At 31.2% G+C, this 64,431-nt stretch overlaps 1 long non-coding RNA gene across 1 annotated transcript; it reads left to right on the plus strand.

Moving 5' to 3' along the window:
* Window positions 1-24,351: 24,351 nt before the first annotated feature.
* LOC107853071 lies at window positions 24,352-30,557 on the plus strand. Its single transcript, XR_001669649.2, has 3 exons — window positions 24,352-24,498; window positions 27,924-28,036; window positions 30,226-30,557. It is a non-coding gene; the product is annotated as an uncharacterized LOC107853071 (long non-coding RNA).
* Window positions 30,558-64,431: the final 33,874 nt, after the last annotated feature.

Raw genomic sequence — 64,431 nt, forward strand, 5'->3', positions numbered from 1 at the left:
AACATTGATTATATATATATATATATATATATATATATATATATATATATATTATTTTTAATGATAATAATAAATCAAACAGTATCATTTAAATAGATATAATATTTGTTTTAATGTCAATTGGTATTTTTTTAAAAAAATAATCATTTTCAATCATAGTACCAATCACTAAATACCTTAATTGAAATCTGCATCAACATTCCTTCTAATTAATATCAAGGCATAAATGCTTATTTTTCTTTATATTTTCACTAAAAGTTAGAATGCTATCAAAATTAGCCAATAGTTATAATGCATCATTGAATGAATTTATTGAAACGTCAAATGATAAAAAATATTGTGTAAATATTTAGTGTAGAAGAATAATATAAAGTGTATAACTATCGAGAATCATGCAACAAAATAAGCAAATTGTATTTCCCTCAACTGTAAATATCTTTACCTCATAAATGATGTACTACAGTCCAATGTGTTTAGACATGCCATGTCTATATTTTTCTTTATTATATCAACCCCCAATCTGGCCATCCGGGGAAGATTCTAAGGTATCTATATCTTTTTAAAAAAATTAAAAATCTTTCCTAGTGAAACACTTACATTTTTATATTCCAATTTAGAAGTTCAGCATCTGGTTAGGATTCATGGTAAGTGAGACTTTACCATCTTCATTTCCACTTTTTAAAGGCTAAATTTGAAAGCTTCTAGTTATTTTTAGGAATTTTTTGACTGCCATTATACATTGGAGCAAGCGTGTATCTACAGATAATAGTATTTGATACATTTAAATTGCTTATGCTCTCAACTACTATATACATAGTGTGTTTGCTAAATCATTTATTGCACCATTTCAAGTATGTTTTTACGTTTACATAGGAGATGACATTGTGATTGATTCCATTGATCATAAAAATATAGTGTATCAGTATACATCTTGATTAAGATAAGAGGTCTAATTTTGGGCTCGCTTGAGTTCGGATTTCTTGTGAATAAAACTAAGATTCTCAATTATTTTTGTAAGATGACTCGGTTATAGACCCAACAGAACAAGCTAAGGGGATCATGTTCGCATATTTTAATTTTTGCTACTGATTATTAAATCTTGATCTTACTTATGTTACATGACCATGTATTTCGGATTCGTGGCATGTATCATGCACGAGCATATGCATATTATTATTTATGGATTGTCTTACTAGGACTTACCGATGATATTATTGACTCCATATGGCTCACATTTATATACGCTCTTTTAAATACTTTAGCTGTCATGATTATAATTTAGTTTGAGCAACAATATGAAAGAATTAGGTACTTTTAAAAACTACATGACAAGGTAAAGTATAGAATATGTAAAGAAACACAAGTATTTTCACATGAGAAACTCCTTAATCCTTATTCATGGGAGGCAAAAACACTGACCTACCTTCATATGATTTTCCTACAACAACCCTCATATCAAATTTTGAATTTTTGAGCATTTTGACTATTTTACCCATTTCCATAGTTGTATTATGATATTTGTGGATTATGGAAGTAGGTGGCATAGTTTTTATGTGGTTGGTTGAGTTCAAGGTGAGAATTTAGTTTGAAAGGTTTTAAAGTTGATAGAATTAACCTTGGACAAAAATTTGAAGTTTTAGACATCATATGTTAGTTTAGTCAGTTCCATTAGCTTCAGAATACAGTTTTTGAGTTAGAAAGTTGTTACGAGAATAGGGTTGTTGTTGCATTTTGAGTCATTGGTTGGGAAGTTAGTTAATTATGGTCTAGAGTTGACTTTACTTAATATTCATTGATATCAACCTCCTTTGGTGATTCTGATGGTTCCTTTGAGTCCGAAATGTTAATCTTAGTCTAGTCTCGTAGTTAGTTTGTGTTCGTAGGGTTCTTAGTGATTTATGAGGGGTTTATTCAGGGAATTTTGGGTGTTAGGTTTTCAGTTGTTTGCTAGTGCTGGTGCACCTTTGTCATCATACTTTCCAGGCTTACCTCACGTTTGCAAAGGCTGAGTGAACTAAGTCACCATAAATATGACGAGTAACTCATGTTTGTAAAGAAAGAGGTGGGTTGGGTTGGGCCATGTCTAAATTTGATCTCTATGATTATGACTAGATTATAACAAATATGATGGGTGCAAGACGGGTACCTTCAAGAATGTGACGAGTGTCACACATTATGGATGAAAAAATCATTGATAGTCCTTTAAAAAAAATTCAGTCCAAAACATATAACTCAATTTTTGAAGCTTTGTACCTCGAATTTGGGAGAATCAAAATGTGGTTTTTTATATTTCTTTGTTGCGGAATTTCTAAATCACAGTTTGACCTTTTCCATTTATTATTTCATAATTTCACCTTCCAATCTTTATTTTCAACTTAAAATTTTAGAGGTTTCTCTCAGTAAAGTTAAAGTATGGGTTTTTGATGATTTAAGGTTGATTTTAACTTTGTTGTTAATGAAACATCAAGTTCGAACTCCATAAGTTATGAATATATTAACTTTCTAATAAAATTTTAATTTTTGCTTATGGGATCTACTTGACTTTGAGGTTTACATTTTGGACCCATATTAGAACTATAGGAATATGGGTATTACTGGATTTGTTTTTAGAAGTAGGTATTGATCAATTGGTGGGATTCCATTGTTAATCAAAAGGGAAAGGAGAGTTTGTTATTGTTAGAGACTTGTTGTTTGGTTTTGAGGTAGGTTACAACTTGACTTTCTTTTTACATTGCTTTGATCGGGACTTACAGTGTAAAACCTGCTACGGGTCGGGTGATTTAGTTTTTTTAAAGTGGTGTACAAGATGGATTATTGTGTGTTGTACAAATTGGCTCTTATATTGTGATAATGATGCCAAATTAAAACATTGGATTTGAAAGTAAAGCTTCAAGCATGTGTTTATGAGTTGACTAATATTTTGAGACTTTTATCCTTCCTTACCATATTTACATTTGCCTTATTACATCTCAGTATATAAATTCATTTACCTTATAGATCTCTACGGTGTGAAATTGAGAGCAAATAATTTTTGAATTGACTGATTTGTTGCATTTACCACATGGTGAGGTTTATATTATGATTATCCCATAGAATTTGTTGGATGGTGAGGTATGATGCTATTGAGTGATTTTAAGTCATTATATATGGACTGCATGAGTCCCTCATGGGTCCCTTCTTATAGCAAAAATTTAAGAAGGGATGTATATGGAGTGCATTGATCATTGCATATTATATCATATCATTACATTGTAATGTTATCTTGAGTTATCGTTGTGATTGAGATAAACTGTTATATTATCTAATATTAAACTGCTGAGACTTTTCTGCATGCAGGGTTATTTTCATATTCTTTACTTGATATTATTTTTTTACTTAAGATCAATCGACCTATGATTCTTATTAAGTACAAGTAGACTATACTAACACCTAATTTTTGTATCCTTTCATTGCAGATCCCTCTATGAGTGTTACTCAAAATCCATGGTCATGCTGTTCAGTAGAATTTGAGGATCTAGTGAGATCCCTCTTAGGAGACTATTTCAGCATAATCTATATTTACTTCATGTTTTATTTGTATTTCACATAACATTGTATTTTGATGAAAAATTTTACAATGTATCGCTCTTCTACCCATGATTTTTGAGTATTAGGAATTTGATTTAGTCATTCAGTTTCTTTAAGGATTATTTTGAGTTATTATTATTAGATTTATTGTATAATACTACTTTGTTGCCTTTTTTTTTATACACTGTGATAGTCTGTCATGCTTACCTACAACAATTAGATTGGGGTAGGTGTCATCACAACCCATGAGACTTTTTATCGATAAGTTGGTATTAGAGTGATAGATTCACCAGCCTTATTAGTATAAGAGCAAGTGTTTAGTAAAGTCTCTTAGATTAGTATGATGAAGTTTGTATCTTTCTTTAGAAGGCTATAGGGAATTCAAAAGAAATAGGCTATCCTTTACTTCCTAATTATGTGCATTTATTATTTTCTTAAATTATAAACTTTCTTATTCTTTCAAAAGATAATGAGGATGAGATTAGCCAAGGATCGACGTTCTGGTAGAGGGAGAGCACGAGATGCAATACTAGCTAAGGGATATGCCAGAGAGATATAACTTGAGCCAAATATTTAGTTTAAGGATAAAACTTACTAGACAGAAGGTATCTCTTGAGCCAAATGTTTTGTTTGAAGATACGACTTATTAGCCAGAGGGAGTGAGGCTATCTTAGCGTTCACAAGGTTTTATAGAAACCTCAAAATTATAGGACACTATGGTTCAACTCTTGAGTTATTTGGAGGTTATAGCTCAGCAAGCCATCTACCGTCCCTCTTGATAGATTTCTGATTAAAGTTGGTGCTCAACCACTAGAGAGGATACTAGTTCATAGTTTCTAGACTCCTAAGGCATAACCAGCTATTGTTGTGGCCCTACATATTGATGATTTGCTAGTTAGACTTATTACTCTATTGGTAGTGCCTAAACTGTTGATGACAGTTGATGAGAAGAAGATGTTTGATAGATTTTTTAGATTTGTCCTCCCAAGTTTACTCTGCACCTGAGGAGGATGCATATGAGATTTTTGATAGTTATTAGGAAAGGTTGAATATTTTAATTTGGTGGAGTCTCATGATGTGGATATACTACCTTTCAAATGGTGGGTACAACAAATTAATAGTGGAGGTCTTATCTTGTTTGTAGGCTAGTGGTTCCACTTCTATGACATAGAAATAATTTTTTGAGGCTTTTCTTGCAAAGTATGAGCCTCACAACATAAGAGGGAGGTTAAAGACGAGTTCAATGATATATATCAAGGTACTATGTCATTTACCAATTACTAGACTAGATTTTATTCCTTCTTTAGGCATCCTTTGATAAGTATTTCAATAGAGGAGAAGTGGGTTAAGAAATGATTGATATTTTCATGGATTTGACTAGTACTATGAGAGTCCGAGTGAGTTTTCAAATATGAATGTCTGTGTATTATTTAAGTTTACCCTTATTAAGTTATATTGTATATCTTAAGCCATCGTTAAATTTAAAAAAATTCAAGATATGTTGAGAATTTGTATTTATACAGTTTCTTGCAAATATCCATATCTTCTATGCATGTCGAAGAGTTTTAAAATACTTATGTATGATTTCATGGAAAATTAATCATGGAATATCCACTTTTCTCTCAAATAATATAATTTTAAATGTAATACTTCACATTATGAACTAAACTATGAACATTGCAAAGTTTAATGTAAAAATAAACACAAGGATATGGTTTTTAAAAGTATAAAAACATGATGTTATGTTTGACAAATGAAAATGATTTTAATTTTGAATTTTGGGCCTTGAGTTCCAAATAAAAATGTTAACATTATGTTAAAGGGACAAAGGTAACAAATAATATAAAAAAGGATAAAGGTACCAAATAATATATAATGACCCTTATTGTCGTGTTGTAATTTTTCATATTTTTTCTATTTACCCCTTTTTGTAACTTTACTATGGTATTTATGACATGATGTGATGGGTGACATAACTACCAAGGTGATTGGATGAGTTTTGAGGGGCATTTTTCAATTTTAAATGTGTGAGTGTTGGTAAGTTTGACCAAAGTCAATATTTTAGGTAAACGAGCTCAAAATAGAATCTTGACACTTCCATTACGTTTAAAATGTGTTTTTTGAGTTTGTTGAAAAGCTGATTTGGGGCTCTAAAGATTTAGGAGCTTAGGGTTGACTTCGATCAATGTTTGATCAAGATGATCCCAGATTGTTGATTTGATGATTTAATTAGGTCTGGAATGTGATTTTAGTCAAGTTACATACTTGGTTCTTTCACAATCTTTTGAACAAATTTTAAGGATCTATTTAAGAAAATTATGGATTTGGACTTCCTAATTTTAGCTGTCATCTGGTGCCTTTTTCAAATTTTGTATACTCGCATTGCATTAAATTTTTGCATTAGTAAAGTGCCAATTGTATTCACAAAGAACAGAAGATCTGGTTGAGTTGAGTAAGTGTTAGTGTCTGTAATTGTGAGAGGGAGGTTGCATTTCAAATCAGTCTTGGTTGGTCCATTCGCAATAGAAGAACACCTTGATAGAATTATTAAACTCGAGTTTTGAACATAGACTTATTAAATAAATTTTAGAAGCTTGACATCAAGCTATGGGGCAATTCAAAAAGGAATTTTTGTGATCTTTCCATTAGATATGATTCTAACCCATAAATTATGTATTTCCCTCTAATCTATCTTGGATTTAGTGATTAACTAGTGTTCTAATTTGAAAAATTCGGAATTTTGGCATCAAAATAAGATTTATGAAATTTCTTGATTTGGATGCCAATTAGTGGCCTGATTCAGCTAATTTTCAGTATGTGATCTTCCTAAGTTATGGGTAAATTAATTTTGAAATAAAATAACTAGTTTACCTTAAGAGCTTAGGGTGGACTTTTAGGTTAGAATAATAGTAAGCAATATGAGTATCTACATACTCATTAACTTATCTAGATCATAAATTTGACTATTAAGGGTTGTTCAGAGACTCTATGAAAGGACAAGACCATTATTTGACTTTTCAAGCTTTATTCAAGATATGTTGAGACTTTTTCAAACTATTTATGAAGTGTTAGTGATTTATTTAGCTAAATATAGGATAATGGGTGATAAAAGTCCCATATAAATGAGGTGATGAATATTTGTGCAGATATCGATATCATATTATAGGTTTATGTGATTATTTGACTTCCTTAAAATGATTTTTTCCTAAAGAGCATGCTTCATATAACTTGTGATTTGTCTGATTCATATACATGCTAATTGATGGATTTTACTCTCCTCTCTGAATTCAAAGTTAGATTATGGAAGTATCTTATGATAATTGGTATTCTAGTTGTACTTTGAATAGATATAATATTTCTATATGAACTAGAAGATTGAAAAGAAAACATGAATAATATGTGGAATTGAGTTATTCTATACCTTTTGTGGTGTAGGCATTGAGCAAGGCATGAATATTTGGTAATACTCATTGCTTGCTGATCATTCGAGTTTTGAAGGTAGTTGTTTGGCTTATCCGTATTTTTCCACACCTCATCTATCCTTATATTTTATCTATGTCCTTATCATTCTAGACATTATAGTAGTTGTTATCATATATTGGGATTTCTTAGAGGCTTGCACCTATGACACTAGGTTTTTGTATTTGACTTGTCTTTCAATATTTATTCTGACTTTTATGACAGAAGTTCTTTAAGTCTTAGAGCCTATTTGGATTGGATTATTTTAAGTACTTTCAAGATAAAATAGATTTTAAGTACTTTCAAGATAGAATAGATTTCATGCACTTTTTTAGAGTTTGGTAAAATAAAAAGTACATATAAACACTTAATTTTAAGTGAAAATGATAAAAATAAGGCAAAACCATAAGTTAGAAGTACTAACTTATTACTTTTAGATTATAAGTGAAAGCCAATCTGAACAGTTTCATATTTTTTTCTTTGAGACTGTAATTACACAATTTTAATTTTTTTTATTGACTGTTAAGGGTTGACTTACCTATAAGAGGAATTAACATAGGTGCCTTCACTGTGTCATATTTTATGTCATTATAACTTAGTTTTGGAGCATGATTCATTGGTCACTAAGTTTAAGTCATGTTTAATTGAGTTTTCTCGATTGGTGGGGAGATGTTCATTATTTATCTTTAAGAGATTATAGGATTTTAGAAATATTCTATTCTCTCTCTCTTATCATATATACATGATTCATTATTTACTAAGACTCTTTGCTTCATTCTCTCATAGATGGTGAGACCACGTGATACCATTACTAGAGATTAGGAGTCCACTCTAATACTTGCATTTATGACATAATCCATGGCATGTGATCAAGGAAAAGGCTGGGCTACATCACTGGCTAATGCTAGAGCAAAGACTTTACTTAGGCTAAGGGAGAGTAGAGTCTCTCAGGACTGAGTATGGTTTAGAGGGTGAGAAGGTTATGGGATGGAAATTGGGTCCAACTTAAGTACCACCCAAATTTGTGGATAGTTTAGTACTTAAGGAATTTTCGTTCATGTTCTTAGTTATATAAAAGTATACTTAGGTAAGTACTTTGCCTACTGCTCCAAACAATTCTTATATTAAGAAATAGGGACAAATTCCTAATTAATATCCCATGCAAGTTTTCAGTATCTAATGGGTTAACCGGTTGTAATAGAAACAATAAGATTTGAGCTAGCTATTATTGGGTGTAGGATTTTCTTTCCTTTAAAGTCTTATTCTGTTTGATAAGGAGCATATAAGATTTAACATCATTAAGAAAATAGACCATTATAGTTTAAGGGTGGACAAAAGAGAGGATGTATAAGCATTTCTCAATTATTTTCATAAGGGGTTGAAATATTGGAATTAGTGTAGTCTTGTGGTGTTGATTACACTGTCATTCAAATGTTCCATCACACCAAGTAGTGGTGGCAATCTTATGTTGACTTCAGCCAAACAATGTCTCCCCTTTTGACTTATAGTCATTTTAAATATATTTTTCTTCAAAGGTTTATCCTCACATATGGGAAGAAAATCGAGACCAATTTAAGCATCTGAACTAAGACTATATCTTAGTGACTAAGTATGAGACTAGATTTATACCATATCTTATCCTTCTTTGATGATCATAACCGATAAGGCTGAGAGGATTTATTGATTTATAAAAGGGCTAATCTATCTTTTTTGTATATTAAAGTATTAGATGGAAATATGAAACACCCTAGGTTTTGGGAACCATAGAAAATATCATTGATTTTTGATTTCTGGATAAGGTACGACTAAGGAGTACAGGTTGTAATCTGTCGTACGGTTGGTAAGGCTTAGTCGTACATTGACCAGTGTTCGTTGGGGTTAGATTGGTTTATATAATTGGAACGACGTGGTTGGTACAAGTTGTATAGCGATTGACAGTTTGTATAGTTGGGTTTTCCTTCACTTAATCTAAGACTTAGTAAAGCAACTTGGATCTGAGTACGAGTGGCTCACCTTTGGTCATGAGATATGGTATGAGTCGTATTGTACAACTCATATGTTAGACAGTGCCAACTCTTCTTTGTTCTGTTGTGGGTACGAGTTGACAATACTAGACGTACCCTTTGATATGGTTTGCATTACATGTTCATATATTGAATAGTGTGGGGTGTATGGGGGTCTAGGGTACGAGTGGTGGGTACCATACTTATTAGAGGGTACGACTGGTATGGTTGAGGCATACCCACCTACAGGAATTTTATACAATTAAGCTAGGGGTAATCTGTACATTTCCCCTCTTAACCCATTAAGACCCCAAGACTTATATCACACTTGGGAGGTTATTTTCCCTATTATTCTAATCTAAAACACTTAGAAACACCCTCTAATTCTTTCCAAGGCTCTTGGATAAAGGCAGACTAGGGTTTCATCTAGAGGAGCAATTTATGGCTTGTTTGGGTAATTTCACTCCATCTTCTTCATTATCTAAGGCAAGATACCTCCCCCCTATTGTTAGTTCTAACTAAAGGCATGTTTTATACAATGTTTTCATGGCATGATTATTGTATGGTTTTGGTGTTTACAAATGTATGTTGAGGTTTTGGTATTAAATGCTTGGTTATTGTTTTCCCATGTTTTAATTATGTATTTGCATACTTTAATGGTGGTTTGGAAAATTGGTTGCATGGTAATGGTTAGTCGGTAATTGGATTTTGTTTTGGAAACACTATGCCCGCAACATGTTTGATAAAATGCCTATGATAATACTTTTACTATATTATGGGACTTTTAATGTAACTATTGCATGATATGGTTTCATAATAGAACCTAAATGGTTTAAATGGTTTGGAATAGTTAAATGGTAAGGTATGGCGGCAATGGTTATGAATAACTAAACATCCTTACACGGTACAAGGGAATCCCCCAAGTAAACATGTTAATAAAGAACTTGTGGGGTACATCAGATTACCCTAAGAAAACTTAATAATGGAACACTTGTAGGGTACACGGTTTTCCCCCAAGTTAACTTGATAATGTATCTATGAGTACATGGGAATCCCTTTACATAAAAAGGTTGGCTAATGACATTGCCTGCAAATTATAGTCGATATAGCGATACTAATACTCATAGCCTTGGTTAATAATAATAGAATAATGGTATGGTTGGTTGGACATAGTTTTAATTGGGAAATAATGGTAGAGTGTGATAGCTAACCATGAAGGTGCGAGTCCAACTGATGGACACTATAAGTTGGTCATAGCAACTATATATGATACTAGGAGGTACATGGGAATCCTCTAAGTACACTGTACAAATGTATTATAAAGAACAAAGGGTACTAGGGAATCCCCTACTCTTATGGTATCTCCGATTTGTGCGGCTACACACATCGAGGCCCATTCTGGGGGTTCACTGGACCCATATAGCCTTTAGGTGGATCTAGGATAGTTAAGCACACATACCCAAGTTAATGGTTTTAAATGAATGCTAGACCCAGTTCTCTTTCACAGCACGGGTATATATATGTATGTGGTTTTTATACATATAGTTGTTTTACTTGGTTTTACTCATTATTTTATCCTTTTCCTAATTACTCTCTAGCATTCACCTGCTTACCCGTCCTTGGGCAGCTGTATCCCTTCACGATATAGGAACTGGCCATTCTACCCCTGTTGTTTAGTGATCAGATTTTGGGATCAACTCGATTTGATTAAAATAGTGATCTTCCATGTTCCGAAAGGCTCTATTTCATATCATGGATATCTTTATTTATTTTGGATACTTAAAGGTGCCTCCCAAACATAAAGGCAAGTTCTTCAAAATGGTAGTTAGACCGGTATTATTGTATGGAGTAAAGTGTTGGCCTATTAAGAAGGCCCATATCCAGAAAATAAAGGTAGGGGAAATGAAAATGCTTAGGTAGATGGGTGGGTGTACTAGAAAAGATACGATTAGCAATGAGGTTATCGAGATAATATATGTGTGCCTTTGGTGAAAGCTAAGATGAGGGAAGTGAGGTTGAGATGGTTCAATCATATGATGAGGAAGAGCACAAATACCCCAGTACGGAGGTGTGAGAGGTTGGCTAGGGATGGTTTTAATCATGATAGAGGTAGACCGAATAAATATTAGAGAGAGGTGATTAGACATGACATATAGAAGCTCTAGCGTATTGAGGACATAACCCTGGATAGGAAGTTATGGAGGAGGTAGATTATGTAGAAGGTTAGTCATAGTTTAGGGTATAGTATCTTTTAGTGTGTTATTTGTAGTATCTTGTTTATTGTATTATTGAGTTAGCTAATCCCTATTATATCTTGTTCTTTTATTATTCATACTATTATCATTCCTTATCTTAGATTGTTCTATTTTGAGCCAGGGGTCTATCAGAAATAGCCTCTCTATCTCATATTTGAGGTAGTGGTATGGACTACGTAGACTTACCCTTCCCAGAACCCACTTGGTGGGAATATATTGGGTTTTTTGTTGGTGGTGGTGGTGGTTTTGGCTATGATTGGGGGAATGTCCCAATCATATATTGGTTTTCTTTTTGGTTAGAGGCCTTTGTGAAACTACTATGGGTTAGTATGGGCAAGATCGGTAGTGGTGTCAGCCTTAGTATTGGCATTGGTATTGGGGCTGGTATCGGTTGACTCAATTTTTCACTATTCTATTCTTTTATATTATGTTATGGAACTTGGTTTGGTTATCGTTATGGTTTTGGCTTATGGTTTTTGTTCGTTATGGTTATCGATTAGGATTAGGACGGTTGGACTCGTTTGGGTCGGTCATGAACATAGACCTATCCTAGATTCCAAAAATTTAATAAAATATACTATCTTATTATATGTTTGAAATTTATCTGACTTAGGATATGCATATTTGGAGGTTGGGTTAGGTAACGAGGGTGGTCCCAGTCTTGGTTGGACTTGGGATGCCTATTATAACAAGGCCCTGGTTTGGGTCGAGTCAAGTTGGTATCAGAGCTTTAGGTTCATGGTCAATTGGGAATCTACAAAGCCGTATCGAGTAAAGTCTCTTTTAAGGGTATCTAGCTCCTCACACTCATAAGGGAGAGACTATAAGGAATTTAGGAATGCTTTACTTTCTTGGTATTATATTTTCAAGCTATGTCTAAGGTTCTTTCTAATCCTGGTTTGTTCACTTTTTAGATCATGCCTCGATAATCTGAGACACAAGGTAACTCTTCAGTCCCAACTGAAGGCAATAATGAATGGACACGCACTACTCAGGGGATCCATACTCGGTCTAGGGATCTAATCCCTGATTTTTTTGGTGTTACACCGATTGCTAATTAACTTCCTTCGAATAAGGTAACTAAAGTAGAATTTTTCCAATCAATTTATGCTATTTCTCAGTTAGTTATTGCTCTGGCTGAGTGGGATGCATCTGGTATTTCACCTATTAAGGCATAAGGGTTGGCCAGTTTATGATGATGAATCCTTCTAATTTTATTATTGTGATGGTTGAGAAGGATCCTCAAGGTTTCTGGGATGAAATACAGAAAATCTTTAGGGTGATGCAGGCCATAAATATGGAAGGGGTGAATTTTGCTGCTTACCAGCTTAAGTATATAGCATAACAATGGTACGAGGAGTGGAATAGGGTGAGAGGTGATGTTGAGGAGTCGATTTTGTGGGAGACTTTCTCTAATGCCTTTTTAGATCGCTTCTTTCCTCGGGAGTTGAGGGAAGAAAATATGGAGAAATTTGTTAATCTGTAAATGGGGAAGATGTCGATCAAGGATTATGCCTTGAAGTTTCATTAGTTTTCAAGGTATACTCCGGCTATGGTGTCTGATATGAGGTCTAGGATAAGAAAGTTCGCTTCTGGACTTTCTCAAGATTTGATCCTTTAAAGTAAGATTTCATTCCTGATCAAAGATATGGATATGTCTAGGTTGGTGGTTTATATGCAACAGGTGGAGGAAGAACAGAGGAAGTAGGCTGAATTTGGGGAAAAGCAGGGTAAGAAGTTCAGGTTTTCTGAATAAGGTGGTCGGTAACATAAAGGCAGTTGGGATGGCGGTAAGTGGCCAAAGAAAAAGTGGGGTAGTGTTGATTCCTTCTTGTCAGCTATAATTCCTTACCCAAAGCCTTTGGGTGATAGGCGTCAGTTGGTCAACGATAATTTTTAGGCACAAGATACCGAATCTTAAGCAAGTGAGCCTTATTCGGCCTCATTATGCCCTCGTTGTCTATTTTATGGTAAGTTTCAGAGGGGTTTTCTGTGATGAGTAGATGGAGAGGTGTTTCAAGTATGGTCAGCCAGGCCATATACTTAAAAATTATCTGGTTGGTAAGGGTGCTACAGGAGTGAGTAAGGCACCGGTTTCTTTATCTTCTACTCCCTCACCAAAAGGGTGCTTCTTCTATATCTATTTCAATTTTTGGTACTGGCGCAGGTCAGAATAGGTTATATGCTCTTGCTACTCGGTTGGAATTTAAGGCATCACCTGATGTCGTGACTGGTACATTACAACTCTTTTCTCGTGACATGTATTTCTTGCTTGATTCGGAGTCCGCTCTTTTTTATGGGACCCCATTTGTGGTTGTGTATTTTTATTTTGAACTTGAGGTTACTTCAGATCCTTTTTTGATGTTTACCTCAGTAGGAGACTGCAATTTCAAAAAGAGTCTATCGGTGGGTGGTGGGTGGTATCAGTTGGTAGTAGTCAGACTTTGGTGGATTTGTTTGAACTTGATATGGTGGATTTTAACACTATTCTAGGGATGGATTTGTTTTACTCTTGTTATGCATCTGTAGATTATCGAGCCCGTAAGGTTGTCTTTAGGTTCCCTAGTGAACCGATTATTGAGTAAGAGAGTGGTTCCCTTGCTACGAGGGGGAGGTTTATTTCTTATCTTAAAGCTCAAAGGTTAATCTCTAAAGGGTGTCTCTATCATCGGGTTTGGGTTATAGATTCCAACTCCGAAGGCCCATCTCTATATTCGGTTCTGATGGTGAATTAGTTTCTTGAGGTCTTTCTTGATGATCTTCCTGGTGTTCCTCCAAATAAGGAGATTGAGTTTTGTATTGATTTGGTTCAAAACACTCGTCCAATATTTATTCCTTCTTATAGAATGGCTCCGGCTAAGTTGAGGGAACTAAAGGAGAAACTTAAGTATCTTTTGGATAAGGGTTTCATCCGTCCTAGTGTATCCACTTAGGGTGCACCAATTTTATTCGTGCGCAAGAAAGATGGTTCCCATTGGATGTGCATTGACTATTAATAATTGAATAAGGTAACAGTTAAGAACAAGTATCCTCTCCCAATGATAGATTACTTGTTTGATCAGTTGAAAGTTGTCAAATTCTTTTCTAAGATAGATATTCATTCTGGGTATCATCAGCTTAAGATTAAGGAGGAGGATAGCCCTAAGATGGTTTACCGTACTTGGTATAGGCACTTTGACTTCCTAGTTATGTCATTTAGTTTGACTAATGCCCCAGCGGCATTTATGGACTTGATGAACAAGGTTTTCAGTTAGTTTCTGGATTCTTTTGTCATTGTGTTCATTATAACATCTTGGTTTATCCTATGAGTAAGGTGGATCATGTTAATCACTTTTGCGTGGTGTTGCAGACCTTGAAAGAGCAGCAATTATATGCTAAATCTCCAAGTATGAGCTTTGATAAAACATTATGACTCTTCTTGGTCATATTATTTCTAGTGAGGGGATCATAGTGGATCGACAAATGGTGGTTGTAGTTAAGAGGTGGCCTAGAACCATGACTCTAACCAATATTTAGAGCTTCTTGGGTTTGGTTAGGTATTATAGGAGGTTCGTGAAAAGTTTCTCGGTGATAGTTGCCCAATTGGCTAAGTTGAATCAGAAGAAGGTAAAATTTTCTTGGTCGGATACTTATGAGGAAAGTTTCAAAAGGCTAAAGGATAAGCTAACTTCAGCTCTGATTTGACATTGCCTGAAGGTAATGAGGGGTTTGTGGTTGTGATGCATCCCAAGTGGGACTTGGTTGTGTTTTGATGCAGCATGGGTAGGTGATAGCCTATGCTTCCAGGCCGTTGAAGGTGCATGAGAGGAATTATCCTTCTCATGATTTAGAAGTTTTAGCAGTGGTTTCTGCATCTTTAAAAATAAAAATGAAATATTTATTTTAACCCACTTTTAACCATAATATTTTAAATCTTATTTGTAACTATGGAAAGTAGTAGTGGTGCAAATTATGAGAAGAACGAAGATCATGCACGTGAAGAACGAAGATTATGCACGTGAAGAAGAGAAAATCAAGATTGATTTGCCAAAAAAATTAGGCCAAGGGGAGATTTATTAGGATTTGTCCTAAATTTTATACTTTACCTGGTTTTCTACCATAATTAGAATTACCTTTTTTTTATGAAAAAAATCTCCTTGTTTAGAAAGTTCCCTTACCTATTAGGTTTTCTAGTAGGTTTATTCTTTTAGGAAGGATTTCGTTGTTTTATAAATAGAAGATCTCTCTTCTCAAGTCATTAAACAATACCATCCACAATGTAGTCATCAAAGAATCTTGTTTAGGGGGAGATTTCTCCCAACATGTTTTATTCTTTTTCAATAGGTTTAAATTTTTTCAATATTATTTTTAATATATAGGTCATTTGACCAAATCATATTAATAATATATTTTTTGTATTTATTTTTCGTTGGCATCTGAATAATCACCATCTTGGTTTACAAACTTTAAGACGCCCTCTCGATTTCGAACCCAACAAGTGGTATTAACGCTTATGATTTAAAGGTTTAATGGTGTGGTGAGACGAGATTAAACAGGTTCAATGCGGTTTCAAAATCAAATTACAACCAGTTTGATATTAATGACTATTTTTTCTAGCTACATATGGAGATAAAGTTTTAAGGATATTTCAACATTCATGTTGCTGTATCTTTAAAAATAAAAATAAAGATTTATTTTTAACCCACTTTTAATCATTAATATTTTAAATGTTATTTTTAACCATGGCAAGCAACAGAGATAAAGATTATGTGAAGATGAAAGATCATGCACGTGAAAAAGGTGGATCAAATTATGTCAAGAAAATCAAGCCAAAAAAGGGAGATTTGTTAGGGTTTTTACCCTTATTGTCTTACCAAATTTAAATTTTATTTTTCTTAGAAGAAAAATAAAAGTAATACAATAAGCAATTAAGATTATGTGAAGAACAAACATCATGCACGTGAAAAGGGTGGATCAAATTATGTCAAGAAAATCAAACCAAAAGGGAGAGATTTGTTATGGTTTTTGCCCTGATTATCTTACCAAATTTAAGTTTTATTTTTCTTAGAAGGAAAATAAAACTAATACCGTAATTATTTTTACTTTTCCTAAAAGGAAAATATAAAACTTATTCATAATTGGCAAACCTCTTTCTTGGAAGAAAGATTTTGGAACTCATTAAATAGAAGACCCCCTTCTCATACCATAATACAATAGCATCCACAATGTAGTCATTATAGATTCTTGTTTAGAGGGAGATTTTCTCCTAATAGTTTTTATGTTTTTAATATTACTTTTTAATATGTACGTCATTTGACCAAATCATATTAAGAATATGCTTTTAGTATTACTTTCGTTGTCATTTGAATTATCACCATCTTCATTTGCAAACTTTAAGCATCCGCATGACGCCCTCTTGATTTCGAACCAAACAAGTGGTATCAGAACTTATGGTTCAAAGTTTCAATAGTATGGTGAGATGAGATTAAACAGGTTCAAAGTTGTTTCAAAATCAAGGTGCAACCAGTTTGGCGATAATAACGATTTTGTCTAACTACATGTGAAGATAAAGTTTTAAGCATATTTCAACATTCCTGTTGCTGCATCTTTAAAAATAAAATGAAATATTTATTTTTAACCCACTTTTAATCATAATAGTTTAAATCTTATTTGTAACCATGGCAAACAATAGTGGTGCAGATTATGTGAAGAACGAAGATCATGCACGTGAAGAAGAGAAGTTTAAGATTGATTTGCCAAAAAAATTAGGCCAAGGGGAGATTTGTTAGGATTTGTCCTGAATTTCCTACTTTTCCTGGTTTTCTACCATAATTAGAATTACCTTTTTTAATGAAAAAAATTTCCTTGTTTAAAAAGATCTCTTACCTATTAGGTTTTCCAGTAGGTTTATTCTCTCAGGAAGGATTTCGTTGTTCTATAAATAGAAGATCTCTCTTCTCAAGTCATTACACAATAGCATCTACAATGTAGTCATCAAAGAGTCTTATTTAGGGGGAGATTTCTCCCAACATGTTTTATGCTTTTTCAATAGGTTTTAAGTTTTTTCAATATTATTTTTAATATATCGATCATTTGACCAAACCATATTAATAATATGTTTTTAGTATTTATTTTTCGTTGTCATCTAAATTATGACCATTTTGGTTTACAAAATTTAAGACGCCCTCTCGATTTAGAACCTAAAAAGTGGTATCAAAGTTTTTGGAAGTAGTATGTATTTGGATTTATTTGATTAATTTATTAATTATGATAAAATTAGATTTAGATATCCACCAAAATATTATAAATATTATTTAGATGAATAACATACAGAAATTACAAAAATATAAAGAATTAAAACAAATAATATCTGAAAAATATAAAGAATTAAAAATAAAGGATAGAAAGACTACAGTATAACATAATTGTCAGAGTTAGTAAAAATTCAATAAATGCACAAAAAGAAGAAATATCAAATTTAGAATCAACAATAGATAGTCTAGAATATATACATATATATATATATATATATCAATATAACCTATATACATTTAAATGAAATGAACAAAGAAGAATTTATAATAGATGAAAAAACATATGAAAATCATAAAGGATCAAAAATAAAAATAGTATTTTCTAATTTAGGAAGAAGATATATGAAAATAGGTGAATATTTATACTTATTGTTAGAAAAAAAGAAATAAAATTAGAAGATAAGTTGGCCGCCATGGTAAAAATAGAAAGAGAAAACGAAGAAATAGATAGAAAAAAGGAAATAGATAAAATAAAACAACAAACCACAGAAGAAATACAAAAAGTAGAAGAAACTAAAAATAGTAGGATTGCTGAATTAGAAAAAGAACTACAAATGCTAAAAGATTTATATGAAAAAAGAAAGAAAGAAAAAAAAAGAAAAAGATAAAGAACAAAAATTATTAAACGAGATAAATCAATTTAAAGAAAAATTAGAAATAAAAAATAAAGAACCAGAAACCAGTGAATTAGAAATAAATACAATAGATGCTGAAGAAACAGATAATTATGATTCGGAAGATAGTGAAACATATACAAAAATTCTAGAAAACATAGGAAAACTAGAAATTAATGAAAAACAAGAAGTAATTAATAAAGAAAATCTAGAACTAATAAATACAGAAGTAAATACTCTAGATAAAAGTATAATACCTAGTACATCAGAAATAAGAAATCCAACATATAATTACAAAAGTAAGTTTAAAAGATATAATCCAAAGGATGAATATAATAAATGGACACCTAAACAAATAATTAATTACAACTTTTTAGATTTACATTATGCAATAGACACAAATAAAATAATACAACTATGCGTAGGATATATGTCAAAACAATTATTAGATGATAAAATAGATACAACAAACACACCAGAATATATAGAAAACACATTAATAGGAACAGTAAAATTATGGTTTTTAAACCTAGCCGAAACAAGTAAAAAGTATTAAGATCTGATAACAAAACAGAAGGAACATCAACAACTACTACTATACTACCAACATAAATATTAAAAAAATATGAAATAGCTATGAAATGAATTTAGCAGTATGACTACAAAAGAAAAAGAAGAAGAAGAAGAAGAGAAAAATAAAGAAAAAGATATAAATAGAAATTTAATGTTAAAACTAGCAATATGTAATATGTGCTATATAGATGAGTATACGTGCGCATTTAAAGAATATTATTATAAAGGAACATATAATATAGAAGAAAGCAAAGAAATAAAAAGATTATATTTTAATAAATTACCCGAACCATTTAGTTCAAAAATAATAAAAATTTGGGATGAAGCAAAAATAGTAGATACCCTAGGAGTCAGAATAAAATTTTTACAACAATGGTACAGAAATCTATGTGAAAACATAGAGAAGAAATAAAAATGGAAAAAACATTAATAAGAAATTTAACATGTTGCAAAGATAAAATAGCACTTCAATTTGGATATGAAGAAAGATATTATAAGAAAAGAAAAAGACATAAGAAATATAAGAAATACAAGAAATCAAAATACAAGTATAAGAAACCAAGAAAAATATATTATGTAAAAAATTATAAACATAAAAGACCATATAGGAAAAAGAAATCTATAAAATAATGTACGTGTTATAATTATGGAAAACTCGGACATTTAGCTAGAGATTGTAAATTACCAAAAAACTCAAAAAGAAACAAATATCAGAAATAAAAATAGAAAATACAGAATATATGCAGATAGATTATATAGATTATGAATTAGAAACTGAAGATGGTATATATGAAATTTTGGAGAATGAAACAGATAATGAAATAAATAGTGAATTCGATGAATCAAATGACTGAAAAAGATATAAAAATGAACCAAATAACTAAAAAAAAATATAAAAATAATAACAAAGGAAGAAAATTTAAATAAAGAAGGAACAGATCAAAAAAAAATATTTGATAGTCATATATTTGATGAAATAAAAGGAAAAGAGTTAGACTTAAGTGTAGAAAAAATATTTAAAATACCAACAATAAAAAATATATTTAGTAGAAAAAAGGAAGAATACTACATAGTAAGCCAAAAGGAACATGTAATAGACTGTAGATATGCAAAAGGAAGAGCTAGTATACCACTAGTAACAAAAAGAATAATTAATAAAGAAATAAAAGATATAAAAAGTAAAGACACAATAAAATATGTACACCTTGGAGGAACAAAGATATTGATAAAAGCGTGTTTTAGAGAAGGAATAGAAACACCAATAGAATTATATTTAGCATATGATTGAATTATAAAACCAATAGAAAAAATTATAATAACTGCTATAAAAGGAAATTTAATATACCAAAAATTTAAATTTATAATAAGTGCGAATTATTCAGTAGCAATAACAGATAAAAATATAGATAAATCATTAGTATTATATTGGAAAATATCATGAATAGAACTAACCCCAGGAAGTAAAATATTTTCAGCAAGATGTAAAAATCTATATGTATTAACAACAAAACATAAAATAATTGGAAAAAATAAAATTAATAAAATACAAATAGAAAGTCCTTTTGAACAATTTGTAAAAATAATTGATAATAATGATTATAGTTACAAAAATATAGACATAGAAAAAGATTTAGAAATAATAAATGATAGAATAAGTACATAAAAAAGAATAGCTCATGAAAAATCAAAATCATCAAGCTCATAAAAAAGAACAAGTTATGAAACAACTTCAACAGTTAATTCAAACCAATATTACATTTCAGGAACAATAAATGAAAAAGAATATTTAATACTCTTAAACATAGGACAAGAAGAAAATTATATAGCAAAATATCTAGTAAAAAGTGAAGAAATAAAATCTAATAGTAATATATGTCCAGATCTACCAAGAAGTCTAATAAACATTAAGGATATGGCAGGGAAAAAAAATAATAATAGGAGTTAGGAAAATAAAAATAGAATTTGAAATAAAGGAAGAAATGCAAAAAGCAGATATAATATTAGGAATAAAATGGTTCGAACAAGTAAAACCATACAATATAGAACATACACAATTATCTATAACATATAATAAAGAGAAATTATTCATAAAAAGAACTTTAACATGATATGAAAATATATGTACTTATAAAAATAACAGTAGAAGGATATTATAATAGGTATTATACACCTATGATAGATACAGGAGCAGAAGCAAACTTATGAAGATACAACTGTTTACCAGAAAGTAAATGGAATAAATTAAAAACACCAATAGCAGTCAAAGGATTTAATAATGAAGGAAGTTTAATTACATATAAAGCTAAGAATGTAAAAATACAGATATAGGATAAAATAATAAAAATAGAAGAAATCTATAATTATCAAAAGATATGCTTTTAGGAATGCCATTTTTACATAAATTATATCCACATATAATAACTAAAATAGATTGGTCGTTTACAACACCATGTAAACAAAAAGTAAGAGTAAAAAGAGTTATTAATAAAATAAGATAGAAAACTGATTAGATAGAAGGAAGTGAAAAAATTACAGAAAAGTTAGAAAATATAAAAAAATATAGAAGACACAGTAGAACTAGTTGTATTTTCGATAAATAAAAAGGAAATAACCATATTTTCAATAGATAAGGTAGAAATAATAAAGAAAAAATTAAGACAATTATATAGTGAAGATCCACTAAAAGGATGGGAAAAACATAAAACTACTATAAAAATTAAATTAATAGATAAAAATAGCATAATAACCCAAAAACCATTAACATATAATTTTGATGATTTAAAAGAATTTAAAATGCATATAGATGAATTATTAGAAAAACAGTATATACAAAAAAACAATAGTAAACATAATAGTCCAGCATTTATAGTAAATAAACATAGTGAACAAAAAAGAGGAAAAAATAGAATGGTTATTGATTATAGAAATTTAAATGCAAAAACTATGACATACAATTATCCAATACCAAATAAGCTATTGAAAATAAGACAATACAAGGATATAACTACTTTAGTAAATTTGACTGTAAATTAGGATTTTACCACTTAAAGTTAGATGAAGATTCTAAGGAATTAACCGCATTTACGGTACCATAAGGATTTGATGAATGGAATGTATTACCATTTGGATATAAAAATGCACCAGGTAGATATCAACATTTTATGGATAGTTATTTTAAATAATTACCTAATTGTATAGTATACATAGATGATATACTACTATATACAAAAACTAAAAAAGAACATTTAAAATTATTAGAATAATTTACAGATATAATAGAAAAATCAGGAATAAGTTTAAGTGAAAAGAAAGCTGAAATTATGAAAAAACAGATAGAATTTTTAGGAATACAAATAGATAAAAGCGGAGTAAAAACAACATATAGTACAAAAAATAATAAATTCAAAAGAAGAACTAGATACAAAAAAAGAAATTACAATCATTTTTAGGATTAGTAAACCAAGAGAATATATACCAAAATTAGCAGAAAACCTAACCCTTTACAGAAAAAATTTAAAAATGATGTAGAATATAATTACAATGAAGAAGATAAAAAAGAAGTTCAGAAAATAAAAATACTTTATAAAGAATTACCAAAATTACAATTCCTAGACGAAAATAAAAAATTTATATATATAGTAGAAGCAGATGCAAGTGAATATAGTTATAGAGGAGTACTTAACTATATGTATGAAAATGAAAAAATAGAACATCATTGTAGATATTACTCAGGTACATTTAATGAAACGGAAATAAAATGGAAAATAAATATAAAAGAATTATGTCCATTATATAAATGTTTATTAGCCTTTGAACCATATATAGTATATAACAAATCTATTGTGAGAATAGATAATACCCAGGTTCGATGGTGGTTAACAAGAAAAATACAAAACTCAGTTACGACGAAGGAAATTCGGAGATTATTATTGAATATATTAAATTTTACATTTACGATTGAAGTAATCAAGACTGAAAAAAATGTTATTACAAATTACATATCAAGACAAAGCTACTCAAACTGATTTACCAATGGAAGAAGCTGATGTCAAAGATACCCAAACAGACTTAATATTACAAGTGTTTGAACAAATGAAGTTATTACAAGAATGAGTTATCACATTAACTACTGAACTTACAAATGTAAAAGTGTAGGTTGAGCACTATAAAAAACAGGAAGCTATTAGCAAAGATACTGTGCAGGAAGAGCACATTAAAAAACTAGACCTAGAAGGTGACGATGAGAAACACCTAAAAACTTAAATTATTAACGAAATTACAGTTACAGTTGCAGGCGCAAGTGATGTATCCAATGGAAAAAATATAGTCACTCAAAATAAACTTAAACTACCAAAGAAAAAGAATTATAACCTCAATTAGATATTCTCAAAACCATATACACCAAATATATAAAAATCAGAGTCATCTATACTTCCCCAGATACACACATATTCCAAATCACTCAATCAACAAAAGCAGACTTATAACCATATCACTCGTACATATATTGATAATATTTATAACTTACAAAAATTATTAAATACAAAACCTATCCATAGTGAAGATTTAGCAAAACAAAACCAAGGATATATTACACAAAAATGTCAGAACTATAACAAACTTATTGCTTTGCCTTGCACTGGTGCAAGCTTAATTTCTTCATGTTAATATTATGGGCTATTATCTACTGTTTACACAATTACTGGAGAAGAGTTAACAAGAATTCCAGATATTCAAAAAAAATTTATGGATTATAAAAGGATTATGAAGGGACAGTTATTTTATGTTCGTTTCTACTCAGCACCAGCAGAAATATTATTTCATGAAATAAAATAGACAATTACTGTTGTCAAGATATGAATTACATGAGATTATATCATCCCTGAAGAAATATGCGAACAAGAAGAGATAACCAAAAATCAGATACCAAACTTCTACCGAAACAAGAATGTTATTAGACTTAGCAGTATATTGACTGAGTTAGCAAATAATTATATAAATCAAAACCCAGTTTGGATTTACTATAACAAAAATCAATTATTGGTTTACTCTACTTGTAAAATATTAGAGAAAATAACAGAGAAGAGATAAGAAAATGGGTCATAACGATCCTAAAACCAGAAGAGTCACTAGTCACAAGATCTATTACGAAAGGAATTATTTTAGAAAAAGCTATGGATCAATTCTATAAATAGGTTGGCCAAAGATACGATGACCACATATGCAACAGATGTAGTGGAAGACACAACTTTATTCCAGATGTGATGCTACAATAGCAAGAAGATAAAAAAAAGTAACGAAGCAATAATGAAAGAAGACAAGATATTAATGGAAGAAAGTGACATATGAAGATAGAAAGAGACATATTGAGAAAAGATGAATTATCTTTACGTAAAGAAATTATGTAGTTATTATTTTTGACTTTTTGAGTCTTTGATTTTTTGTCTTGTATAGCTTTATAGCCTTTTGACTTTCTGTAACATGTGAATTATTAAGTAGGATACGTGTAAAGTTAGGAATAGTATAGAACAGGATACACGTTTTCTTTTTAGGATTATAAATAGCAGAGCATTTGCTTAGTTAGAGGCAAGACTTTCATGTGTTGAAAGCAAGCCTCCTCTTTTGTAAAGAAAAAACTTTTGAATTATTTAATAAAAAATAGGTATATTTCCAAGGAAAAGCTATGACTCAGACAGCTATGGAAAATCTAGAATTATCAGATTTACCAAAACAGGTATTTATATTTATGATTATGAATAGCTAAATTCATAAATTCCTAACAATCATGATATGATAAAATAAGTTGATGATAGTTACTTTATAGTAGAATTATTTGAAAAATAGCATGTTAAGAAGTTTATTAGAAAAGTGGAAAAGGAGAAAAATTTCTAAGAACTATGTCATCCTAAAGGTGAAACCGGTGAGGCAAGAAAGCCGTGATAGGGGAGTAGCCAGAGTAAAGGTGTTGTTTAAGGGAAAGGTATCCAGATGATCATGCTAATAGTGACCGAAGAACATGTTATTTAAGAATAATCTAGTATATAGTAATCTAAAATGATCATATTTTGTTATGTGTATGATGAAGGGAATATTTTGGAAAAAGCATCATATAAAAAATGAATACTTATTTATCTGACGAAATGGTAGATAAATTTAAAATACTTGTTTTGTATGTACTTAAGGATATAGAAATTGTAGATATAAGAAAAATTATATTGGAAAAAATATTTGATAAATATTTTATGACTAGAATAAATTACATACCTCACCTACCTATTTATTCTTACAAATACTTACATACCAAACCTACACATCAACAATGATAAATTACGTATATTTAGAATATTGAAAAGAGGATATAAAAAATATACAATTAATAGTAAAATTAATGAAAACAAATTTAGAAGAATATATGAGAACTAGAGATATAAAATATATAGAATTCCTTAATGAAAATATAGAGGAATTATTAAGATTAAAACAAACAACTAATAAATACTTTGATAAAGCAATTAACTACTAAAATTCAATTCCAAGTTATCTAAGTTATTCGTAGAAACCTAAGCATAATATGGATAATATAACAAGATATATATCTGATGAAACTAAGATACTAGTTTTATATATCATAAAAGACTTAGAATTAGAAGACATAAAGAAAATAATATGAGAAAAAATATTTGATTATGAAGATGAGTTACTAAGTACTAATTGGATAGAAGATGAATTAGAAAATATAGATTTCTATGGTAGAAATAATTCAGACAGTTATTATTCAGATGGTTATTATACAGATTAAAAATGCTAGAATATATTCAGACAGTTGGAGAAAAACAAAGTTGGCTATACGAAGAAATTAATTTTAGAAACCAGCTTAGAAAAGGAAGAGAACAATTAAAAGAAAGATTAATTTGGATAAATAAAACCATAAAACAACTAGAATTAAAAGACAGTTTAGAATATGATTTAGACATGAAATTATTCATAGACGAAAAAGATATGATAATTAACAAAATGGATAACCTAGAATTTAATATCAGATATAGTACAATTAGAATAAATTATTACAAAAAAATTTGCATTATCACAACTACTTTAGGATAAAATGATAGACTATGAGTATTTAAAATATTGGAGACAAGATATGGAAGAAATAAGATTAACAGAAATACTTATGAAAGAAAATTTAATTGAATATTTTAGAATAAAAGATATAGAATATTTAGAATATATTCAAAATAATATACAAGAATTACAAAGGCTAAGAGAAAAAACTAAAGAATATTACAGTAAAGTATTTAATCAAATACCATCTAATCACCCCCCAAGATATGAACATTAATAAAATTAAAATAAATACACTAAAAATAAAAATATTTAGAAAAGTTAAGAAATATCCACGCACAACTAAAAATAGATCCATTAGAGCTATAATAGATCTATTTAAGTTACCCGAAAATCCAATAATGTGATGAGACGAGAGTAAACAAGTTCAAAGCGATTTCAAAATCAAGCTACAACCAGTTTAATGATAATGACGATTTTGTCTAGCTACATGTGGAGATAAAGTTTTAAGCATATTTCAATATTCCTATTACTACATCTTTAAAAATAAAAATAAAATATTTATTTCTAACCCACTTTTGATCATAATATTTTAAATCGTGACAAGCAGTAGAGATGAAGATTATGTGAAGAACAAAGATCATGTACCCAAAGAAGGTGGATCAAATTTTGCCATAATTTTCTTACCAAATTTAAATTTTATTTTTCTTAGAAAGAAAATAAAAGTAATACCATAAGCAATTAAGATTATGTGAACACCAAAGTTCATGTACGCGAAGAAGGTAGATCAAATTATGTCAAGAACATCAAGCCAAAAGGGGGAGATTTGTTAGGGTTTTTGCCTGATTTTCCTACCAAATTTAAGTTTTATTTTTCTTAGATGGAAAATAAAAGTAATATCATAATTACTTTTACTTTTTCTGAATGAAAAATATATAACTTTTCCTTATTTGGGAAACCTCTTTCTTTGAATAAAGGTTTTGGAACTCTATAAATAGAAGACCCCCTTCTCATACCATAACAAAATAACATCCATAATGTAGTCATTAAGATTCTTGTTTAGAGGGAGATTTTCTCATAATAGGTTTTATGTTTCTCAATATTAGTTTTTAATATGTAGGTTGTTTGACCAAATCTTATTAATAATATATCTTTAGTATTTATTTTTTGTTGTCATTTGACTTATCACCGTCTTTGTTTGCAAACTGTAAGCTTTTGGATGACGTCCTATCGATTTCGAACCGATATGCTCTTGTGTTATTTGTGAACAAGAAATATGCTTCAATGAGTATCCTACTTTGCACATGGATGATTTGTTTGACCAGCTTTAAGGTGCTTTTATATTACCAAATATTAACTTAAGGTTAAGCTATTGCCAATTGACATTATTGATTTTGTATTTAGAAATCTATATAGAAAGTCTTGGGTGCTTTGATTGAGCTCAACATAATTTTTAATCTGCACACACTAAGAAGAAGTCTTAGCAGACTATTTAGATCCTCATAAAAATGTTGAGAGCTTGTGATATTGATTTTGAGGTCATTGAGATGATTAGTTTCTTTTTAAATCATTTGCATATAATAATAGCAACTATATGGTACACGTATAACATCATTTAGATGGGTGATACTTCGTTCGTTTGTTGATTGGTTTAAAATTGAGAAAACAAAGTTGTTGGGCCAAACTTTGGTCAATGGGCTATGTGAAAAGTCAATTTCATACATGAATGACTTAGGTTAGCTTAGAGAAGAAAAATTCCTATTTGGATTGACGGAGTCCTGACTCTGTGTCCACCAAAAGGTTATCGAGTAATTTTGAAAGTATTCCATGAAGAAGTGATTTATCTCATAAAGAAGAAAAATCTAGTCTCAGATAATAGGCCTATATAAGATACTCGAATAGATCAATGAAGTGGCTTATCTACTTGCCTTACCACTTTTACTGTCAATATTATTTGGTATTTAATGTGTCAATGATTTAAAAGTATGTTAGTTACTCAACTGACTTTATTCAGTTGAGATGTGCTAGTGGACATGGATTTGTTTTATAAGGAAGTACCTCTAGAATACATTAAGACATGATTGCCAATTACAGGTGAAGAAGATTACTTTGGTCAAAGTGATGTGGCAAAACCATCTGGTTACAAAGGCTACTTGGGAGGTTAATTAGGATTGGAGAGAGATGTCTCCATTAATTTGAGAAATTAGGTATGATTCTAAGCTTTTTCTTGTAGGAATATTCATTTAAGTGGAGAAGAACATAACAATCTTATCCCATTTTGAGTACAATTAATGCAATTTGTGTTTTGAATATTTTTATATGTTGTTATAATGATTTATGACATTAGTATGATTGGGTTGAGAGTCAAGGGGCTTGGGTATATTTTGAAACACAAATTAAAAAGGTCAATTTTAATTTTTATTGTCTAGTGCATATATGATATCAAATTCCAAGCAATCATGGAATTGTTGTCTGGTGACACCATATGTGGTCACACAAGAGGGAGATGTGAATGTGAGGCTAGGTAAAATTTACTTTATTGATTGTTGAGATTAGTGGTGTGATACAGAAACTTCATAAGTTGACGATTGTAGGGAAGGCCTAACCTACGAGTTTATATAATAGAAGCTGAGAGTTTGTGTTTGTGATCAACCGTTAGTAGAAAATCAGTTTAAGCTTGAATCATTTTCATTGTAAGATAATAAAAGATTTTAACTTATTATTCTATTGAATATGGTTTTCCACAAAATTCAAGTATGTTTATAATTTAGAATATAACAACTATTTTTTATTTCTTTCTCTGGATTTAATATCGGCCACTGATCTCATATTTTAGGCACCGAAATTAGATAAATAGATCAAAAAAAAGTTTTCAACCTAAAATAAATAAATTGAAAATTAGATACAAAGAGAATTATTGGAAAGAAGAACATTTGGAAGAATAAATAACAAAAATCGTTTTACCAGATTATTCACAGGAGTGGCATTGACTTTATTCCACCATAGTTCAAGTTATGTATGACGATTAAAAGCGTCAATGAATGCTCCTCTCTGTTTTTGATCAGTTTCTTTGGGAAAAGCACTTAGGAATTCTGACCTTAATGCTGAAATAACCAAATTGGAAAAGTATAATGAGAAATATAACTGATTATGGGGAAGAGAAAACAATTGCATAGGTCAAGTAGGAAGTATGTGTTTTGTTACATTTTGGTGTCAATTCAACAGATATATACATAAATTGTTCCCCAACCGAGCTGATTTTATAAACATTTTATTCTAATGTCAAGCATATGTATGTATATATAGAAGTAATGTATTACAAATGAATACATCATTATGAGTGTGCATGTGTGCATATATATATATATATATATTTACTTCGTAAAATTTTTTTTGTCAATTAAGAAGTTCGTCTTTAACTCTCTTTTATTATGATATCGATTAAAAGAAGTTTTTCATGTGCACTAACTCATAAAACAAAACTTTTCCACTTCCGTGATCTATTTTAATAAAGTATCATGGCACAAGGCTTAACAAATCTTTATTAACTCCAAAGGTTTTTAATCATTGACATAAAGTATAGTGCACATTATGTAATATAATATTCAATCCTTGTGTACATAAGAATAGAGAAAGCAAAGCATGATCATTTTGTGGATGATTGATTCATGATCGATGAGCATGACAACCTAACTTATTTTCTTTGGCTTAAACAATCCAAAAATTGATGAGGACATTATAATAGATAAATTGCAAAAATAAGTACTTTTATGTAAAGAATTCACTATAATTACTTGAGAATGGATGTCAAAATGAAAAATTTTAAAATTATATTATAATTATTTGTGATGATTCATCCCAACGTTATAGCATTATCTAAGGCGTACATACCCAATCCAAAAAATGATGAGGACATTATAATAGATAAATTGCAAATAAGTACTTTCCTATGGAGACTTCACTGTAATTACTTGATCAAAATGGATGTCGAAATGAATAATTTTAAAATTATATTATAATTATTTGTGATGATTTGTCCCAACGTTATAGCATTATCTAAGTCGTACATACCCTATAAGAATTTCCACTAGAAAGAGAATCGATAAAATCTCAAGGAATGGTGGTTTTTGATAAAAATTTGTTGTTATGTGCCTTAGTGGCGATTTGTGAGTCATTATTTAGTATTTGATGGTATTGTGTTCACTATAGGTTGGACAATCAGCATAGTTTCTTGTAGAGAATTTTGGGATGATAACTGGATTCATAGAACTCCAGTTATAGAGGTTGTCGTGTTGGGATAACTCCGTGATGTCCTAAAGTGAGTTGGTCGATAATGTCTACTAGTACATAGTTTTTTATACTAATACTACCGTGTGCTCTTCTTTGTTGAGTGCAGACTATGCTATCAAGACTCCGATGTGACATCATCTCTAGACGTACCAATTGATTTGATCTGAGGGTGAGCTACTTGCATTTTAGGCTACCCTAAGTCTTTGTAGTTCTTGTTGTCTTTCTTTCAGACAATGGACTTTTTTTAGTTGTTTTTAGATTATTTTTAGACATTGATTTTGGATTAGCATCATTGGATAGCGACTTTCGGGTCTTGTAGATGAAATAAATAGTAATTTTATATTTACTAATTATTAGTTTTTTAAATATCTACTATTTATCTTGAGATTATTGTTATTTTATCTTAATTGATTAATTGAGTGGGTTTAAGGCTTGGGTTAGATGATTCTCCCATCAGAGGGTTAGTGTGGGTGCCACTTACGATCATTTTAGTCATGAAAAAGTTGAATCAGAGCCTTAAGTTCATTGGGCTCATTGTACAAGGACATGTCTAGCTAACTCTTGCAAAACGATACAAAGACGTTGATAGTTTTATTTGAGAGGCTATAAGACATTAGAAAAACTCAATTTCTTCTTTCTTTCATGCTATTAATTGATTTCAATTGATAGCTGGTGAACCAAATTGGTATATGACCTTTTTCACAATTAATCTCATCGATAGTGAGAACATTTTCAAAGAAAGTAGTGGTGTCAGTTCAAGTAAAATCAGCGCCGATACTTTAGTTTTGTCGGTGATTCAACAGGTTTAGTAGGGATCGATGTTACATCTATAGCTCATGTAGTACAACATATAAGAGTGTAGTATTCCGTTGAATACGACTTCCTTGATTGATGAGGCTTCAGATATGGGAATCTTTTTTAGGTAGGAAGTAGGTCCAGTGATGATCGAAGATAAGTGTGATTTTTTTTGCAAATTTATCAAAATAAAGCCTCTAATCTTCTATGGTTATGACTATTGATAACACTCAAATTACGCTCTTGAATGGGTGTAAGCGATCATTGTCAATATAAAACCCAACTAGGTTGGGGTCAAATTCCACAGGAATAATTCTTTGGAACTGACCACTCTTCTTTATATCACTAACGATTATTTTTGCCAGATCGATAATTTCACTGATCTTTATCTAGATTTTTTTTGGAAGCTTTAAATACCAGGGATTTTTCCCTTTTTGCATCATTCTTCTCCATCCCTATCTTATTCTTGAACTCATGGGTTTTTAAATTTCCAAACAATTCATCCATGGTGAGGGTCTACAGGTTTATGGCTTCAGCTATGACATCTAATTTTCTTTCCTAGGACTTAGGAAGAACATCATGCATTTTTCTAACTTGGTTGTACAAGGGAATAACTTTACCTGAGCAGTGAAGCTCATTCATGATAAAAGTGAACCTTGTCGAATTTCTTGGATTGTTTCTCCTTCTTTCATAGTGTAGGGTTCATACTGAGTAGTCAGTATGTTGACTTTTGAGTCAATCACATTATTCGTACCTTCATAAGAAGTCTCCAAGTAATCCCAGATCTCTTTAGTATTTCCACAAGCTGAGATCCAAATGTATTCATCAGGACCTATGTCACACACTAACAGTTTCTTAGCCTTGTAATTCTTTTAATCTTTTTTATGTCTTCATCATTGTAATCTCTCATTAATAACCATACCTTTATCCTCTCCTTATTTGACTTCTTTAATAAGAATATGAGGACTATTAAGAATTATGTCCATTAGTTCACAATCCCCAGCCATAATTAAGTCAAACATCCTGGTTTTCCACCGCCCATAATATTACCCTTTGAAACTGTGTGGTCTAGTTATAGATTACCCTACTTTTAGAATAAGTAGAGAAGCCATGCAAGCCAATAAACTTTAGGTTTGAACCTTTTAGAGTAACCTGACTCTGATACCAATTGTTGAAACATTGAGGGTTTCACTGCACAATGAGGGACCAGGTCACTCAAAATGAATCTCAAGAAAAGTTTACAAGAATAACCAGGAAGTAAGAGACAGTGAAGGAAGAGTAAGAACACAAGAATTTTTACATGGAAACCTAGAAATAGAAAAACCACGGCTTGACTTCACAAGCACCAAGGAAATCCTCCATAATCAACCTCCTCATTACAGTCTAGATTTTAGCCTAACTTTAGACTCCTTTTACTTGTAATAACTCTACTATAAGCTCATCTTGGCAACTCTACCAAGGACCCTCTCTACTGATTAACTCTAATTAGTCTCACACTTAGGCAACTCTACCTAAGCACTCTCTACTTAAAGAGAAAATGTCATTACTCTAATAACACGAGTAATTCTTTATAATCAGAACACACTTAAGAATAATTTCAATTTAAGCACTCATAAAGCTATGAAATTGAGACATGTTAGAACTGGGTTTATGCTACCTCACTTCACTCTTTATATTTCCAAAAACAAATTTGATGAAGAGAAATCTCTTTCCTTTTATAGTTGAGTGATTATTACGGCTGAAATATCATTGGACCAGATGTCCTAATTAGTAAAAAATAGCATCTGCAAGTTTGTTACTTAGGAGGACAAAACTGTACAGATAATGCGTGCCAGCTATACTATTGCTTGCACATCCAGGGACCCTGTCCCTTGCAGTTTGTTGCTCATCATCAAAACTACAAATAGAAAGTACCTTTCAATTCTTTAGAGAGGACATGGATTTGAGTAACATTTTAGGACTTTGATTTTTCTATGGAATGAGGTCCTTCACGTTGAGGAATCTCTTGGTCAATAAAGGAATCAAAACCTTTATTTAAGTCAACTTCTAAGGCTAAATCATCGGTATTTTTTACTGTGGCCTAGAGTTTTGAATATAATGTTTTCACTAGGGGTTTTAGGACTTTTAGAAGATGGACTAATGGATAAAGCACTTTGTGACTCTTGAGGATGATCAGAGGATAGTTCTTTCATGAGGGTTAAGGACGATGGAATTTCAAACATTTTGAAATTTTAAGAAAGGAAAAGTTTAGATTAGGAAGGAACTAATGTTCGTATATAATTGAGAGGAGAATGAAATAAGAGGATTTGAATTTTTAATCAAAGAGCTGACCGTTTGTCATTTAAGAGATACTCTTTTGGATAGACACATCTGATGACAATGGTGTGAATTTTCACATTTGAACTGAATTGTCAACTTTTGTACATATATGTACATGTGGCCTTTATTAAACAGAAATCTTATAAAATTTGTAAGGCACATTATTTTGGTACTCACCTAAGAGATGGGACTAAGTCCCTCTCTTTCTTAAGTAAATTTTTAACTTGTGTTTGCTTCAATTGTTTTCCTCCTAAGTTATGCCCATGGGTGTATACCTGCAAAGATATGTAACTGATTTTGATTAAAATGCACCTTCTTTATCATGGATACTTATCTCCTTAGCATTGCCAATTTTGAGGAGAGACACTGACTCAAATGTTAGGTCTGGTATTTTGTTCAAGCTTAGTCTCAACTTGGTTTTTAGAACAAGCCTGAGAAATAGGTCCCAGACTTTACTTCACTCATTCTGCCTTGGGTTTCTTCTTATAAGATAAACCCCTTTGGGACCAACCCCCCTGAAGTCATCTCTTTCAAAATAATACACTTCCACCTTAAAGTATCTTGAGAGAGAGAATCTAGTCAGATATTCTAATATTGAGCTTAGAACAACCCATTTCTTACTCTAATATTCTTTCCCATACCTGGAATCATGATCACAAGTTGGATTTGGGAACCCACTTGATCTTGAGTTCCCAGTATTAGGAGCTTGAGTTCCAAGTATAAGGACAATGGTGTGATCAAATCCTTCTTAGCCCATCTAGGTAGAAAGTTCTTCCTTAGCTTTTTTAGAAACTTGAATTTATTAGGATGTGCATTATTCTATTAAACATATACAGAACTTATCATTTTAGGCTTAATCTAATGCTGACATCTTTCTTTCAAATGTCCATCTCTTCTATAATGAGTGCACATGAGTTTGTGCCCTTTGCTTCTATCATCATGAGCAATTTTTTCTTTAGACCCAGAAGGTTGGAATTATCCTTGATATCCCAGGACTCTACCATCATTAACGCTTTGATTAGTAAAATGAGAAAGGATCCATGAAGAAGTAGTCTATTTAAGAGACTTGTTGAGATCTTCTTTTAAACAGACCAGGTCCCTTTCTAACTCTTCCTTCTTGTACAATGCAAACATAAGGTGTTTTTTAGAATTCCTCTATTTTTTCTCAATATCAATATTAAGCCTCAAAGCTTCCTTCTTCCCTTTACCATCTAAATCATTTCCTTTCTTCAGTTGACTCATACAACCTAGGTTTTTAGATTTCAATTTAGTGAATATTTCTTCAGTTATAAATATCTGAAGAGTTAAGGCAATCAACTTAAGCTCTTGTTTCTCTATTTTCCCATCTAGATCTTTCTTCTCAGTAGTTAGTTCACATATAAAATCTATTAACATACTAGCAAGCCTTTTTATCTTTCTAGTTGTGTAGTTATCTAGGTTTTACTTAATATTAGAGAGAGTTACCTTTTTTTCTTCTTCATCTTTTGTGTTTACCATAAATGCAAATAGGATCATAGATTACTGGATTATCTTCCATAGCTAACATATACATATCTCTACACTTCTCATCTTCATCAGATTCACCGAAAGAATCTCCCCATGCTGCCAGAGCTTGCTTCACTACATACTTAGCTGCAGTTTTCCTTCTTGATTTTTCAAGGACCTGGTCTTTATTCTTTCCATATTTTCCTTCAGTCTTGAGATATTCCTGATAATCTAATTTATGTATTGAACAATCCTTAATAAAATGCTTAAGACTTCCATATTTGTGACAGACCTCAATATTTTTTCCTCTTTTGTTGCTTCTTTCTCTTCTTTGGAAATGACCACTTTTCCTCATGGATTTTATAATCCTTTTTGCCAAATAGGCAACATTAGTGTCCTCTTCTTCTAAATTAGGTTTTAAAACCTTCAATGCTAGGGATTTTTCTTTTTTTACCTTATTCTTCTCCAGCTCTTGCTGCTTCTTAATCTCATAAGTCTTTAAATTTCCATTCATATCATTCGTGGAGAAGGTCTTCAGGTTTCTTGATTCAGTTATGGTATCCACTTTACTTTCCCAGTACTTAGGAAGAACCCCAAGAATCTTCCTCACTTGCTTGTCTAATAGAATCACTTCTCTTAATCAATGAAGCTCATTTGTGATATAAGTGAATCTTATATTCATTTCTTAGATGGTTTCTCCTTCTTTCATGATAAAAATTTCATATTGAGTTATCAACATGTCTACCGTAGAGGCCTTCACATCCGTAGTTCCTTCATGATGACTCCTTAAGCAATGCCAGATCTTTTTGGCATTTTCACAAGCTGATATCCTATTATATTCAATAGGCCCTATGCCAAAAACTAACAGTTTCTTGGCCTTGTAGTATTTTTTTCAATTTTTTTTTATCTTCATCATCATATTCTCTCCTTCTTTTCACTACTATTCTTGTTATTTATCCTTATTTGAATTTTTTAACATGAACATGAGGATCATCAAGAATTATGCCCATAAGCTTATTATCCTTAACCATAAGAAGTAAAATATCCTGGATTTCCACCACCCATAACACTATCCATGAAATCTAGGTGCTCTAGTGGCAGATTTCCCTTCTTCCAGGTTTAGGCGGTGCAACCATGCTAACCAAATGACTCTAGGTGTTAACCTTTTATAGTGTTCTGGCTCTGATACCTATTGTTAGAGCCTTAGGGGTTGCACCAAACAGTGGGGGACCAAATCCCTCAAAGTCAATCACTGGTAATAAAAGAGCAAATCAACTAGGAATATAAAGCAGTGCGGGAAACTTAAATAACAGAAGATTTAACATGGAAAACCCCTTGCTTAAGGGAGGAAAAAACATTATTTGTCCTCATAAGCAACCAAAACTCCGCTATAATCAAACTCTTGATTACAGACTCTACAGAACCTAACTCCAGGATCCTCCAACTTTTAGTAATTCTACTACAATCTCAACTTGAAAACTCTACCAAGACTCTCTCAACACTTGTTAACTTTAACCAGTTCTGGACTTACACAACTCTATCTAAGCACTCTCAAAGAAACAAAAAAAGGTCATTACGCATAAAGACTGAGTAATTATTCATTTACAAACTCAAATTAGAGTCAAGAACATTTGCTATTTTAGAAAACAAGAAAATAAGAACTTGAGAAGTGTAGAAATTATATTTTTACCTCCCTTTCACTCTTTATCTCTCTAATTTAAATACGCAAAAACTACTTGATGAAGAAGCATCATTTTATTTTATAAATGAGTGATGATTAGGGTTTAAATTCCATTAGACAAAGTGTCCTTAATAGTACAAGCAACACCTGCACAGATTATTACACAAGAGGACAAAACTGTGCAGATGGATGCCCACTGTACTGTTGCCTAGAACATCAAGGGACTTGGTCCCTTATAGTTATCTTTTCACCATAAAAAAAAGATACATCAGAACCTTTGGGTAATTTCCTTAATTTACATATAATTTCAAATATTTTGAGCCCTTCCACAATAGCTATAGGTCATTATGACTTACCAAAACTATCGATTCAGTTATCAGGCAGTTCATTTATGTTTTATACTCATTTTCCAATTTTGGAAATTTTATTGTTAAAAAATTATAGTCATAACAAAACTCCTAGTAAATGATCCCAAATAAGAATTCCAACACTATCATTAGCTCCAGAACGTTAATTTTAGGCTAGGGAGACACTTGGTTTAGGACCCATTGCTTCCAGACTCATTTTGGGTTATTAGGTAGATTATATGATAAATGAAACTTTAGATGTGGGCCCCATATTTAGGTGAAATAATATCGGCTGAAAGTTTTGATGGTTCCACTAAATCTGAAATTTTAAATTTTGTATGGTGGCATAGTTTATTTGTGCGCACAGGGTTCTAAATGAATATCGAGCACCCAATCAGAGTTCATTTTAGAAATAAAAAATTTTGTGGATGATATTTGGTTTGACCGCTTAAGAGGTCAAAGAGCTACTTAAGCGGTAATCGCTTAAACGACCCTGAGCTGCTTTAGCGGCCTTGGACATTTGGCTAAGGCTTTCCTTAGTGGTCAATGTACGCTTGAGCAAATATCGCTCTAGCAGCCAGGAGACCGCTTTAGTGATACTCTCATTTCATTACCTAAACGCTTTAGCATACTTGTGCCGCTTAAGCGATAGCCACTTAAGAGGACAATTGGTCACTTTAGTGGCACCTAAGATTGTCAAATCCCTCTTCTTTACTCGATATTCCACTTATTTCTCAACCATTTTCAACCATTTTTGATTTCTTAGAGTTTGGGAAGTGTGGGGAATCATCCATTGAAGCTATGTAAGCTAGTCTATCAATCCTTGGTTTTCCCATTATTTTTTACATTAAATTCCATCTTTTTTCATTGAAAATTTATTAGAAATTTGGTCTTAAAATATTTAGATCTTAGGGGCTAATTTGGGACCCATGTTTTTCACCATTTGTTCTCAACTTCTAAGTATGCCTCCTTGTCTCTAAGGGACCTCGTGAGGAATTCAATTTTGGATTTTGTTAGGGAACCCCATGGGCCATTCTTGATCTGACTTCTGACTCGACCCTTTATAAAGCTATATGGGTCTTATTTTACTCGTATTGATGTATAGATTATAATATCGATAGAATGGTGGCATTTTTATGTTATGGAGAAAAGAAGCATGGTATCTGGATAATTTAAGAATCGCGGTTCGACATTGAGGTGGGCTTTGGTCTACTCTTCATTATGAAATGGTGTATAATATAAATTACATATTAGGTGGGTAGGTAGGACACATTTATGACCAGAATATCATGACTTAGCCTAATTTAGGAGTTTGGAGATATATAGATGAACCAACCCTTAAGATGAAATACTTGTTATATTTATTGAATCCTATTACCCTAGGCTATAAGCATATTAATCATAGTTTGATATTAAGGATCCTTTAGTATGTGGTTTTCTATTTGATTTGGTGGATTGGATCATAGTTCCCAGATTATAATTTTATCATTATGCTAGTTATACATCATTGGGCCCAAGGCCATAGTTACGTTACTAGTTGGACTCCAGGTGAGTATTCTATTATTTTAAAGGTTGTGGCTTTAATCTATAGCAGCTTAGATGCTTATGATTGTATTGTTCGGATACTAGTGATGGCATGCATAGATTATGATACATTCATACTCACTTAGTTGTATAGTTCCTACAAAAAATATAATTATACTACTCTTTTCTAAAAAGAGATTTATTCTCACTTTTCACTTTTAAAGTAAATTCTTTTATAATGGAATTAATTGATGATTTATGAGGTTTTTGAAAATATACTGAAATTGATTTCAGTCCATGATTTATCCACTCTTTTACCACTACTATTTACTTCGATCGAGAGAAATTTAGATCCTTTCTATCCTATGATACTTGTTATGCTATCAAGTAATAGATTTACAGACTTATACTCATTTAGTCCCTATTTGAGTTTGGAATCTTATTATATATACATCTCTCTGATACTGGATGGAGTAAATTAATGATGATTGGAAATTCTAGATCAAGATCATATAACTATATACAGATATTCCTAAATCCTCTAGAGGCCCCTTTGTATGTCAGCTATTATGCCAGAGAAGAAAGATCCTCGTAGGTCCTGCCTTCCTCGTAGGTCCTGCCTTTTTGAGTTGTTGAACTGGAGAAGGTGTAGACACCTAGTACATTATGGCTCCGGGATCAGATATGGTACTATGGATCTAATTTACATTTATTCATTCATATGCATTACCTATTACTAGTATATGTTTGGTGTTTATATCGATAAGCCTTATAGAGGGTTGCATAGGTATAGACTATTATTGTTGTTTTCTAAGTGTTGATTGACCCTTCTAGATTTTTGGGACCCTAGAAAGGTATTGTTTGTCCCCGCTAGCTAGTTACTTTATTATTATTATTATTATTATTATTATTATTATTATTATTATTATTATGGTTATTTTGTGGCAGGTGGAGTATGGATTAGTATCAAAAGTCGTCAGTATGTTTTTGAGCCCTTTACTTTACTATAGTAAATTACATCATAGATAATGTATTTCTAGTCAGCTATTTTGACTATAGTCCCTCATCATTCTAGCATTAGCTTCCTACTTGATTAGGATCCAATGGAGAGGTTAGGTTAAATCTTTTAGTTTGTTACCTTTGAGTTAGTCTCATATACCTATATATATATATATATATATATATTTATATATATATATATATTTATATATGGTATTACCATATATCCCTTTTATCCTTCTGTATTATTATATATCCTCTTTTCTCAGTTTGTTCGTATATTTGATAGTTATATATCATATAGTACTTTAGTTCCTGAATATTGTCAGAATAGGATTGTTTATCCTTATTGCCTCACTAGCTTTATCATGATTAGCTTCCTGGGTAGCTGCCTATACTTTTCATTCCTACGTTGCATGATACTTTATGCTTGCATTATCTATGGACCACGTTATCAGTTTCCTACTGAGTACCACGTATTTGGTACTCATACTACACTTCTGCAGCCTACAGATCATAATATGAGTTTTTTTCGTTGGTGTGTGTATCCTATGGAGCAGTTATGGATTGGCGATTTTGGATGAGCTCTTGATATTTGAAGCATTACTACTTTTTCTCTTATGGATTAGATTGATCTCTATGTGTTATTTAGAGATGGGTTGTACCTGCATATTTATTCATATTTTACTTTGTACTCTTATTATATTAGAAGCTCTTCTACTAACTTCATCAGGTCTTGGGGTTGTTTTATATATATTAGCCCCTTTATTATATTTATTCCTCTATTTCCTCTTGATAGTCTATTATGAGTGGTTCTGCACTGTGGATTGGCTTACCCGATGATGGGTTATAGTAGGTTCCATCATTACTTGAGAAATTGATCTGTGAAAAGAATAACATTAGGACACATACTTAAGAAAATTAGGTTATTTATATAATTCATGCTAGAGTTCCGGATAACCTCTGTTCATCGTTACTCATTATTAAAGCTTGAAGTATTATATACTAATAAGAATAATGTATAGGTCACCATTTTGTATTATAGATCTGTTACTTCTATGATCATATGTCCTTTATCTTAATATCTGATTCACATGAGCATCCTTACTTTTTTACTTGTTATTCTATTTATTTGCGTACTAGAACATTTTTTATATGTACTGCTATTCCTACATTTGAGGGTGCTGCAATTTAGTTTGAAAAATAGGATTAAATATGTTTGTTAGTAGACTAGCATACTAGGCACTCATTTTGTATTCAACAAAGTAGTTGGTGAGCTTCTTTCTTATTTAGAGCTATAAATTTTGTGTATTTCTTATTCATATTCATAGTTCAAGTTTGGATATGCCAGGATTCTGTCCCAACCATCTTCCATTGTATAGTTAAAATTATATTAGTGGCTTCATAGACAACGTAAAATTGTCAAACATAATTATAAGTTCATTGGTCTATATTTGTAATGTGTCCAATGGGCTAGTATTATATATATATACAGAGTCCCTTATTATAGTGTATGGGTTAGTAATTCTTTCGTTTAGCTAGGTCATTTGTATAGCACTTGCTCATATAGTTCATGTCCACCATATCTAGGCTTGGAATGTGACAATATATCATACTATTGCAATCCAAAGGTAGTTCTTTTTAATTCCTATATATTTCTATTTCCTTTTTCCTTCTTGTTCTATTTATGCATTTATTTTATATTTAATTTATAAATTTTTTTATATTCATATGTTTTTCCTTCAATTTTATCTTCATCTTCAATTTTTTAGATTTGGTTGAATAGATTTGTAAAGTTTTGTTCTTTGATTTAATTCTACGACTCAAAATCTAAGGAAAATAAAATTAGGGAAAAATTTGAAATAAAATCATACTTAAAATTGCAAAATCTAGATAAAACAACTCATACATCATATCAGCACTTCATTCCTCTAAACCTACTTCTACAATCGTCAGGGTATACTATTACAGTTGTTAAAATCTTCTTCAATCCTCAAATCTACTTAGTATTTTGTATATTGTTAAGGTTACTTTTCATATGTGGTGCATCTGAAAATTTTATTTTTAAGGATTCATAAAATTTTGATCTTGGTAGATATAATGTCAAAGAGGGGAAAGAAAAGATGGAGTTCTTATTTTATTTTATTTTGCTCACCTGGTGAAAGGTATAACAGGTAACACGGCTATTGATTGCTTTACTTCCTTAATTGTGCTTTTAAAGAGAATTGTCAATATTGAGTAAAAGGATCTATGATTCATGAAAAAAGAAATGGAAAAATATCAAAGTTGGGGTACTTGTAGTACTAGATTTATCATATTTGTGGAAATGCTATGTCATAGCATTCCTTAGTTATTTATTTTAACCTTATTAATTCTTTTATATTATTTTTAAGGTATACTATATGCTCCATATTTCTAGTTTTTATGTAGTCGAGTAGATTCTTTTTTATAAGTATTTTTATTAATCTTATTTGTTCCATATCTTTCCTCCAATATTCTAAGTAATCGTAATTTATCATTTTAGTCTGAGTAATACCAATCTGAATAATAATATCTACCATCAAAATCTATATTTTCTAACTCTTGTTCTATCCATTCAGTATTTAGTAACTCATCTTCAAAATCAAATACCTTTTCCCATATGAGTTTTCTTATATCTATTATTTCTATATCCTTAAGTATATACAAAATAAGTATCTTGATCCTATCTATCATTTCATCAGATAAGTAGTTAATCATTTTATTTCATATGATGCTTATTTCAAAATATCCTTTCAATCATATACATAACAAAATATGATCATCTTAGATCACTATGTACTAGATTATTCTTAGATAATTATGTTCCTCTGTCACTATTAGCATGGTATTTTTGGATACTTCTTCTCTAAACAGCGCCTCAACTCTGGCTACTATCCTTTCACGACTTCTCTGCCTTACTGGTTTCACCTTTAGGATGACATAGTTTTGAAAATTTTTCTCCTTTTCCTCTTTGCTAATAAACTTCGTAACATATTATCCTTCGAATAATTCTATTATATAGTAACTAACATGAACTTATTTTATTATATCATGATTGTCAGGAATTTATGAATTTAGCAATTCATAATTATAAATGAAAATACCTATAATTGTAGGTTTGATGATTCTGAGCTTTGATTTTCCATAGCTGATTATAAAACTAAATATCTTTATTGAATATTTGAGAGAATTTTGGTCGTGTACAAGGAGGCTTGCTTTTCGTGTATAAAGTCTTGCCTTAGATCTGCCGACTGGCTTACATTTATAATCTACAAAATAAAAATCCTAACACTATTCCTATTCTACACTTAAGGTGAAAAACTAATAATGGAACTTGCCAAAAAAGTCAAAAGCTCATAATGTTATACAATAATTTACGTCTAAAAACTATCTAATAATTCACATGTCACTTTCATAGATTTAATATCTTGTCTCCTTGTCTCTTGTCTTTATTTTTTCATTGGTCTGTCTTTCTTTCTGTTGCTTTCTATCTCATGTTGTCTATCTTCCAGCTGGCTTCTTTTCATTCTTATCTTCTTGGTTGATTTTTGTCTTTATCTTTCATTCTAGTTGGACTTCTGAGATAATATTATCTTTTCTGTTACATCTCGAACATTGATGATCTGGATATTTATGTCCTATTAATTTGCAATATCTTGTCAATAATTCTTTTGAAATAAATTCCTTCTTAATTGCTCTCGTAGTTGGTTTTCTTTTTGGATTGAGTAATGTCATTGTCCATTTTTGAACTTCTTTCATATCTGACTGTCATAGTTCCCTTGAATTTGAATAGATCATTAGCTGGTCTCGCGAATAATAACTCCATATAGGGTTTCCATTGAGATAATTATTTGCTAGCTCTTGAATAATCGTAGATATTTCAATAATTCATTTAGTATTTCTACCTTAGGTATTTCTGGATATCGTCCAATATGTTCTTGTATAATCATATCTTTGGTTAATTCAATTTTTACAACTTGTATAACTAGTTTAATTTCATCATATCATATCTCTACTGGGGAAGTATAAAACTTCATAAAAAATAGGTTTCCTTTGGTTATTTTTTTGTAGGTAAAAAATGCTCTATATATTTCAGGTATAGCTGATAATTCATTTCCGTCTTGGGTATACACGGTATTAAGTAGTCCGTAACTAAAAAAAGTTCTAACTAGGCTTGGATTGGTTTTTGGTCGTGCAATTAACTTGTTGTATCCTCGTAGTTTTTGGATTATATAGTCTGTGTTCGGTTCTTGAATATTTATAGCTTTGGGTTAAAGATTTAGGTAAGTTTGTATTTTATGGATATTTTCTATGTATGCTCGGGTTATATGGTTATAGGCTTTTTTTGTTTTGGTTCAAACTTTCTCGATATGTGGTAGTTTGTGGAGGTATGAATAAAGGGTCTTTTGGTATTTTTGGTATAAAGGGTTTGTCAAATATCTTGTTCAGATTTAATCCTTGTCTACTAACTCCTTTGCTTGTACCTATAGATATAGATTGATAAAGATTATACGTTTTATGGAGTGTCCCAACGTCTTCTTTTAGCTCTGAATTTTTGATGTCTTCCGATCGACATAGCTCTGCATTTTTATAGCCATATGGCTGACTTGTACCTTTAGACTTCAGTTTACCTTCATTAGTCTTTAGCTTTTCTACCTCATTGCCCATACTGTCTACTTTCAGTGAAAGCGTAGTTAGGGTTTTGAGTATCTCTTCTAATGTATCATTTTCTGTTATATCAGTCTGTGTAGCTTTGTCTTGATATGTAATCTGCAATAACACTCTTGTTAGTATTGATTATTTTAACTATAAATGTAAAATTCAATATATTTAATATCAATCTCCATATTTCTTTTGTTGTTACTAAATTTTGTATTTTCTTAGGTAGCTACCATCGTACCTGTGTATTAACTGTTCATACAATAAATTTGTTATATACAATATATGGTTCAAATGCTAATAAACACTTATATAATGAACATAATTCTTTTCTATTTATTTTCTATTTTATTTGTATTTCGTTAAACGTTCCTGAGTAATATCTACAATGATGTTCTATTTTCTTGTTTTCATATCTGTATTTGAGTACTCCTCCATAGCTACGCTTACTTGCATCTGCTTCAACTATATATACAAAATTTTTATTTTCACCTGGAAATTGTAATTTTGGTAGTTTTTTACAAAGTGTCTTTATTTTTTGCATTTGTTTTTTATATTCTTCACTATAGTTATATTCTACATCCTTTTTTAATTTCTTTTGTAATGGTTTTAAATTCTCTACTAGTTTTGGTAAATATTCCCTTATTTGATTTACTAATACTAAAAATGATTGTAATTTCTTTTTTGTATCTAATTTTTCTTTTGAATTTATTATTTTTGCACTATATGTTGTTGCATTTTTACTCCGTTTTATCTATTTGTATTCCTAAGAATTCTATCTGGGTTTTCATTATTTCTGCCTTTTTCTTATTAGGCTTATTCCTAAATTTTTTATTATATTTGTAAATTGTTCTAATAACTTTAGATGTTCATCTTTAGTTTTTGAATATAGTAATATATCGTCTATATACACTATACAGTTAGGTAGTTGTTTAAAATAATTATTCATAAAATGTTGATACCTACCTGGTGCATTTTTATATTCAAATAGTAACACATCCCATTCATAAAATCCTTGTGGCACTGTAAATTGAGTTAGCTTTTTAGATTCTTCTTCAAGTTTTAAATGGTAAAATCCTGATTTACAATCAAATTTGCTAAAATAGTTATATCCTTGTATTTGTCTTATTTTTAGTATTTTGTTTGGTATTGGGTAATTATATGTTATAGTTTTTGCATTTAAAATCCTATAGTCAATAACCATTCTACTTTTTCCTCTTTTTTGACTATGTTTATTTACTATAAATGCTGGGTTAGTGTGTTTGCTATTACTTTTTTGTATATATTGTTTTTCTAATAGTTCATTTATATGAATTTCAATTCCTTATAGATCGTCAAAATTATACGTTAGTGGTTTTTGAGTTATTATACTATCTTTCTTTATTAGGTCAATTTTTACAGTAGTTTTATGTTTTTTCCATCCTTTTGGTGGATCTTCACTATATAGTTGTTTTAATTTATTTTTGATTATTTCTACTTTATCTATTGAAAATATGGTCATTTCTTCCTTATTTATAGAGAATATAATTAATTCTATCGTGTCTTCAGTAGTTTTTATATTTTCTAATTTTGTTGTAATTTTTCACTTTCTTTTATCCAATCTGTTTTCTTTCTTATTTTATCAGTAACTCTTTTTGCTCTTACTTTTTGTTTGCATGGTGTTGTAAACCTCTAGTGTGTTTTAGTTATTATGCGTGGATATAGTTTATCTAAAAATGACATTCCTAAAAGCATATCTTTTGATGTTAGTTCGCAATTATAAATTTCTTCTATTATTAATATTTTATCCCATATTTGTATTTTTACATTTCTAGCTTTATATGTAATTAGACTCCCTTCATTATTAAATCCTTTAATTGCTATTGGTGTTCTTAACTTATCCCATTTACTTTCTGGTAAACAGTTATATGGGAGAATACTCACAAAAATACCTGAAGTTTGATTGAATTTTCAGTTGAGCATACTGAACTTTGCGGGGGTCCTATTACCCCACTAGACTTTTTTAAAGTAGAATTAATTCACCCCTAAAATTCTATATCTAGTTTTGGAGTAGAAAATATAATACACGCGCCATTCACTTATTGACACATGTATTTTTATTTAAAATTAATTTTTATTTACTTTCTTCTCCATTCTTCATCAATTTTCATCATTTTTTCACGAAAATCTTGACCACCATTGCCAAAATTTGCTTCGTTTGTCTGTGAAGCCTAAAAGAACTTGATCAATGTTGCTCCAACACATTAAGTATTTTTCAAATTGATTCGTCAAACACAAATAGCTACTCTTCGAAAACACTTCCAAAATAAATAAAATTTAAGAACTTGACCGAACACAGCTAATATCACAAGTTGTGTATGAACAATTCTAAAAGCATGCACAAACAACTTGTCATATGAGAGAAAGCAAATCATTTTCACTACGGCAACAATGAAGTTATTGGTACATTGAAAATCTAGAATATGAAGAACGTAACATAAATGACATTTAATTTCATTTCCTGAGCTTGTAGGCTACACTTGATTTCAACTTAGTATGTAGGCTACACTTAAAACTTGCTCAGTTCTCATGTTGAGCCTTCATCAGATATAATCTACTGAAGCTTTGTCCCCCATCTCTGCAAAATCCACATACAAAAGTTTATATCAAAAGAACATAACTTTTTGCATTTGTCTTCATTTTTATTTCAGAATAAACTTCTTGTTTTCGTCTCAAATCTATGTTGGTTTCTATTTTGATGGAATTGAAGAAGGTTAATTTTACAATTTTAATGGAATTATAAAAGACCTATTTGGTGTGTGTGTTGAAATAAGGTCAAATTGATGAAAATAAATTGGGTGTGTTGAAGATAACCCATTTGGGTACGTGTGTGTAATGAAATTGTGTTCAATTGCAATTCAACAATGGAGCAACTATGGTGCTTTGTTGAAGCCTCCATTGTTGAAGAGAAGAAAAAAGAAGAGAGAAGAGAAAGCAAATAAAAAAATAAATAAAAACTATAAATTTATTAAAATACAGAAAATTGAGGAGTTATGTGACAAAAAAAATTTTATAACGATTTTTTATACTCTCATGCGCTGAATGTGTGTGAATTACATGCACTTGTCCACGTAGGCAGATATATGCCATTAAAATACGAAAAAAAAGTTTAGGGGGGTAATAGGACCTCCGTAAAGTTCAGTATGCTCAACTGGAAATCCGGTCAAACTTCAGGTATTTTTGAGAGTTTTCTCCCCAGTTATATCTACATAAATTAGCTTCTGCTCTTGTATCTATCATTGGCGTATAAGATCTATTATAATATCATTCTATTATTATCTTCATAAGTACATATATTTTCATATTAAAGCTCTTTTTATTTACAATTTTTCTTTATTATACGTTATAGATAATTGGTTATGTTTTATATTGTATGATTTTACTTGTTCCAACCATTTTATTCCCAATATTATATCTGTTTTTTGTGTTTCTTCTTTTACTTCAAATTCAATTTTTATCTTTCTGACTCCTATTATAATTTCTTTTTCAGTTGTATTTTTAATAATTATTAGGTTTCTTGGAAAATCTGGACATTTATCATTATTTATTTTAATTTCTTCAGTTTTTACTAAGTATTTCATTATATAATTATCTTCTTGTCCTGTGTTTATTAGTTTAAATATTCTTTTTCATCTATTGATCCTATTTTATAATATTGAGTTAGGTTAGGTTTTGGAGTTATCTCATATGCTATTCTTTTTTATGTTTCTAGTTTTTCATAAGATATTCTCTTTGGTGTTTTTATTCTTTTATTTACTATTTCTAACTCTTCTTCTATATCTATATTCTGGTAGCTATAGTCATTATTATCTATGATTTTTACAAATTGCTCAAAAGGGCTTTCTATTTGAATTTTATTTATTTTATTTTTTCCAGTTATTTTATGCTTTGTTGTTAATACATATAAAATTTTACATCTTGCTGTAAATATTTTACTTCCTAGGGCCAATTCTATTCCTGATATTTTCTAATATAGTACTAATGACTTATCTATATTTTTATCTATTACTGATACTGAATAATTTGCACTTATTATAAATTTAAATTTTTGGTATATTAGATTCCCTCTTATAGCACTTATTATGCTTTTTCCTATAGGTTTTACAATCCTATTATCTGCTAAATATAGTTCTATTGGTGTATCTATTCCTTCTCTAAAACATGCTTTTATTAATATTTCTGTTCCTCCAAAGTGTACATATTTTATTGGGTCTTTACTTTTTATATCTTGTATTTCTTTATTAACTATTCTTTTTGTTACTAGTAGTATACTATCTTTTCCTTTTGCGTATCTACAATCTATTATATGTTCTTTTTGGCTTACTACGTAGTATTCTTATTTCCGTCTATTAAATATATTCCTTCTTGTTGGTATTTTAAATATTTTTTCTACACTTAAGTCTAATTCTTTTCCTTTTATTTCTTCAAATATATTACTATCAAATATAATTTTTTGCTCTATTTCTTCTTCATTTAAATATTCTTTCTTTTTTATTATTTGTATACTTTCTTTAGTCATTTAATTCATCTAATTCCCTATCTATTTCGTTATCTGTTTCATTTTCCGAGATTTCATATATTCTATCTTTACTTTATAATTCATATTCTATGTAATCTGTTTGCACATATTCTATATTTTATATCTTTATTTTTTATATTTGTTTCTTTTTTAGATCTTTGGGTACTTTACAATCTTTATCTAGGTGTCCTAATTTTCCACAATTACAACATTTACATTCTTTTATAAATTTTTTCTTTCCATATGGTCTTTTATGTAATATCTTTTTCTTGATTTTTTCTATTTATATTGGGATTTCTTATATTTATTATATTTCTTATATCTTTTTCTTTTCTTGTAGTATTTTTCTTTACATCCAAATTGGGGTGCTATTTTATCTTTGCAACATGCTAAATTTTTTTGTTAATGTTTTTTCCATCTATAAATCTTCCCTATATTTTTCACATATATTCCTATACCATTGTTGTAAAAATTTTATCCTTACTCCTAAAGTATCTACTATTTTTGTTTCATCCCAACTTTTTTTTTTTTATTTTTGAACTAAATGGTTCAGGTAGTTTGCTAAAATATAATCTCCTTATTTCCTTACTTTCTAGATCTTCTATTCTTTCTAAAATGTCTGTATATGTTTCACTATCTTCTGAATCATAATCATTTATTTTTTCAGTATCTATTTATTTATTTCTAATTTATTGGTCTTTAATTCTTCATTTTTTGTTTGTAATTTTTCTTTAAATTGGTTTATTTCATCTAGTAGTTTCTGTTCTTTATCCTTTTCGTTTCTCAGATAATATTTGCTTTAATTCCTTATATTTTTGGGATTGGTCTATTTTATTCATTGGCTATAAAAATGCAGAGCTATGTTGACCGGAAGACATAAAAAATCCAGAGCTAAAAGGAGACGTTGGGACACTCTATAAAACCCATAATCTTAATCAATCTATGTCTGCAGATACAAGCAAAGGAGTAAGTAGATAAGGATTAAATTTGAACAAGATATTTGACAAACCATTTATACCAAAAATACCAAAAGACCCTTTATTCATACCTCCACAAACTACCACAAATCGAGAAAGTTTGGACCAAGATAAAAAAGCCTAGAACCATATAACCCTAGCATACATAGAAAATATCCACAAAATCCAAACTTACCTAAACCAAGCACCGAACACTGACTATATAACCCAAAAACTACAAGGATACAACAAGTTAATTGCACTACCAAAAACCAATCCAAACCTATTAAAACCCCCCCCCCCCCCCCCCAACTTTGGTATCAGAGTTATGTTATTTAAAAATAGAGGAGTTGTATGTATTTATTTATTTAAGGAATGCATATTATGATAAAACTAAATTTAGAAATCTACCAAAATATTATAAATAATAATGAATAAAATAGACCAATCCCAAAAATATAAGGAACTAAAACAAATATTATCTGAGAAACGAAGAGAATTAAAAATAAGAAAAGAAAGACTACAGTATAATTTAATTGTTGGAGTATGTCAAAAATCAATAAAAGCACAAAAAAAAAAAGAAATATCATATTTGGAAGCTCTAATAGATAACCTAGAGTACATACATCAACATGACTTATATACAATTAAATAGATAAAATGAATAAAGAAGAATTCATAATAGATGAAAAAACATATAAAAATCATGAAGGATTAAAAATAAGAATAGTATTTTCTAATTTAGGAAGAAGATATAAGAAAATAGGTGAATATTTATATTTAATGTTAGAAAAGAAAGAATTAAAATTAGAAGATAAACTAACAACTATGGTAAGAATAGCAAAAGAAAATGAAGAAATAGATAGGAAAAAAGAAATAGAAAAAATAAAACAATAAACTACAGCTGAAATACGGAAAATAGAAGAAATAAAAAATAATAGGATTACTGAGTTAGAAAAAGAATTACAAATTCTTAAAGATCTTTATGAAAAAAGACAAAGAGAAAAAGACAAAAAGGATAAAGAAAAGAAACTACTAGATGAAATAAACCAATTTAAAGAAATATTACAAACAAAAAATGAAGAACTAAAGACCAATGAATTAGAAATAAATACAATAGATACTGAAAAAACAAATGATTATGATTCAAAAGATAGTGAAACATATACAGAAATTTTAGAAAGAATAGAAGATCTAGAAATTAAGGAAAAAGAAGAAGCAGTTAATAAAGAAAACATAGAAGAAATAAATACTCTTGCTAAAAATGATGACGAAAACATAATACCTAGTACATCAAAAATAAGAAAGCCAAAATATAATTACAAAAATAAGTATAAAAATGAATACAGATGGACACCAAAACAAATAGTGAATAAAAATTACAACTTCTTAGATTTAGACCTTGTAATAGATACAAATGAGACGATACAATTATGGGTAGGATATATATCAAAGCAATTACTAGATAATTGTCACGCCTCAAATCCTATTGGGGCAGACTGGCACCCGTAACCGAGGAGGCCCGGGAGAACCAGCTCATAACCTTATACTTCCCATGCATACCTCTATGACAACCCAAAATTCGGACAACATCATGTCATATATAAAAGAAAATAATCACCTATATAAGCTCGAGCACACATATATATATGTATATACAATACTTGGCCGTTGGAGCCATTACATCTATTAACAAAACACCACCTTGACTGTACATTAGGTCTACAAAACCTCTAGATAATACACAAAGTTTAACTAAGGTCGGGACACACCCTACCATATAACTTACTTCTATACAATACCAAAAGTGACTGGATATGACATGGAAAGCCCCGAAGCAAACTGGAACTCACCAAAAGCAGCTGGATATCCTGGCTCCTACTTGTGCAGTGTATGAGCTGAGGTACCTGTGCCTGCAGTATAAAATGCAGGTCCCCCGTGGGGGACGTCAGTACGAAATATGTATTGAGTATGTAAAGCTGTAGATAATTACATATGATATAGGAGCTCAATAAAAATCAGAAACAAGTGAATAAATCGTAATAGGAGTGGACCACACTTATTAGAACTCGTGACAACCTGTACATTGTATTTATTCAATCACTTTACCTTCGTTCTTATCATCTTTGTAATCATTACTGTACTATACTGTGACCATTAGGCTGTCCACAGTACATATCAGCTGGGATCGACCCATGATAGGCTTATGCCCCTGGAATACCACCCATAAACACATAAATAGGGATCGACCCATGATAGGCTTATGCCTCTGGGATACCACCCGATAAGAGAGAACTTTCATCACTTAGTTCAATTAATCTTTGATATTGTTATTTCGGTCGCCACCGTATTTTTGGTACTTTGAAACAATGATACATCAATAAGAGACATATAAATAGACCATCAATATAATAACGATGAAGTAAGAACTCATTGGCACATCAATGAAGTGTTTTGGAGTCATCAATGCCATAACAATGAAGTAGAACTTATTGGTATATCAATGAAACATTTTGGAATCATTAATAGCACATGGATCTTGTTTGAGTAACCGGATACCTTCTGACATTCATTAGTGCAATAAACATGTAAGATTTGGAAAACAAGCACATATTGGAATGTCTTGACATCTTGTAGGGTGGAAACAAGTTCATTGGTAACGTAGGACATCATACAAAACCATTTTGGATCACATGTTAATGAATAACTTTGGAAACTTTCTTAATAGAACAATTGTTCACTTTCATGCCAAAGATATGGTATAGAGTATGCTTTACATACCTGACTGTCAACCTTCAATACTAGTCCTAAATGGACATCCCATCTTTTCGGATTACTTATCTACAATGAACATATATAGCAATCTAGTATTAGCAACCAAACGTCACAATTCAATTATTTGAATTCACCAAACTAGTGGTTAAGTAATAAGCCTTAATTACACCATAAAGGGTGTCACTTTAACCCTCTTATACTCCAATTACATTCACTTGCCATGCATATTCATACAACATCCTCCAATATTAAGTTTGGATTCATTTATCCTTCCAACCAATCCATTAAACCAAATTAAGCCATAGACATAAATAATCATCAATTCAAAAGTATATCACCATATCCACCTTCCATAACTCAATTTCCATATCCACCTTACATAACTCAATTACCATATCCACCTTCCACAATTCAATACAACCAAACCATGCAAAATAGTCCATAACCCTATTTCCATCACCTTTCAATAACAACCAATACATAGAATCCTCTATCACACATATACATATGGAAAAGAATAAAAGAAAACAATTTTCATACCTTAGAATTCACCTCTTGATTATGCAATCCTGTTTCCACAAATAATAGGTGCCGTTCGAAGCTCTCGAGATGACAAATGTAGTTATCGAATTACTTCGGAATTTTTACGGTTGAATCAAAAGTAATTTAAAGGTCAAATTTGGCTAGAGTTTGTTCTTTCTCAATGATTGATGATGAAAATGAGTTTTTGAACTCATATACATGTATATATACACATATTCCCGTCCATAATATAATAGGAAATGACCAAAATGCCTTTAAAACTTAAATAATGTCAAATCTGTCCTTTGGTGGACTATTTTTATAAGCTAAAGTAGATCGACCATAATTCTTTGCTCCGATATCGGATTTGGGTGAAATTGGTATCGTTGGAAGGATAATTCAAAGAGCTTTAATTACATATAAAGTAGGCCACCCAGTTCATCCTGTACAAGGAGTTATGGTCGTTTGAAGTTGACCCTAAAAATCTGTTTTGATAGGCTGAAGTAAAACGAGTATAACTCCTAGTTCATTATATTAAGGGAGCTATGATCATTCGAATTTGACCCAAAAATTCGGTTAGCCTCAGTAGTTTGTGTGCAGGAAATTTTCCTGCACATTTACTATTTCCAAATATCCCAGCCACCGTTTTATAATTTCTAACGTGCTCGATTATATCCGAAACCTATTCGTTTTTGGAAATCTTTATATCGTTGGAAAGCTTATTCAATAACCTTCGCATGGAACCATCGACGAGCAAATTCCGGTATAAATAAAATAAAAAAAATTAATTTTATATAAATAAGACCAATACACGTACTTGAATACACCAATACACGAACTTGAATACGGGGTGTTACAATAATAGCATAGACACAATAAATACACTAGAATATATAGAAAGAACACTAATATGAATAGTAAAATTATGACTATCAAATTTAACTGAAGAAAGTAAAAAACACTAAGATCGGACAAAAATACAGAAGGAACAACTAAAGAAGAAACAAATAAAGCATCACCCATAGAAATATTAAAAAAATATGAAACGACTATAAGAAATGGATTTAGAAGTATAGAAACAGAAGAAGAAGGACAAAATATTGAAAAGGATACAAATAAAAATTTAATGTTATAATTAGCAATATGTAATATGTGCTACAGAGATAAATATACATGTGCATTCAAAGAATATTATTATAAGGGAAAATATAATATCGAAGAAAGTAAGGAAATAAGGAGATTATATTTTAGCAAACTACCTGAACCATTTAGTTCAAAAATAATAAAAAGTTGGGATGAAGCAAAAATAGTAGATACTCTAGGAGCAAGGATAAAATTTTTACAACAATGGTATAGGAATATATGTGAAAAATACAGGGAAGAATTAAAAATGGAAAAAACATTAATAAAGAATTTAGCATGTTGCAAAGATAAAATAGCACCCTAATTTGGATGTGAAGAAAAATACTACAAGAAAAGAAAAAGACATAACAAATATAATAAATATAAGAAATCCCAATATAAATATAAAAAACCAAGAAAAAGATATTATGTAAAAGACTATAAACATAAAAGACCATATAGAAAGAAGAAATCTACAAAAGAATATAAATGTTATAATTGTGGAAAATTAGGACACCTAGCTAAAGATTGTAAAGTACCCAAGAATCCAAAAAAGAAACAAATATCAGAAATAAAGATAGAAAAAACAGAATATATGCAAATAGATTATATAGATTATGAATTAGAAAGTAAAGATAGTATATATGAAATCTCGAAAAATGAAACAGATAATGAAATAGATAGCGAATTGGATGAATTAAATGACTGAACAAAGTATACAAATAACAAAAAAAGAAAGAATATTTAAATGAAGAAGAAATAGACCAAAAAATTATATTTGATAGTAATATATTTGAAGAAATAAAAGGAAAAGAATTAGACCTAAGGGTAGAAAAATTATTTTAAATACCAACAATAAGGAATATATTTAGTAGAAGGAAAGAAGAATACTACGTAGTAAGCCAAAAAGAATATATAATAGATTGTAGATACGCGAAAGGAAAAGCTAGTATACCACTAGTAACAAAAAATAGTTAATAAAAAAATACAAGATATAAAAAGTAAAGACCCAATAAAATACGTACACCTTGGAGGAACAGAAATATTAACAAAATCATGTTTTAGAGAAGGAATAGATACACCAATAGAACTATATTTAGTAGACGATAGGATCGTTAAACCTATAGAAAAAAGCATAGTAAGTGTTATAAGAGGGAATCTAATATACCAAAAATTTAAATTTATAATAAGTGAAAATTATTCAGTACCAATAACAGATAAAAATATAGATAAGTCATTAGTACTATATTGAAAAATATCAGGAATAGAATTAACCCCATGAAGTAAAATATTTACAGCAAGATGTAAAAATTTATATGTATTAACAACAAAGCATAAAATAACTGGAAAAAATAAAATAAATAAAATACAAATAGAAAGCCATTTTGAGCAATTTGTAAAAATCATAGATAATAATGATTATAGCTACCAGAATATAGATATAGAAGAAGATTTAGAAATAGTAAATGAGAGAATAAGAACACCTAAGAGAATATCTTCTGAAAAACCAGAACCATAAAAAAGAATAACATATGAGATAACTCCAAAACCTAACCTAACCCAATATTATATAATAAGAACAATAGATAAAAAAGAATATTTAATACTAATAAACACCGAACAAGAAGATAATTATATAATGAAATACCTAGTAAGAACTGAATAAATTAAAACAAATAATGATAAATGTCCAGATTTGCCAAGAAACCTAATAATTATTAAAAATACGACTGAAAAAGAAATTATAATGGGAGTCAGAAAGATAAAAATTGAATTAGAAGTAAAAGAAGAAACACAAAAAACAGATATAATATTAGGAATAAAATGGTTGGAACAAGTAAAACCATACAATATAGAACATACCCAATTAACCATAACGTATAAAAAAGAAAAATTGTTAATAAAAAGATCTTTAATAAGAAAATATACGTACTCATGAAGATAATAGTAGAAGGATATTATAATAGATATTATACGCCAATGATAGATACAGGAGTAGAAGCCAATTTATGTAGATATAACTGTTTACCAGAAAGTAAATGGGATAAGTTAAAAACACCAATAGTAGTTAAAGGATTTAATAATGAAGGAAGTCTAATTACATAAAAAGCTAGAAATGTAAAAATACAAATATGGGATAAAATATTAATAATAGAAAAATTTATAATTATGAACTAACATCAAAAGATATACTTTTAGGAATGTCATTTTTAGATAAACTATATCCACACATAATAACTAAAACACACTGGTGGTTTACAACACCATGCAAACAAAAAGTAAAAGCAAAAAGAGTTACTAATAAAATAAGAAAGAAAACAGATTGGATAAAAGGAAGTGAAAAAATTACACAAAAATTAGAAAATATAAAAACTACTGAAAACACAATAGAATTAATTATATTCTCTATAAATAAGGAAGAAATGACCATATTTTCAATAGATAAAGCAGAACTAATAAAAAATAAATTAAAACAACTATATAGTGAAGATCCACTAAAAGGATGGGAAAAATATAAAACTAGTATAAAAATTGAGCTAATAAATAAAGCTATTATAATAACTCAAAAATCACTAACGTATAATTTTGACGATCTAAAAGAATTTGAAATGCATATAAATGAACTATTAGAAAAACAATATATACAAAAAAAAAAGTAATAGCAAACACATTAGCCCAGCATTTATAGTAAATGAACAGAGTGAACAAAAAAGACGAAAAAGTAGAATGGTTATTGACTATAGGACTTTAAATGCAAAAAATATAACATATAATTACCCAATACCAAACAAAATACTAAAAATAAGACAAATACAAGGATATAATTATTTTAGCAAATTTAATTGTAAATCAGGATTTTACCATTTAAAACTAGAAGAAGAATCTAGAAAGCTAACTGCATTTACAGTGCCACAAGGATTTTATGAATGGAATGTGTTAGCATTTGGATATAAAAATGCACCAGGTAGGTATCAACATTTTATGGATAATTATTTTAAACAACTACCTAACTGTATAGTGTATATAGACTATATATTACAATATTCGAAAACTAAAGATGAACACCTAAAGTTATTAGAACAATTTACAAATATAATAGAAAATTCATGATTAAGCCTGAAATACCCTGAATTTTCTTCCTAGCTAATTTCTTCCCAAGAATACCTAGTATTAGCTTTTAAAATTAATGATGATTATTCCATGATACATTTTCAAGATTTTCACCTTTTTTCATATGGAAAATTCAATAAGATTTTCATCGATATAAAATTCATCCAAATATGACACCCGGGCAAAGAGTTAGAGCCTTTTTAGAGAGACAGTATATCACCTGAGCCTCCAGCGTGTCGCGGAGATAGCTCAAATGACAATTGTCAATTTTCAGTGTTGCTCAACGATAGAGGCACATCGCGCCAAACTTTCAGGTTGCAGACAAGGTGGCAATGCGATAGCTCCGCGTCGCGCCCCTGTGCAATTTCCCATTTGTCACTTTTCAGTGACTTGGCGCGATAGTGGCGCGTCGCGCCAAGGATGAAATCGGGAAATTTTTTCAAAAATTAAAGACGTATCTTAGGGTTAAAAAGGTCAATTTCCTTACGATATATAAGCATTATAACACGAGATTTGGCCATAATTCAATAACCTATACTTAATTACTCTTAAAAACTCTCAAGAACAAGCCCTGGTTTCATAGAAGGTTCAATTTCAAGGGAATTCATCATCAAATTTCAAGAATCTCTCCGTCAATCTTTACGAAATCACAAACTAAGGTATGCCTAGTGTTTATCCACGGATCCCTTTCATTCGTGGAGTCCAAGAATCTTATTTTAGATAACCTATTGTGATTTTGTTTTTGTGATTTGATCATGTTCATGTTAATAGTTGTTATTTATGTTTCAAGATGGTGTCTTGATGACTTTCCATGAAGTATGTGAGTTTATTGATTGAAAACCTATGAGTTTGGGTAGTTTTAGATTCTTAAATTAATGATTTCACCTATGCTATAAAGTGTGCATGTAAGGTGTTTGATAAAATGCCTAGAATGATAGAATCATATTCCTTATGACTCAATAGTATCTAAATGACAAGTCCATGATAACCCTTATGATGCAACACAATTTTCATGCTCTTGTTGTGTATTGACTTTTGTGTTATGCAACATTCATGATATTGAAATCATGCAAGTATGTACATGTTATATGCATTCCCTTCCATGATCAAGACTATGATAACCATGTGAAGCATGAAATCCCTTATTTATGGCATTATGAATTATGAACTCTATTCCTATGATCAAGAAGTATTATGGATTGTTGGTGTTGGTCATGTATTCAGAAATGTCATGCCTTGTCAGTTTACTTCTATCGAGTCCTGGGGGTACTTATACCCGAAAAATATAGTTGTGTGCCTAGAGCCATGTTATGTTTTCATGATACTCTCAGTTAAGCCATGTTTCATAGAATTCAGTCAGTCATGTGACTCAGAAAATCTCAGAAATCTCATGAACTCAGTACTCAGTAAGATCAATAATCTTATGAACTCAGTCAGTTATCAGATATCAATAGTATTCTGTCAGTCGATGGAATTCAGTAAACTCAATCCATGTACAGTCAGTCAATCATATTCAGCCTCTTTAGATAGGAGTAAAAATTAGCATCGAGTGAACCCAAGGGTATAAACACACACTATCAGATGAGGGTGTGATTCTTAGTAGTCATTCTTGTATTCCTGAACTATGTAGCCAGCATAGGTTGAGACATCAACACTGTTAGATGAGGGTTAATGAGGTGGATAAACACTGTCAGATGAGGGCCCCACCATTTTCTTTTGGGGACATTATCAGATGAGGGAACCTATAATTATCCTTACCAGTGGTGCAGTATTGATACCCTTCCAATCAGGGAACAGATTGGACCCCAGCTCAGCTGTTCTAGCGCATTTGGTGCATGTCGGTTAAATAACTGTTCCCACAGTTTCAGTATCAGTCTCAGTAAAAAATCTCAGATAGTTCTTCAGATTTTAGGACTGGCAAATATATTAAACTCAGTCACAGTATGAAACTCAGATAGTTCCATCAGATTTAGTACTGTCAGACACAGTCACTCATGTTATCAGTTATTTTTGTTATCAAAACTCCAGTATCAGTCATGCTAGATATCAGTAAATTCTTGACATTAGTATATAGATTTAGTTATTATGTTCTCACGATCTTAGTTACTATGTATTCATGTGTGCACTCTCACATTCATATTAGTCATTCAATTATCATTCATGCATGTAAGCCCTATGTATTCATCCTACCTCATACGTATACTCAATACATTCTTTTGTACTGACGTATTTTCTCTATGGTGTTTTTTTTATGTTACACCATAGGTTCAAAGACAGGACTCCCAGATTAGCAGCAACTGTAGCATTTCAGGGTTCAGAGTTTTAGTAGTGAGTCCTCATCTTCGAGGACGTAATATTGTTTTACCATATCAGTTCAGTTTTTAGTTGATGGAGTTAGTTGGGGACATATCCCATCAACTCCTTAGTCAGAAAGTTAGAGGCTTTTGGACGACTACAGTATTTTTCATGTTTTTTAGACTTCAGTATTTTAGTTTTGTTTTGGTATCGAGATACCACTCTATGTCAGACGTAATTATTATTATTCAGTTATGTTCATTATTGAACCTTACGGCCTCTCAGTGCATGTTTTCATATTTTTATGTCATATTATGCATTGTACAGGTATAGAAATCAGTCAAGGGTTAGATTGTGGTCCTTTGGGGTCATGAGCACCGTGTAGCATTCCAATTCAGATAATCGGGGCATTAAAAAGATGGTATTAGAGTCTAATGTTCAATAGAGTCCTAGGAAGTCTGAAAGCCACATCTAGTAGAGTTTTGTACATGGATGCGTTACGCGCCACATTTATGTGCAGAAGGATATGAGATGTTTTAAGAAACAGTTTCCCTTGTTTCAGTATCCATGTTGTGCCTGTGAGCATAATCACAAGTCAATCTCTCAGTCTAATCCGTTTCTCCTCTTAATTTTAGAACATATCTCCAAAGAGAAGAAACCAGTCAGCTCTTCAGCCCGAATATCCTTTGGGCGAGCATGTTACTTATGCAGAATTCAGAACCGCATTTACCACTCTTGCTCAATCAGTAGCTTCCCATAATAAGCGGCCAACAATTATTCTGTCCAACCTAGTGGCCAACTCAGCCGTAGCTAGGATTGAGGACGTCACCCGAATGAATCCTTCAACGTTCCTCGGGTCTAAGGTAGATGAAGACCCTTAGAAATTCATTAATCAGGTCCAAAAGGTGACAGATATTATAGGGGTGACTACTATTGAGAGTGCTAAGTTAGCCATATACCAGTTACAAGATGTGGCTCATACTTGGTACAAGCAGTGAAAGTTCGAAAGGGTAGATGGTGCAGGTCCTATAGAGTTGGAGGAGTTTGTCACGACTTTCTTAGACAGGTTCTTTCCCCAGGAGCTGAGGGAGGCAAAGATTCTAGAGTTCATAAACCTCAGGTAGGGCAATATAATGGTGAAAGAGTATTCTCTCAGGTTTACTCAATTAGCCAGAAATGCCCCTCATGTGGTTGCAGACAACAGAGCTAAGATGAGCAATTTTGCTTCAGGGATAAATGATAGCGTAGTTAACGAGTGTAGATCTGCCATGCTAAATAGTGACATGAATTTATCTTGACTCATGACTCATGCTCAGCAGATAGAGAAGCAGAAAATTAAGCAGACCGAAAAGCAGAATAAGAAATCTAGGATAGATAGCTTCAATTTTAGACAACCTAAATCAGAAGAAGGAAATCGTTCCCAACTTCATCCTACATCATCAGTTCCAGCTCCTTCTACAGCCAGTGCTCCAGTTCCTAAGTTTAGAGAGGGTAACAAAGATAGAGCGCCAGGCTGTAAGTCTCAAGGTAGTGTCAGCAATACCCAAACTAATCCCCTATGTCAGACTTGTGGTAAGAACCACAAAGGTGCTTGCAGAGCTGGTAGAAAAGTCTATTTCGGTTGTGGCAAGCCAGGTTATAGAGTCAGAGATTGTCCCTAGTCGGTTTATCAGGGTCAGTAGAATCGTTCTGCAACTCAGTTCGGTCGCCCGAACCAGTAGGGTGCCACTTCCAGTGCTACCAGTGGGCAAAGCCCAAATCGTCTCTATGCTCTTTAGACCCGACAGGATCAGGAAAATTCTACTGATGTTGTTACTGGTATGTTACAGATTTTCATGTTTACGTTTATGCTTTACTAGATCCAGGTGCATCCTTGTTTTTTGTTACTCCTTATATAGCTGGCGATTTTGGAGTTAGTCCCGAAATTCTAGTAGAGCCCTTTTCAGTCTCTACCCCAGTGGGTAAAACCATCATAGCTCGATGGGTATATAGGAACTGCCTGGTTATGATATTTCAAAACGTCACGTCAGCAAATTTAGTCGAGTTAGAGATGACTGATTTTGATGTCATTCTCGACATGGATTGGCTCCATTCCTGCTTTTCCATAGTCAACTGCAAAAATAAAATAGTTCAGTTTTAGTTTCCGAATAAACCCATCCTAGAGTGGAAGGGTAATACTTTCGCGTTCAGAGGTCAGCTTGTTTCCTACCTTCGGGCAAAGAAAATGATATCTAAGGGATGTGTTTATCATCTCGTGCATATTAAGCATTCTAGTTCTAAATCTCCCAGTCTTAAATCAGTCCTAGTAGTTAATGAGTATTCAGATGTTTTTCCCAAAGATCTTCCAGGCATTCCTCCCAAAAGGAAAATAGACTTCAGCCTAGACCTTCTTCCAGGTACTCAGCCTATCTCTATTCTGCCATACAGAATTACACCAGCAGAACTCTAGGAACTGAAAGAATAGTTGAAAGATCTCTTAGATAAGGGATTCATCAGATCCAACATTTCTCCGTGGGAAGCACCAGTATTTTTTGTGTGCAAGAAAGATGGTTCCCTCAGAATGTGCATTGATTACCGTCAACTTCCCAAAATCGATGACTTATTTGACAAACTTCAGGGTACTAGTTATTTCTATAAGACAGACCTCAGATCAGGCTACTATCAACTCAGATTTAGAGAATGTGACATTCTGAAGATAGCTTTCCGTACTCGGTATGGTCACTTCAAATTTCTAGTCATGTCCTTTGGTCTTACTAATGCCCCAACAGCTTTCATGGACTTGCTGAACCGTGTGTTCAAGAAGTACTTGGACATGTTTGTCATAGTCTTTATAGATGATATTCTGGTCTATTCCTGCACAGATCATGATCATGCAGACCATCTCAGAATAGTACTTTAGACTCTCATAGATCATCAGTTATTCGTCAAATTTAGTAAGTGGGAATTTTGACTAAGGTCAGTAGCGTTCCTTAGTCATATCATTTTTGGTGATGGCATTAGAGTAAATCCTCAGAAGACCAAAGCGGTAAGAAACTGGCCTCACCCTGTCTCTCCATCAGATATCAGGAGTTTCTTAGGCTTAGTTAGCTATTACAGATGGTTTGTTGAAGGATTTTTGTCTATTGCATCCCTTATGTCTAGATTGACTCAAAAAAAAAGACAAGTTCTAGTGGTCAAATCCTTGCGAGAAGAGTTTTCAGGAACTGAAGACTCGACTCACCTCAGCTCCAGTTCTATCTCTTCCAGATGGTTCAGATGGGTTCATAGTGTATTGTGATGCATCTAGAGTAGGTTTGGGTTGTGTCTTCATGCAGCATGGTAAGGTCATAGCCTATGCCTCCAGACAGTTAAAGCCCCATGAGAAGAATTATCCTACACATAATCTTGAGTTAGCAGCCGTAGTATTTACCTTAAAGATTTTGAGGCATTATCTCCACGGAGTTCATGTAGATGTCTTCTCGAATCATAAGAGTATTCAATATGTCTTTTCTCAGAAAGATCTCAATATTCTTCAGATAAGGTGGTTAGAGCTCTTGAAAAATTATGACATGAGCGTCCTTTATCATCCGGTCAAGGCTAATGTAGTGACTGACGCTCTCAATAGACTGTCCATGGGTAGTGTTTCTCATATTGAGGATAGTAAGAATGAGTTAGTTCAGGAAGTTCATCAGCTTGTCAGACTAGGCATTCGCTTAGTCGATTCTTCAGAGGCCAGTGTATGTGTTCAGAGTAGTTTAGAATCATCTCTAGTTTCAGAGGTAAAATAAAAGCAAGACAGGGATCCTAGCCTTGTCAAGCTAAAAGAGTCAGTTCAGAATCAGAAAGTAGAGGTTTTCTCCCAAGGGGGAGATAGTATTCTTCATTGTTAGAGTCGTCTGTGTGTTTCAGGTGTAGATGACTTGAGGCAGCAAATTCTTGCAGAAGCGCATTGTGCATGATACTCTATTTATCCAGGGTCCACTAAGATGTATCGCGATTTGTGGAAGATCTATTGGTGGTGTAGGATGAAGAGAGATATTGCAGAGTTTATGGCTAAGTGTTCTACATGTCAGCAAGTTAAGATAGAGCATCAGAAGCCTAGTGGTCTGTGCAGGAGTTCATTATTTCTACTTAGAAGTGGGAAGAAGTAAACATGGACTTCGTGATGGGTTTGCCTCAAACTCGTCATCATCATGATTTAGTTTGGGTCATAGTAGATCGAATAACCAAGTCAGCTCATTTTCTTCCAGTTCATACCTTTTATTCAGTCGAGGATTATGCCAAAATCTATATCAGGAAGTCGGTCAAATTACATGGTATTCCATTATCTATCATCTCAGACAGAGGTACCTAGTTCACCTCTCACTTCTGGAAAGCATTCTAAAAGATTCTTGGTACCCAAGTTCATCTCAGTACAGCCTTTTATCCTCAGAAAGATGGTCAAGAAGAAAGGACCATTCATACTTTAGAAGATATGCTAAGGGCGTGTGTAATTGATTTCAAGGGTTGTTGGGATGACCACTTGCCTTTGATTGAGTTTGTATACAACAATACCTATCTATCTAGTATTCAGATGGCTCCATTCAAAGCTCTCTATGGTAAGAGATGTAGATCTCCAATCGGTTGGTTTGAAGTTTGTGAGGCCTCAGTCATAGGGCCTGACTTAGTGTTTGATGCCTTAGAGAAAGTCCAGTTGATCAAATAAAGACTCCGAGCTGCTCAGAGCCACCAAAAGTTTATGCATATGTGCATAGAAAGGATCTTGAGTTTGAGATCAGTGATTATGTCTATGTAAATATCTCTCCCATAAAGAGAGTGAAGAGGTTCGGCAAGAAGGGAAAGCTCAGTCCTTGATATGTCGGACCCTTTAAGATCCTCAGTTGCTTCAGCAAGGTATCTTATGAGCTCGATTTGCCTTCAGATCTAGCCTTAGTTTATCTAGTCTTTCATATCTCTTTTCTCAAGAAGTGCGTAGGTGACCCATAAGTTGTAGTCCCTATTTAGAGCATTGTTGTTCAGAGCAGCCTCTCTTATGAAGAGATTCCAGTCGAAATCTTAAATTATCAGACTCGTAGACTGAGGAATAAAGAAGTCCCTCCAGTCGAAAGTTCTTTGGAAAAATCAGTCTGTCGAGGGAGCTACTTGGGAAACAAAAACAGACATG

Source organism: Capsicum annuum, chromosome 3 (genome assembly GCF_002878395.1).
Source record: "Capsicum annuum cultivar UCD-10X-F1 chromosome 3, UCD10Xv1.1, whole genome shotgun sequence".
In the NCBI taxonomy this organism is placed as follows: domain Eukaryota; kingdom Viridiplantae; phylum Streptophyta; class Magnoliopsida; order Solanales; family Solanaceae; genus Capsicum; species Capsicum annuum.